Source organism: Engraulis encrasicolus, chromosome 1 (assembly GCF_034702125.1).
Source record: "Engraulis encrasicolus isolate BLACKSEA-1 chromosome 1, IST_EnEncr_1.0, whole genome shotgun sequence".
NCBI classification, from domain to species: Eukaryota; Metazoa; Chordata; class Actinopteri; order Clupeiformes; family Engraulidae; genus Engraulis; species Engraulis encrasicolus.
In genome coordinates this window covers 43669822-43741910 of record NC_085857.1, presented here as the reverse complement: position 1 = coordinate 43741910, position 72089 = coordinate 43669822, and the positions used below count along the sequence as shown (strand labels likewise).

General features: G+C 42.9%; 3 protein-coding genes across 7 annotated transcripts in view; 2 read left to right on the top strand and 1 right to left on the bottom strand.

The window, feature by feature from the left end:
• Nucleotides 1–13288: 13288 nt before the first annotated feature.
• On the bottom strand, nt 13289–18453 carry LOC134435355 (uncharacterized). Of its 3 annotated transcripts, none has more exons than XM_063184386.1 (8): nt 18272–18453; nt 17232–17407; nt 16698–16769; nt 16246–16341; nt 15833–15970; nt 15301–15393; nt 14484–14549; nt 13289–14145 (listed from the first exon to the last, which is right to left on the bottom strand). In XM_063184386.1, the coding sequence occupies exons 2-8, from the start codon at nt 17310–17312 to the stop codon at nt 13537–13539; spliced, it is 1155 nt and encodes a 384-aa protein (XP_063040456.1). In that variant the 5' UTR covers nt 17313–17407; nt 18272–18453; the 3' UTR covers nt 13289–13536. The 3 variants fall into 3 exon arrangements, with proteins under 3 accessions (XP_063040456.1, XP_063040372.1, XP_063040544.1); XM_063184302.1 differs by having other exon boundaries at nt 17232–17318; XM_063184474.1 differs by having other exon boundaries at nt 15833–15961; nt 17232–17318.
• A 474-nt stretch (nt 18454–18927) lies between these two features.
• tab1 (TGF-beta activated kinase 1/MAP3K7 binding protein 1) lies at nt 18928–51723 on the top strand. Its single transcript, XM_063203120.1, has 11 exons — nt 18928–18971; nt 19824–19954; nt 20617–20767; nt 23017–23103; nt 25799–25937; nt 32002–32118; nt 33522–33633; nt 40068–40212; nt 41211–41424; nt 44543–44699; nt 48791–51723. Exons 1-11 carry the CDS (start codon nt 18939–18941, stop codon nt 49011–49013), a joined length of 1509 nt encoding a protein of 502 aa, XP_063059190.1. The 5' UTR covers nt 18928–18938; the 3' UTR covers nt 49014–51723.
• Nucleotides 51724–58709: 6986 nt separating this feature from the next.
• Nucleotides 58710–72089, top strand: part of mgat3b (beta-1,4-mannosyl-glycoprotein 4-beta-N-acetylglucosaminyltransferase b) — a 59785-nt gene continuing 46405 nt past the window's right edge. Inside the window, exons 1-2 of one of the 3 annotated variants that reach the window (XM_063203109.1) lie at nt 58710–58943; nt 60195–60280. The gene's annotated coding sequence lies outside the window, so the exon portion shown is untranslated. Of the gene's footprint in view, nt 58944–58973; nt 60281–72089 lie in introns of those variants that run through there. The other 2 variants (XM_063203100.1, XM_063203092.1) reach the window with 2 other exon arrangements.

Genomic DNA, 72089 nt, shown 5'->3' with positions numbered 1-72089 from the left:
CACAGTATGAAAATGAAAATATGCTAAAGTAAGTAAGTCAGTAAATAATTCAAGGAGTATACAAAGTATGTGGAAAATAACTTACTAATCCATACAAAGTGTAGGAGCCAGATGCCTATTTCATGCTTAATTTTGAATTTGCCTCATATTTTGTGTTTAATATTTCATATTTCATGTTATCATTTCTTAATGATAAGATATTTTATTTAATTTCAGTTCATGATTGATATAAGCAATAATTTAGATTAAAAACATATGTGCATGGTTAAAATGTGGATTTAAATAATTACAGCAGGTTACGTATTGGGCCTTTAATGACTTTGGAATCGTGCGCGAGGCGCCCAGTCAAGTAGCCATTCTTGGATTGACTCGGCTGGAGGAAGGTTGGCGCCTCACGGTTTTCTGACTGTGTCATGTCGAGGCATGCCCGTGCAATGCTTGATATGTGAAGCCTCATAGGTTTATAATTTAGATATTTAAAAGTTTAGGAGGTCTATTTTCATTTGTATTCGTTCATGTTGTCTTTTTGTTTTAAAATAAATTAACAAAACGTCACTTCGGTGGAAGACTTCATTTCTTTTGGATCCTGGAACACGCGTCAGCCACAAAGCTCCAACCTTTAAAGATTTTAGTTCAGAATTTCGAAAATACCCTACAAAAAGTATGTGGTTAAAAAAAAGAAATGGGCCATATTTATTTATTTATTTATTTATTTATTTATTTATCTATATATTTATTTATTTATTTTTCTTTTTTGTTATTTGTATTTCATTTTGGTTCAACCCCAGTGGCGTTTCTTTAATCTCTTCTGCAAAGTTCTTGTCCCCATTAGAGCTACAGTGGGGGTATACATCCCAGCCTCTATGGGAGGCTAGGATACCTGTAAAACATTGCAGCCTCGCTTAGTTGTGCCCACTTCATATCTCTCGTCAACACAAAGAACTCTCATAAGTTTTTGTATCTTGACTTAACATTTGTGGTTTTGCTGGATATAAATGTACAACTGTCCGTTCTCTTGACTGTTTGATAATTTTGCCAGATTGGTAAGAGCTGATTCAACTTAAGATAGCAATTCATCTTTAGAAAAAAAGGGAGAGGAAAAATGCGGGAACTGAAAACTCTGTTCAATTCATCATGCTGACTATCTGGATTTTTTCCTGACTTAGTTTTGGAAGTCATACAAGTGACTTGATAAAGGTCTATGGAAAATGGAATTGGGGCTGCATGTGGGGGTAGGCTAGTCCCATTGGTTAAGTTGACAACAATGAAGAATTTAAATAATTTTGGCCAACAAGCCTGCAGCAGTAATCATTTAAATGGAGAATTAATTAGCCTAAATTGTGTGCGTCTTGTTGACGCAACAAGAAGGGACTATTTTCAACAGCGGAAGAAGACTGGTGATTTCGCCATGTTGAAATCAATGCCGTGGAAGGATACTGCAATTGCATGTTCGGTCAAAGGCAAAAAGTTTGTTTCCCAGAAATTTCCACACCACGCCACTTTCAAACTCGACGGAAAGGGTTTTCAGACCACACAACAGACGGAGGAACTCTATCAAGATATATCTCTCGTAACGTAAGTATTATATTTGTATATCTCGCAGGCTTTGGGACAAACTGAACTCGACTATTTGACAAAATGTAGCCTAACTGCGTTCTGTCAAAGTAGACAGTGGACAGCCAGCTGTGCTTTTGGTAAAACGCTTATGTAAATACAAGTAGTTTCAGTTTTACAACGTGGCCGACCGTAGTTTTCGTTTCCATTATGATATTGATATGTGAGGTTACGGTGTCAAAAATACACCTGTGAACTGCTCACGTGTTAGCTATCCAAATTAGTTAGCTAACCGGTGGGTCTAGCCAGCATCGTAGCTGTGGATAGTCAAGGACAAGGTCAGTTGCCTACATTTGATCCCGGTCATCAACTACCAGGCTTAATAGACTTTATTCGGTTAGGTAGGTTGGTAATTGACCGTGTGTCGGTAGACTACCGGAATGTGTGAATGTGGTTTATTAACCGGATTCATGGGTCATCCGCCCCCACTTTCCTATCATGCTCAGGTTCCATGCCTTTCTACGATGTCCTGCCTTTGCCTCCGACTTTGACCAAGGAAAGATAATAGTAATTTGTTTTTGGCAAGGGAAATTGTTAGCTTAATGAGAGGTAGCATTAGTATTCGTGGGGCTTCGGATAGAAATGCGTGTCACCTTTTCCCCTCATGAGTCACACGAGCAACAGGTTATCAAATGCCATGCTGCTAAGTAGCTAAATGTTAGGAGAAATCTGGCGGCCTTATGTAGCTCATTTCCCTCGCGTTTGTGTTAAACAAGCGGGTGTAGCCTACTTTTTTAGCGTCTGCTTTGTAAACGCCTGGCTTCGAGATGTGTATCCGTTTGGGACTTTTTGAATTGGCTCATGAAAAGCGTCCTCGCGTTTGTGTAAAACAAGGCGGTTGTCGCCTACTATTCTAGCGTGTGCTTTGTAAACGCCTGGCTTCGATATCCGTTTGGGACTTTTTAATCGGCTCACGAAAAGCGTTCAACTTGTGACTCGATGAAGGCTGCATGCATGAGCTATGACTGATTTATCTATCCCAGCAGTGTCAGAGTGTGCCGTTAACGTCATACGATACCCACGTTTTTGCTTGTGGCAGGCACATGAGTGTCATAAATTAGCTGAATAAACCACAAGCTCAATATTTCAGTATTTTTGTTTTCACTATTTCCCTTGGCTAATATCACTTGCATTTACTAAACGCACTATGTCCATGAAAGACCATTGTTGTTCATGGCTTCTTTGCATTTTGACCTATGCACTTTGCTAAAGTACTACCCACAGTTGTTGCTGATTTTATAGTCGGTCCTTGGTATTAAAGGTGCACTGTGTAATATTTTTTATTTCCAGAATGTATACTGCCTATTCACAAATGTTACCTTTTTTCATGACTAATTGCTGTACTTTGGTCATACTAAAATACTAGTTTATTACTTCGTAAATATTCATGAAAAGATCAAATTTGACAATTGGCTTGCAGTTTAACTGAGCAACATAGTTGCAATGCCTACTCTGGCCACATCCTACACAGTGCACCTTTAAGGAATTATGTTTCAATATGTTCTGACTGAAGTGGGAATTTTGTATTTAACAGTGTAACATTTGGGAATGAGAGATGTATAATAATATTGCTTTTATTCCATTTTGTTTTCTTTGCAGGCATCAATGAGGGTGACCATTTCATGAGGTGGAAATGTAAGTTTTGTGCATTCGCCTGCAATGGAAAAAGTCGAATACTACAGCATTATAAAGAGCGACATGGACATCATCGGAGATGTTCTGGACTAGTCTGCATTTATACGGGCTGTCTGAAAACCTTTCAATCCCCAAATCATCTTAGATTTCATTTATTAGAGCATGGAAAAAATGATCGTGATATTGTGACAAAGTTGTGCTGTAGTTTATGTACATTCTCTGAGCCTAGTGACCTTACAAAGTATTTTGCCCATCTTAAGACTCATTTAAGGAACAAGGAAACTGTTAAATGCCCATTTGCTGATTGCTCTTTTAAGTCCAATGTGCTGTCGACTTATACTGCGCATAGAAGCCGCTGTCATAAGTTTTCCACCGTACATAGTTTAAAACCAGAACTTATTGTTCACCATTCACTTACCAATACTGAGGCAGAAGAGGACTGTGTTTCTGATAATGAGGCCTCACCTTCATACGACTCTGAGACTGAACCAGATTATGATTATGGAGAGGCAATTAAACGTCAGTTGGCATCTTTATGTCTTCGCATGCAAACAATTCTACATGTGTCAAATTCTGCTGTCCAGGAAGTAATTGATGAGTTATTTGAGATAGGAGATTTTGCATGTAAAAATATTAGGGGAATTATTGAGAGAGTTTTAGAGGGAAATAACTGTGAAGTTGATGCCTCTGTTGTAACATCATTGTCTGATGAAATTCAGTCTTTGAACCCTCTGAAATTCTTTTCAAGGGAAGGGGCTTTGGGAACAGAGCGTAAAAGACAGTCATTTTACAGAAAGAACTTTAAAGTTGTTGAACCAGTTGAGTATCACTTAAATGCACAAGAAAAACAGCATTCATTCGTCTATGTTCCCATTTTAGAGTTGTTAAGTAAGTTGTTAGAAAGAAGTGAGATTCTACAAACATTACAGAGTTCTAATCAAGTTGAAGGTCATTACAATTAATTTCAAAATGGCCAATACTTTAAAGAAAACAAGCTTCTCAATGAAGAGTCTGGCGTATCTCTTGGCTTATATATAGATGAGTTAGAGATCTGCAATGCAATTGGGACTTCCAGAAAAATTCATAAAGTCTGTGGTGTGTATTGGGTGATCCTCAACTTGCCCGTAAGACTACGATCAACATTGTCATCAATTTATTTAGCTGTTTTATGTAAGGCAATACATGTGAAACAGTACGGTTACAGCAAAGTCCTTGAGCCTTTGATTAGAGATTTGCAGTATTTGGAGAACACGGGTGTTTTTGTGAAACGAATAGGCTCTTGTATCAAAGGTACTGCTTTGTTTGTTTCGGCAGATAACTTAGGTGCACACTCCCTTTCAGGCTATCAGGAGTCTTTCCGTGTGGATAAATTTTGTAGATTTTGCCTGGCTAGCCTTAAAGATATTCAGCAGCATGATGTCAGGAGTGGGGCATTTACTTTGAGAACACCAGAATTGTTTGATCAAGCCGTTAATATACTGAACACAACCGATGCCTTGTGTGTGGATGGTCTGAAAAGAGACTGTCCTTTACGTAGACTTGCCCACTTTCATCCAGCAAAGGGTTTTCCACCAGATTTTCTGCACGATGCATTGGAGGGTATTGTACCTGTGGAACTAAGCATCTGTCTTTCAGATTTGATTGCAAAAAAGTATTTCACTTTGAATCAACTTAATGATAGGATCACAACATTTCCTTTTCTGTTTTCGGACAAAACTAACAAACCTCAGAAAATTCCAACAACTTTCTCAAAGAAAGGAACAATAGGAGGAAACGGCCACGAGAACTGGGCGCTTCTTAGATTTCTTCCACTGTTGATTGGCCACCATGTTCCAGAGAATGAAAAGACTTGGTCTGTGGTCCTTGAACTGAAAGACATTGTGGAACTTTTATCAAGCCCTTCATTCACAACTGAAACCCTGTGTTACCTTCAAGCCAAAATATCTGATCACAGACAGTTGCTCCTTGAAACATTTCCCAGTACCAAGCTTCGACCTAAACATCATTACATTGAACATTATCCGGCTCTCATCAAGCAATATGGACCATTAACAGAGTTTTGGACGATCAGGTTCGAGGCGAAACATTCATTCTTTAAGAAAGTAGTTCGCAACACTGGGAACTTCAAAAATGTTTTGCATACTTTGGCCACAAGGCATCAGCTTATGTTGTCATATTATTTGGAGATGCCAACTATGTTCAAGCCCAACATTGAAACTGGACGAGTATCGGTTGTGTCTGTGGCAATTTTAGATGTTACCATTAGAGAAGCTATATGGACTAAGTTTCAAGGTCTGGACACTGTTTCACTCACCTCTATTGCTTATGTGAAGGGGACAAAGTATTCTAAAGGAATGGTCCTTTCAGTTGGACAGACAAGTGGGTTGCCAGATTTCGGGAGAGTATTGGAGATCTGTGTTGTGGACGGCTGCATATCATTCATTTTGGAACTTTTTGTAGCAACCTTTCTAGAGCACCTCAGGTCTTACCAGCTCACCAAAAGGGACCCTGTTGCAACTGTGGTAGTTGACCCTCAAGACCTGAACGACTACACACCCCTTGCTGCATATTCGTACGAGGGAAAGCTTGTCGTCACTCCAAGGACCTTTTTGTTGCATTGAGGTAAGCTTTAACACGCTTTTTTATGAAGGGAAGGGAGATGCTGCAACATTTTTCTTTGTCTGAGGTGCTGTTGAGGGTGACATGCAGTAATACAGAATTTCTCATTTAAACTAACTTGCTCTCTTTCGAATCAAAGGTAGATGATAAAAATCATTGTTAACCCCTTTATAGGCCTGGCCATATATTGCATTGGCCCTGTTTGTTTGCCTGCCTGTTTTCCACAGAAAGAGCCCACCAACATGATCTCGATTTCACTCTCACTCTCACACTCACACACACACACACACACACTAATTTATTATTTCCCAACAGCATCTAGATGGTTGAGTAAAGGAGGGTCCCGAGGCAACTCCTTTGAAGTGTTGATGCCCTTTTCCCTTGAAGAGCACCTGCAATAAATTTATTTGAGACCCAAGGCAGCGCTCTTCAGCATCTAGATAATGTTTTTTTCCTGTCATACTAAGTCCTCTCTTTGTCTTATCTTCTGTTTCAGTTTCAAAGATGCTCCTCCGAGTCTTCGTCTCCCCTTCAGAAATCAGGCGTGTCACCCTCTCAGAAATTCCCTCTTCAGTTGAGGAACTTTATGAACAGTTGTACAACAACTTGAGCCTCAGAGGCAACTTTGAATTACAACTTGAAGACCCGGATTTCGGAAATTAGCTCTGCAATTTAACAGACATTAAAGACCTGCCCCCAGAGAAAGCCACCCTGAAAGTCCTCTTTACATTGTCCGAACTTTCTGACTCCACGTCAGACACAGCCAGCCTTAGTTCAGTCAGCGTCAGTTCCCCAAGCCAGCCCTCCACTTCTGGCAATTCCACAAAATGGCCTGAGCCTTTCATCATACCAGAGTTTGCACATGATGTTGAGTTCCAACTCAGGGTTGCAAATGAGGCCTATGCCACCAATGGCACTCTATTGACTATTTCAAAGGGCATGAAAAGTGAGCTTCTAGACAAGCTAGTCGATGGCATGATCAAAATAAAGCCATATCCAAGCAAGGATGAAGTCGCAACCGTAGCCAAAGCTCTAGTTCTGAGGCATCCATGCCTGAGGGAGCCAGGATCTGCTGAAGGATGGTACAGGTGGAAGTTCAGCTTAATCTTCAAACTGGGTAATTATCGTGAGAGAATGGCTGCAGCTGGTTGCCCTGAAGTCTCAGTCAACAAAAGAAAAAAAAGAAAAAAAAAAAGGGGGACCGTCAAACGATCAAAAAAGGGTGAGGCATACTACTTTCCCGCTCTAAGTGAGGGACAAAGTGTGGCTCGAGCTGAGATCGCTCGCTCAACCATGGCACTTGAAGTGCAAAAGCGGGATCCTGACCTACAATTGGTGGATGAATTGATGGCTGACACATTCTGGCAGCGATGACAGGAGATTATTGGTGATGAGCCACTCGTTGCTGCAGTCCTGGACCGATGGCCTGCATTATTCAATGAGCGGCAGGTGATTGTTTTCCATTTCCACTTTGTTCCAAAATCACATACTTGTTGCTTCATTAAAGTACTGTTTTTCTTTTTCTTTCTTTCTTGCTTTTTTTCTTTTCTTTCTTTTTTCTTTTTCAGAAAAGTGCAGAGTTCTCAAGAATCGTCACGAAAGACCTTTTGGAAAACTTCCTCGCAGGACTTGACTCGTACGTGCCCAACCTCCTTCAGCTGTACAGGGCGGCCGTGGGGTCGGGCCGGAAGGTGGCACTGCAGGGTGTAATTGATTGTCTTCAAAAACAAGTGAGTACTGGTACTCCATGCCAAACCGCATCGCTTGCAAGTAATACACTATGGCACCCCAACCCCATCACACACACACACACACACACACACACACACACACACCTTTTTCATACTCTTTCACAAAAGAATGATGCTGCGTATGCAAATCTGCACAGGTTTGTTTATGGAGAGCTTCTTGTTATCTTTAATGAATGTCATGTTTCAACAAAGGGTTGATTTACCAATGTTGCACTCCTAGGGTACTTCTCAAAGCCTAGAGTGCTTGCCTTGGTAGTCCCACAGCCTTGGAGTCATACATTCTCAAGACAAGGCTGATAGCCTCGCAAGCATCTACGATCATGAATGGAACATGCTTGGAAGCATGGAAGTGAACGTCACAGCAGTTCTGTTTTGGCCACTAATCTGTTTGCAACTGATTTTAAACTTAACATGATTGGTTGGTGTTTCTGTCCTTTGATGCATGCTTTGACGCCCTGTGGGGTGTGGGATCGGACGGGTGATCAATATCAGCCTGTACGTCTGTGTTGCCCATTTTCATTTTACTACCCAACTGTGCACAAGTGCTTTGTTTTTGTTTGTTTTTAGGACACAAACCAGAACCAAAGAGTCGCTGCTCTTATTGGACTGCCACGCTTCTTGTCGGAGGATTCCTCCAGCGTGATCCGTATGTTTAATGTAAGTTTATTTTTCTTAATTTTTTTTTTTTAAAGAACAGCTTTTACCTCAAACCATTCACAAGTCGATTCGCGTGGGTTGGTGGTTGGTTGGTAAGAGATGTATGATTATTTTGATTGGAAAGAGTTGTGCACTCAAAAAAAGGGGGAAACTGAAACTTTATAACACAGGTGCTTTAACAGTTAGTGGGTACTGGGTAGTAGTGGACATCAAAAAATAAAGAGGAGAAAACTGGCACTCCGGTTGCAATATTTTTCAGTGCAAATGGACTAGCCGACGCGACCCGTTTTGACCTACAGTCTTTGTCAGGGTGCAGTCACTCAATCTCACCCAATCAAAAGTGGTAACTTTTGAATGGGTGCACAGATTGGCACCTTTTTTTTCCCCAACTTTTTCCAATTGGTTGTAAACACTCGTCCTCCATGCCTCCGGTCACCTCTGTCTCCGGGGCTTGCCTCCATGCCCTAGAGCAGCTCCTGTACACCCCTTGAGATTGCATATTTCAGCATACTAAAATGTATTAAACTACTTAATGTTCATTAATGCTTTATAAAAATGCCATTAATCCGCCAGATATTTGGGATGGTTAATTTATGACACTGTTTTAGATCAGATTTCACTCTCATGTGAATGCATGAGAGATATCCCCAACATGAAGTGTTAAGTGATCGCAAATTATGCACAGCCACAGATGGCACACTGTTTGTTTTCATTTTGTTCTGGCATTATGGGGGGGCAGAACCTTGCCATCCAAGGGGCGCATCTGGCCCCAGGGCCTCCATTTGATTAGCCCTGGTCTAAGGCCTAGACAATGAGCTTTCTTGATTACTTCTTAATTTCCACCCATTACTTTTTAAATTGGCACAACCGACATAATGGATTGGCTATCAGTGTTGCTCCTCAACTGAACTGGCTAGTATCACGCAAGTATCAGTGACTTAGGAAGTGCATAACTTTGAAGATAGATGATCTTTCCAGTTTCAACTGATTTGCAGCAATTCCAAGGTGTGGAAAATGTTCTTCTTACCTCTTGCTTTAAATCTCTACACCTTTATCCTAGACCATCCTGGTGTGTTGTTCGTTCTTCTGTTATTAGGTCAACATTTTAGAGGCAAGTAGATGCACTGACAGAATAGGGGGCTGAACACTTGCTTCGCCTTTCTATTCATTCTTTTATGTGTAAAGCAACTTCAAAACCAAAAATAAATGTCATAGTACTTTATTGTGTGAGCTTTTGAGTTGGTCTTTCACATAACTTGTCCATGTCATGGGCATTAAGGCTATGAAGGGATTTTTGATTTCTATGCATTTAAACTTGGTACTACTATTTCACTCATCACAAGAATGGCATGAAAGTTTCAAGCTTAAATATTTGTTTATGTCCTCAGGCCCATGAGGACTCACTTGACGAGGTAATGGCTGGCATGGATCTGGGACTGCTTATCGGACATGAAGGTGTTCTCGAAGATGCTTTTCCGTCTGAGGTCTTCCATGTGGCAGTCGTGGTAGAGAAACACATCGTTCTGCAAAACCTACATGACATCCCTACTGGCTTCGCCATGCTGCTGGGCACCATCTATTGCCTTAATTTGGAATACCCCAAAATGTTGAGGTACACCTTCGAGTTCCTGCAGAAAGCCATCATGGGCATTCAAGCTGAGAAATGCTCTGCAAGAGTGCATGGGCTCAGAAATAAACTTCTGCCCTACCGCATGTAAGGTCAACGGGTTGTGTGAACATTGACAGCAGGTTATGCTCACCATTGAGTACTTCACTGGAAAAGTGATGGCAGAGGCCAATATTGTAGTAGTTAACAGAAGAAAACTTTTTTTTTGAGGACCATAAAGACCCCATGCCACACCAGAGTTTTCCTGGACTTTTTTTTTTTTTAAGTGGTTTGTGTCCATTTGAGTGTCACCCCTTTGACAGAACTGCATCAGTGACCTTCCCAAAAGAGCTCACCGTTCTCCATCTTGAGACACACACACACACACACACACACACACACACACACTATAAACAAAGTGACTGCATTACCAATTATTTTGCTTATCTCAAGACTCATTTAAGGAGCAAGGAAGTTATATTGGTGCAAAGGAACAATACTACAAGAGCATTTTTTTTTTTTTGAAAAGGTGTTTGGTGCACCTCATTCAGTAGTCATGGAAAATGCATGTTTCTTCTGGTGAAATTGAGCTGCCCAATGTTGATTGCTTAGGATGGTTTCCAGTCTGAAGTCTTGTTGTGGAGACAAAAATAGTGCTCAACCTACACAACGCTTCTAATGACATTGTCATGCTGCTGGGCACCATCTACTGCTTTAAGTTGCCTTGAGTTTTTGCAGAAAGCCGTAATGGCCGTTCAAGCTGAGAAATGCTCTGCAAGAGTGCATGCACATTTAGATTAAACCTTTCACCAGAAGAAACCTGAAGTGTGCTCACTTTTGCACCACCCAAAATTTTACAACTTTTTTTATTTTGTTATCTCAACAAATGTTTTATTTAAATGACTTGAAGCATGTTTTGGAAGTAATGTTGTTGAAAATATTGGTAAAAAATTAATACATCAAAAGGGTGTTGTGCACCATATATTGGGCAAGTATCTTATCACTACGTGTGAAATTCATTAATGCATACAAAGGAGGCAGATGCCGATGTTGTGGTTCTTGCAGAAAGCCATAATGGGACTTGCAGCTGAGAAGGGCTCAAACAAACAATTGAGGGAAGTGTTCATGTTGTATAGACATAGCTAAACAGTGTGTTGTTGTGTTTTTTTTTTTCATTATGGCAAATGTTTTTTGGTTTCACGCCGCCGCCAGTGTTTTCCTGGACTTTTGTTTTAACATTGTTTGTGTCCATATCAGTGTGACCACTTTAACTGACCCTCAACAGTGACTGCTTAACTTCCCCCTCCAAAAAAGTGCTCGCCATCCTCCATCTTTACACACGCGCACCCTCATTTTGAACTTTGAAGCAATGTATGGTACCAATAGAGACGTACAAAAGTACAAATGGTATTAGTGTATCTACCTCGTGAGGTTCAGTGGAACAACTTGCAGTAGAAAGCCATAATGGGACTTGCAGCTGAGAAGGGCTCAAACAAACAATTAAGGGAAGTCTTCATGGTGTATGGACATGACTGACCAGTGTTGTTGTTTTATATGGCAATCCAGGAGTTTTCCTGGAGTTTTGTTTTCAAAAGAGATTGTTCCAATCTCTGAATAACCCACTTTTTGTACTCTGGTTCCATGGCTCTGCTATAAGGTCTGTTATTAAGCGCTGCTATAAAGTCCTTATTGTTGCAGACAATTGTCAACTGTGTGAATGTTTTATGTAAATAAAAAAAAAAAAAACATTTCTGAAAATATGCAATGCTTCAGTGTTTTCTTTCGATATTGTGTTTGTGATTAACATTATGGGGAATTAACTCTTGCTTTAGGTGTGGTCTAGTTGTATGATACAAGTCATGTCTATTGATTCCATCACTTAGTTAAATTGTCAATGGATAAAAAGCTAAAACAACTATGACGTCTTAAAACATGAAATGTAGACAACTGTAATGTATTTCAATCAACTTGAATTTAATTTGGGAGTTGACACAAATGTACAGCACAAATTGATAGTACTTGCAAACGTAAGGCAGCAGGGGAACTTGGTTTTGAAAGTCAACAGACTTTTAATGTTAAGTTGGCTTGGCAAGGGATAAAAAGTTTAGGCAGCAGGAGAACTTACTTTTGAAAGTTTAGCAGACTTGAAATGTGAAGTCTGCTTGGCAAGGGATAAAAAGTTAAGGCAGCAGGAGAGCTTACTTTTGAAAGTTTAACAGACTTGTATTGTTAAGTCGGCTTGGCAAGGGATAAAAAGTTACAACAACTATGACGACTTACAACATGAAGTGGAGACAACAACAACAATATATTTCAATCAACTTTGTTGACTTTAACTTGAGAGTTAAGACAATTATATATCACAAATTGATATTACTTGCAAACTTAAGGCAGCAGGGGAACTTGGATTTGGAAGTCGAACAGGCTTGTAATGTTTTACAGTGTACCTGGGAGGAAAGGATCGAAGAGGCACATCAGCGCAATTTGAGGAAGTAGGCTACCAGCAGCTCATCGCAGACAGCCAGCAGAGGGGGTGGAGAGCCTGGAAACTATACCAGGGTAGTTGACGTTTAAGGGCGTAAAGAAATTTTTTTTTTCCAATTCCTGAAAAAAAGATGAAAATAATTGGGGGGAAAAAGAAAGCACTTAGTTCCGTGTTTTCCGTGGAATTTCGCCTTATTTTTTTCCATTTTTGGGAAAATGTGTCCTGCATCAACACATTGCATAGGCATGTCACACCGCAGGAAAATGAAGTCAAACCACAGGAAATTCACTGCATTATGGCCATTTTAGTCCTTTTTTTATACATGACTGACATCTGAGCTCATGTTAACATGATAATGATATTGTGTTAAATCTTAATATGTGTTTGCATTTATAAAAAAAACTTTTTTTCCTCTTATAAGAGCAGTCACAACACAGCACACCATAAAATGAACCTAAGCTTTGCGTGACAGAAACATTGCAATATGAAGACATATTAAGAGGTTAATAGTCATCTTAAACTTCCACAGCACTCTCCAATAACTGAGGTACTGACTGGTTAGGAGCCAGTCTTTAAGACCCTTGTAGTTGGCCTTGCAGCTGCCCATTCACAAACGTTGACATACATGCCACACCACAGGACGCAATTTGTGTTACGAAATTAAACTTGTAGTTAATATTACTGTCTTGAGTTTTTTTCACATTCACATATCTTAATATAAAGTTAATATTTATGCAATCATGCCAAATGCTTCATACATTATTCAAAATGTTGTTGATTAATTTATATATGTATTATGTTCCAGGTTTCATTAATGTTACAGTCACACCGCAGGATATTTGACATATAAACCTTTACATAAATCTTAACAAAAATGTTTTTTTTCTCATCTAAGACTAATATGAAACATAATGTACCACATCATCTTTATTGAAATTTGTTTTTAAGAGGAAAAATAACCAATGTTACGAAAAAACAGGGCGTCACGTCTCCCACCCACCAGCGGAGTTGGGGTGCAGGGGGTTCCCATAAGACAGTCCCGCTGGAGAGCACTTGGAGTCTTGAGGTGAGAGGTGCAACCAGGGCCGTTGACAGCTTTGGCTGGGCCCGGGACAAAGTCATCTGATAGGGCCCCCTCAACCAATACATTCCATGTAATGAGGGCCTAATTATGTCCCCCTGATTCTCCTGCCTAGGCTCCTGAGGCTCTTGCCCAGGCGTCTCAGGAAAGGGCAGCAGACCCCATTCTCTCCTTCCTGAGCGCCTTCCTCCTCCACGCAGGCTCCACTTCCACCACGTCGCTCGGCTGCGTCCTTCTGCATGGTCTGGGGAATGCTAAGGGGCTCCACCTTCCTACCTCTCCGTCCCAGGCTCCTGAGGGTCTTGCCCAGGCGTCTCAGGAAAGGGCAGCAGACCCCCTTCTCTCCTCTCTGTGTGCCCTCCTCCACGCAGACCCCACTTCCACTTCCACCACGTCGCTCGGCTGCGTCCTCCTCAACAACAGCCTGGTCCTGCAGCAGCTGCTGGGTGGGTGTCTGCTGCTGAGGGGAGCCGGCAGATGCATCAGCTGCAGCAATGTCCAGGACGGGTGACTCATGGTCAGTGGAGGCCGGGCAGTCATCCCCCTCGGAGGTCTCCTGGCTGTCCGCGGGCTCGTTCCAGCATGTCGGCACCATCACTGTGAGCTTCCTCACTGGGCGGAGGCTGGCATTGACGATGCCTTTGGCGGTGGTGGTTGGCTTTCTCAAGTTTCTCCTGAGACGAGGGTCACTGAAGGCCTTCTCAAACAAACGCGCGCGCGCACACACACACACAGACATGCAGACGCACACACAAACACACACACACACATTTAATTGGGTCACTGGTATTTTTTTAATTTTTTGACACCAGGTTACACAGCTCTTCTATTAATTCATTGAATTGATTAATAATTGTTAATTAATAACAATGTATATACTGTTTTGAAAATCAAGTAAAAAAAAAAATTGAATCCATGCCATGGTAGTATAATCTGTTGTTGCCCCACACTGACGTCTTGTACTGAAACGCATCAATGACATTTTTACAAATTCCTCACACCTCACTGCATCACTTTATTCACTCTATAGCTTACCGCAAGAAGGCTGTGATCATCGTTCAAATCACGGATGCTCGGTCCTTCGTCAGGGTCTTGATTAAACTAAACAGACAAACACACCAAAAACACACACACACACACACACACACACACACACACACACACACACACACACACACACACACACACACACACACACACACACACACACACACACACACACACACACACATTGGGCCTTCATTACATCTCACAACTAGTAGCAGAGGAGTCAAATAGTAAAAGTAAAAGCAAAAAAAACCCAACAACACAGTTTCCATCCAACAGAGGTAACTTATCTGAGTAACCAGTAGACCTGTGTACTTGTCTTACGATCAGCTGTTTACTTCTGACTAGGAGGCACTACTAAGATAGCAGCCTAACCTCAGCTTCCCTCAGTTACTCTGGAGCCAACGTATTTCAGTGAATCTTGATGTATCACTAATATTTTCAGTGCACCAAACTCAGTCCTCTTTAAGTGAACCAAAAAGACAACTGACAGACAGCAAAAGGACTCAGTTGTGTTTTTTTGTGTGTTATTGTGAGTCTATTATGAAAAGAACCAGCTGCTCTTTCTGGTCCCTTTAGGCTTTTATGGTGTGTCAGTTCTCTTTTTGATCAAACTCGGTCCTCCAGAGCTCTACTCCAGTGATAGGATAACACCCAGTCACAAGTGTAATTTGTCAGGACTTCTAACCGCACGGAGACTATGTCAATAAAGGTCTGGAGCATTCACATATGTGCAGAAGGTTTGAGTTCGCTTAATTGGCTGAAAGGGAGCAGGTGTGAAAACACTGTACAATGCGCAGCCTACCTCAGTGCTGGAGGCGTCACTGAGATGGCAGTCTCCAGCATTCGTGATGCCTCTGATAGCGTTCCAGATCTCATCATCGTCATCGCCCTCAACCTGAGCACACATACAAATATAATTCTCATGTCCATGTGCATACTCACAGAGACAAATATCGGTATGTCACCTTGAAGTTACTGTATGCAGCTGCATTAGTTGATTTGGGTATCAACCAAATGCGTTAATGTAGGGCCTAGATTGCAGGGATTGACCTGTGTATTTTTAACCCCTTATCATCTTCCTCATCATGTTTTGTACTGTTATGCTTTGGTGGTGAGGTCCCATGAATGAGTATTAAATATCTCTCTCTCTCTCTCACACACACACACACACACACACACACACACACACACACACACACACACACACACACACACACACACACACACACACACACACACACACACACACACACACACACACACGCACATACACACACACACACACACACACTCACTTTAAAATATATTCAGTGGTTAGAGACGTTGCTACTCACGTCGCTAAGGCTTGTGCCATCTCCCAAGCATGCGTTGCTGTCTGCGGCTCTTGAGTCATCACGAACCCCAGGCCTCGTCCAGCTCTTCACCCCTCTAGGTGGGAGGGCTCTGGCTGATGGAAGACGAGGCTGAGGTACCTACATCAATGACAGAGGGAGAGCGAGAGAGAGAGAGAGAGAGAGAGAGAGAGAGAGAGAGAGAGAGAGAGAGAGAGAGCGAGAGAGAGAGAGACATTCCAGATTGTAAACAAAATGGTAGTGATGATGTAATAAATGTTTTAATCAGTCACGCTGAGTATTAGGAAAGCAAAGTAGTTATGAAAATATCAATGATTTTTCAGCAAACAGTGAGTGGTGGGATCACCGATCCATCTACGTCAAAGGGCTTCAGTGGCTTCAACTGCACGTCTTACCTGGCTGGGGCCTGCAGAGACAGTACTGGAGTCGGAGGAAGCGCTGATGTCAGCCTCTCTGCTCCAGTCCTCCTGGCTCAAAGACTCACTTGTGGGCTAAAATAGAATGCATAGTAGGTAAAGTAGATGGAAGACAGATTTAAACACAGTGAACAAAAAGAAAAAAGGCTTGTCATAATATAGCACTAATTTCATTCATACAATGGGTCTGAAACAGCCAAATTGAGAAAAGATTAGATTCTTGGGAGGAGTGAACCCAACTTCCTATTTACCCAATTGTTGATTTGATTGACACATGTTCTGACAACATGAGTAATCCTCCCAGATAATATAACCCAATCAACATGGAGGCTAAAGTGAATTGACTGGAGTTATACACGGCAACAGCAAGGCCAGAGTAGCCTAATTGGTAGAATGATCATGTCAGCGCTGCTGACAGCTCTTTGCCTTACCTTGTTGGGACCTTCAGAGATGGGGCTGGGGCTGGAGGCACCACTGCTCGATTCTTCACTCGAAGTCAGAGGCTAAAACATGAATTAGATTTAAGTACTGTGAAAATACGAGACTCCCTGGGTGGTGCCGAGCAAAAAAAAAGGCATCTGTGAGTGAATGGGCTAATGCAGTGGCTCCCCCCCCCCCCTGGACTTCATCTTAAGACTTCCAAGTCCCCCTTGACCTCATCATAAGCCTTCCAACGCCCTTGACCTCATCAACAACCCCTTTAGTATTACAAAAAAAAAAAAAAAATGACTAATGCCCCCAATGACAATAAGCACCGCCCCCTCACCGGCTCCCCAACACCCCCTGGGAGGCTGTACTGCCCCCCGTTGGGAAACACTGGGCTAATGTAATGTGATGGGTCCTCCTCTAAGTATAGGAACAAGATATATTATTGAAGTCAGTCCATATGTATTATCCTAGTTTATGTCATTTGGTGCAAAATATTGTTACATAGCCTCTGTAAATTCAGTGGCAGCAGATCTTACCTCACTGGCAGCTTCAGATATGAGGCTGATGGTGGACACATCATCGCTGCATTCATCACTCACACTCTCCCCATCACTCATGATGGGCTAAAACACAACACAACACAACACAACACAACACAACACAACACAACACAACACAACACAACACAACACAACACAACACAACACAACATCTGATTATTTTATAGTGTCTGAAAATGAATAAATAAATACACACAAATATATCAGTATAAACAAATATATCAAGGAGTTCTGTCCGTCAAGATCCTTACCTATCTCCTCCAATTGCTTGGTTTACATGATATGATTTAATTAAAAAATATAGGCCTATTACTACAACTACATTTTACTTAAATGGTGCATAGGCTACAACGGAGAGTGTGAATAGAATCAGGGAACAGCAAGTGATTATGAGGCCACCCGATGGGGCGGGACAAAGGGGCATGTTGTCCCGGGCCCAAGAAGATAGGGGGCCCAGATTTGGGTCCCCATTACATTGTATGTTTTGGATAGGGGTCCTTTCAGAAGACTTTGTCCCGGGCCCAGAAAAAGCTTTCAGCGGCCCTGGTCATAATTGTTGTCTTAGCAACCAACATCATCAGTTGAAGCTACTGTTGAAGCCAATGGGAGTAGTGGTTGAAACCATTGACATCCTGTACAGTCATATTGGCAATCTAAGGTATTTGGTTCTTGATTGTGATTGGCTGATTTGGTATCCCATGCCGTTGTATGAGCAGTGTGTGATGTGATATCCAGTTTCAAAGGCATAGTCCATTGGTGTTTTCCTGGTAACCACTTCTCCTAAAAATACCCTAATCCATTTCCCCCCCTTTTTCCAGCCTAAATATTTGTTAAACTAGACATAGAGTAGTAGTTGAGTTGAGAGAACTATGTGTGACTTTCACATCCATTAAAATTAAAAAAGTTGCTCCCTTGCCTCTCAAAAAACAGTAATTGTAACAAAATATTGCACACTTATAGGCTCAAGGATTATGCTTTGTTTCTTTAAAAATACCAAGATTAAACCAATGTCTTACCTGAGATGTGGTGGATTCAAAAAAGGATGTCAAACTAAGTTTTTAAAAAGGAAAATAACAACGATTCAAAAGAATACATGAATTAAGTGTGCCACAATCCTGAAATGAACAAAAATCTGTCAACACAATAACCACTTCTCATAACACTATAATGCTGCAGTCAGTCTCATCCAAAAGTAACTAATGAACATTATAGCCTTGTCATTACTAACATTCTCTAAGCCCTTATGACACAATACTTTCACACATTCTTTATGATGTCATCAGTTGTTGGTGGGTATTTTATGGCAAGAAAAAATAAAAGTGGGAATTCATCAAATAAATCTCTCTTTTTTCCAGATTAGTATATATTTTGCAAAGTGACGCAATTTTACATATTTCCAGGGGCTCAAAGCAAGGGACACAGTCAAAAACCTTGGTGAATGAATAAATGAATGAATGAATTAATTAATTTTAACAGAAATGTGTGGAACGATTCCATCAATGCTGCTTCCAGCTCTTTTCTTTGACACACATTGACAGTACAGTAGATATATTATACTGTCAATGTTGACACAGGACAGGTCTAGAGCGCAGTTTGCGCATCTGCCTTTATGAAACATGCCGCTACGTGAGATGCGTGTTTTTCGACGTCAGTACGTCGCCAAAGTTTTCAGTTCCGCTCAACATGGCGGCGCAGCGAAGGAACCTAATGCAGAGCGTAAGAAATCATTTGAGTTATCTTATTTTGTGCGGTTCGTGTGCAAAGTTTTTCTCATTTAAATGAGAAGACAGTGTAATGGTCATCTGGACTTGTGCATGACACTCGAAAAAAAAATATGAAAGAGTCCCGAATACTTGCGTAGCATCACAACAGCCCTGGGAGTTCAAACATAGCTAGGGTAGTTAGCATAGTAGCAAACTTTATTTTGTCGGCCTTGCAATATAATGTTTTGCTCCTGTTGTTCTGGTCGCACATAATTTCTTATTTTGGCAGCACGAGGAAAACCTCCCACCCACTCCAAAAAGGAAAACAAATGTAGACTTTATTCTATTCCCCTGTCAAATGGAGCCGACTGATGGTAGGCTACAGTAAGGTGGCAAGCAAGTTGTCTAGTTAGCATAACAAAGGTTGGAGTATAGGCTGTTGACGTTAATAAAATAGTCTTGCCGTTGGCTAACATTGCACAATGTTAGCCTAAATATACCCAAATTGTTTAAACGCCTTGACGAGTGTGTTTGTGTACTTTCGGTAATCCCATGGTATGACTGAAAACTGTCATTGCATCCCATGTTATGGACGCGAGGCAGTTACCTGGCAGGCTTGCAGAAACACTGTAGTTTCGCTGGCAATGCATGTTGTGCGCACTTAGACCCAAGACAGAAATCTTTTCCCAGACCCCTTTTTCCTCCACATCCACACACACACACACACACACACACACACACACACACACACACACACACACACACACACACACACACACACACAACAGTCAGTCATTTTACTACGGTATGTTAAAGACATGGGGATGTCCTCATATTGACCATCCATCTTTTCTCTTACTTCTAGCACCAGAGCTGGACGGATGACCTGCCCCTCTGCCAGCTGTGTGGCGTGGGCAGTGCACCGAACTGTGTCTACAGTCCGGATGGCAAAGGCACCCAGAGCCACCCATATGAAGATGGCCATTTCCGGTTCAGGTAGGTCTACAAATATATTTTGTTACCGCTAAGGTAGGGTGTTTCAAGCTAACAGGCAGACTTTGTGCTTGGACATAATGATACTACTGTGCATTTTTGCATTTCTGAGTAAACCCTTTCAGGATATTTTCAGTCAACTGGCATTAAACATACCCTACTTGCAAAGTATACGCCACTGATGATCTGGTTAATTTCGGAACACATTTTTGTCCAAAATTGTGTTTGTAATCAGTTAGAGCAGGTGTTTGCCCCCCTTCATCAGCTCTAACCCTTCTTCAGTCAGTTTTGATTCTGAACCAGAAGGTTTTTTTTCTCTAGTACAGTGTACAGTACAATATGTTAATCTTTTTTTTTTTTCAATCATTGTTGCTGTGAAGAGTAGGGCTGGAATGCACAGAACGACTTTGGTTTCACCATGGTCACAACATTCACCCAGTCGGCTCCTCTGGCACGCCCATTAAACCGCATTGTTTTCCCCTCCGAATGCTGCGTGCGATCCAATCACTGCCAGTCATTTGGCATATTGATTATCCAATGCGGGGGAAAACAAGCAATTTCATGGGCGTTCCCAGAGTTGTAGACTGCTTCTATATGCTGTGCTTGTGTTGCCCACCTCCCTTCTTTTCACCATGTTTTCTATTGTTCATTTCCTATCCAATCAGAGGTGAGGACTGCTTCCTGTACGGGGTGTTCAATGGCTACGACGGCAGCAGGGTGGCCAACTTCATGTCGCAGTGTCTGACGGCAGAGCTCCTGCTGGGGCAGCTCAACTCCACGCACTCCGACGCAGACGTCCGCAGGATCCTGTCACAGGTCAGCCTCTTGCTGCACTGCACCGGTAGCCAGGCCACATCCTCCTAGTGAAGCAAAACCTTCAGTACTGCTTCTAGTCAGGCCAAGAGAAATGTAAATATCATGTCTGATCTCCAGAAAACTCCACCCAGTTTGTCGGGTACCAGTCAACCTGTAGCAAACCTAGGGAGGCGGGTCAACCATGGCGTTTGGGAAGCGTTCATTAAGTGCATTCGATTAGTCATCAACGCATGCATTCGCATTTAGACAGCAATGCACTCTGGATGAAAATGCTGCATGACGGTTAGATTTCGAGAGACGAAACACTGAAGAAAGCATTCATAGAACTGAACAGGGGCAATTCGTAACGCCAATATGGCGTGTGCCTGCATATCTCCCACCTGTCCGTCAACAAGAGCCAGTTGCTTGTAGAGCTAGGGTGCATTTCTCAAAACCAAAGTGTCTTACTACATTAGCTACTTTGTTGTTTTCAATGCATTTTCCCATTGGCAACTACAGAAGTTGCTAACAGGCTAGCAACTTCTCTTTTGAGAAATGAACCCCTGCGCTGTTCTTTATCCGATCTGTTTTAGAGGATTAAAGTGCGCTGGTTCTTTGGATATTTCAGAACGCCGTGGAGAGTCGGTCAGAACTCTTATGAATGCACATGAGTCCGTTATTTTCTAAAGTGAATGTTGTTTATTCTTGAGGAAGGGATAACAACTGAAATAGCCATTGGACTTGATGAAAGGACTGTATAGTTGCTTTGTGTGTAGTCTACAAGAAACAAATATACAATAAAGTATAATGAGTACTTGGAATGAATTACCACAGCTACATATACACACGGGCTACATAACTGAGTGGGCTAGATAAAGTGCCTAACACATGGCAGCATCAATATGAAACACAAATCACTTAATATCTCGATTGAAACATAAAAGCACTTCTTCTTACTTCTGATTACTTACTGGAAATCTACATAAAGACTAAATGTACAGCTTAGCGATTTCACTCTGCAGATAATTACTTAAGCAAACGTTACCAGATCAAACATTCAAATAACGTCTCACTCGACTGACATCCGACATTTAAACTTACATCCAGCACAAAATTACCGTCTAAATATTAACAACAAACATACTAGACATGACAGCATTACTCACTGTTTTCAGGACACACACTTCTTTGACTCAAACAGCAAACTAAATGGCTAAAACATGTTGACTAAACTTCAAACTTAAACTTAACGGGCGGCTCCGAGCTGCGCTGATAATCTTCTCCTCCCTGGCACAAACTCGCGCAGCCAACGTTCTCCATCAGAACGCACTTTCCCCCTCAGTCTATAGCTGCCTTAAAGAGCCAGCTGCCCTTTCTAACCCAATCATCTCACTGTTTCAATGCATAAGCTTTTATGACTGTTCAAACCTATTCGCTATGCCTTCGTAATATCTGATGGCAGATCACATGTGTGGGGAGTCCGCACCACTTGATCCTACAGGCCGCCAAGCAGAACGTGTTTTGAAGTGAAGTGCAGTCTGGAGACATTGAGAATGGACTAGCTCTGAAACGTCTGTTTCTCCAGTTAACCTTAGACCTCTGTTGTTTAATTTCGGCTTCAATACACTTTTTCACACACGCCTTGTGTGTGCCTCCTTTTTTCCATTATCTTGAGTGATTACTACTTCATGGGAGTGCACGCACCAAGCAATACACGGGTGTTAAAGTGATACTGTCCCATTTTTGGAAATAAGCTTATTTTACCCCTTCCCTTGAGTTAAACAATAGGGTTTTACCGTTCTCCTGTACTTTCAACCGTTTTCTAGTTATGACAGTGCAAATTTTACCTCAAAGCTAACAGTTAACATTGAGTCCTATGAGACCAGTTAGCCGCGAGCTGGTCTCATAGGACTCAATGTTAACTGCTAGCATGGAGGTAAAATTTGCACTGCCATACCCAGAGAATGGTTGAAAGTACAGGAGAATGGTAAAACCATATTATTTAACTCAAGGGGAGGTGTAAAATAAGCTTATTTCCAAAAATGGGACAGTATCACTTTAAGTGCAGGCACCGACCTTAGTTGGTCTTTTGTCTGCCACTTCCGTGGGCCAGTTCACTTCAGTGGTACCAGTTCAGTGTGTATGTGCAGTTGTAATATTAGTCAAAATTACCACACACAGTCTTATTTTCCCCACATATACATTTCATTTCTGTATTTATTAAATGCCTTCTATAAAGAATCTCTGATTCTATTGTGTCATTATTTCAGGCATTTGATGCGGTGGAGAAGAGTTACTTTGAGACCATTGGTGATGCTCTGGCAGAGAAAGCCAACCTGCAGTCGCAGATCCCTGAGGTAAGGAATGGACGTGCGGCAGACATCGAGAGATGATGAGGTTCACTGATGAAGAACAGATGACACAGTAAATTGTGCAGTATTAATTTAACATGAAAATGAAGATAATTTCCACGACACCAGGCTCCAGTTTCTCTCTTTTTATAGTGGTGTTTCAGGCAGCATGTGACTGATGAAGGGCATGCTGGCTGAGACATCACTATATTGAAATAAGAGAAATGGGAGCCTGGTGGACTTAATTTTCAGGTTTCATACTTGTATGACTTTGCTGGTCCTGCACCAAATCTTTTTGAGACAGATGTGCATGTTTTTTACTTTGTTAAACTCTGCATTAATTTAACAACAGAGTGAAATTGAGGTTGTTCATCATCGGCTTATGCACCCAAGAGGGAGCAAATGGCAAGTCAATTGTAAGGCCACTACTCGTATATTGTTGCCCTGTTAAGGCAATGTTTCCTTTTTTGTTGTCATTCTGTAGTGTGTGACAATGAGAAAAGCATCGTATTTGGTAACCATGAAGTAAACATGATGCACAAAATATTGATCTTTGATCCCAAGGATTGAGTTTCTCTAAAGCAGTTAAAATTTAAAATGATAATCCTCATTGTCATCTTGTGCAGAAAGAAAACTATTTGTGTATACAAGATCACAGCTTAAAGGACCAGTTCAGTCAATTTCAACATGCAGTTGTAATGCTCACACGACCTTTGACTTGTCAGTACCTGAGGTTTTTTTTCTTCTTCTTCAGCCTTTTCCAAGATCTTGGTCATTGTAATGGGGGCAGCGCTTTGTTTACGTTTCCAAAAAACATTTATATTTATTCCCAAAAACATCCGAAAGGTTATACAACATCAGCAGACAACTAGCAAACAGCGCACCCTTATGGGAAAATATTTGGAATAGGTCTATGTTCATTTTTCAAAAATAAATGTAACAAACGCTGCCCCCATTAGAATAGCTCATATCTCGGAAAGGGCTTAGCCGAACTGACAAGTCAAGGGTAGCATGAGCAATACAACAGCATATTGAAATTGACTGAACTGGTCCTTAAACAAAATGTAAACAGCATTTTCTGCTGAACATTTTTAGTAAAAAAGGTTAGGTGTGTAAATCAGCCTTCATTAATCCAATTTAATATTAATTTCTGAAGCCAATGATAAAATTATTTTCAATACTGAAAGCCCCACGATTCGATTCGATTTGATTTGATTCTATTAAATGGTTCATATTTTTTACCTTACATTAATAAGTAAGTAAATGTTGTAATATTGTAAACTTCTAAAGAAGTTTACTGCACACTTTCTTGACTTTATGCTCGTTTATTAGAGCGAACAACGCGTTTCGCCTCTGTGCGTCCTCAGGTTGGCTCAGGTATGCTCAGCTGTAATATTCTATTTGCATGCATTTTATTTGAGAAACATCATGATTACAGTCAGCAGGGCTCCAAATCAACTTTTTGTTTTCTCGATCACCAGCCATAATGGCTAGTAGATGTCAATCTTACTCGCCAAACACGCACAAACTAATGGGTCAAAGTGGCTAGTAAACTTTCTTCCCTACCAGCCAAACTGAATATTCGCCAGCATGTGGCCAGATGGTGGGTGTTAATTCACCTCACAAGATCAAGAGTGCAATAACACCAAAAATAGCACCAAAAAAAGATTAATTGATGCTTTTGTGGACGTATTGATTATTTGTATCAGCAACTTCAGTGCATTGATATAAATCAATTATTATTTACACCACTAGTAAAGGTGGGTTGTGGGTTGCTTGCCAGTATCAGATACATTTGGCTCATGATTTGAAATGTTCTTTTTTTTCTCAATGTTTTTCTTTTTGCTTTCTCTATTGTTGTACCTCTGTATGTCCTCAAGGGGGTGTGCTTTCACCACCAAATTTGAAATGACGATACACATTGTACCGGTATGTTTATATCAAGTGCAGAAGGGAAGCCACGTTAAGGTGCACAGCACCCACTCTGAACACCCTGTAGAATTACAACATATACAGGTGCAGGCCAATGAAATTAGAATATCGAGTTGATTTATTACAATAAAACCCCTTTGAAAATGAGTGGGATGTTATTTCTGGTGAAGTAGAATTTAAAAAACGCCAAAGCACCAAAACGTGGTATGATAATTTATGGGGTATTATGAAGAGGGTAGTGTGGGTCACCAGATCTACAAACAAAAGCCGCTGACAGCAAAGCATCAAGGATATCTGTGCTTCCATAACTCCCATGCAATGCCCTGCCATTGACTTCAATGTTAAACCCATCATGGCAGTGATTAAGTAGAAGACATTTCTAACCAAATATTAAACATTGACCTGTTATTTAGAAAGTGCAGAATTTGAACTGATTTGATGTGAGCCGAATTTCTTTCTTTTTTCTGAAGAAAATGGTGATTTCAGAAAATATTCTAATTTTGTGAGATACCTAATTCTTGTGTTTTTGGAGCTGGAAGCCCAAAATATGTAAGAATAAACAAACAAATGATTGGAAGAGTTTGAAATGTGGGCCATGAATCTAAAATCTATGAAAGTTTAACATTATTGATGTAATTATGGAAATGAATCAACTTTTTCACGCTATTCTAATTTTATGGCCTGCACCTGTATTGTTTTCCCTGCTTCATTTCTTGCATTTTTCTTGTTCTTGTCCTCGTTTCCTGCCCTACCTCTGTGTGGTCACTAGGGGTTGCTCTTCCACCAGCTGACCCCTCAGTGCCAGAAGCTCTCTGATAGGCTGGGCGTGCTGGAGCAGGAAGTCAACGGTGGAGCCACTGCAGTGGTGGCCCTCATCCTCAACAACAAGCTGTACATCGCCAACGTCGGTTAGTGAGGCACACACACACACACACACACACACACACACACACACACACACACACACACACACACACACACACACACACACACACACACACACACACACACACACACACACACACAGAACTGTTAGATACATGCACAACCACAGATGCACACACACACATGCACGCACGCACGCACACCCATACACACGCACACCCATACACACACATACACATGCACACACATACACGCGCTCACACTACATCCACACACACGCTACATCCACACAAGGAAGTAAACCACACACACACACACACACACACACACACACACACACACACACACACACACACACACACACACACACACACACACACACACACACACACACACACACACACACACAAACTGACAACTATGCAGAGAGACACTTAAATAGTGTTTATGTCCTGTCTGCACTGGCGTGGAACTATGCAGCTGCTTACATGTTTACATAGTTCTGCACATTTTTAAGCAACCATTTGGCTGTTTGTACCAGTATTGAGTATTCCTCGAGCTTGAGAGTTGAGTTTTATCTTCACAATGTCTGCAACCTCTAAAGCAATGCTATTATGTTCGGAAGTAGTAATGTGACTTCTTGTTCTTGATGAAAAAAAAGAATGTCATACAAATATCAGGAGTGAACTACCGTTTTACAATTTTAAGAATTGACTGCAAGCCATCAGAATCCATTTTAATGCATCTGAATGCATGCCATTGCTTCTGAAGAGTCCATTTGACCGTGCTTTCTGATTCCGACAGCGAAAACAGTCTGGCATAACTCCCTGAAACAAAGCTGAATACATACTTCAAGGATATAATGTTTGTTTACCCAGAGATATTAGATGTAATGTGTGTTCCATGCACTTTGTCGCTAATAACTAGCCATTGGTCAGATTTTGAACCTTTCAAATGCTTAATACACCATGCCCGTGGTTCCATCACACAATAAGCTGTGCCTTTACAAACAACATCAAGCAAGGTCTTGATTCCTGGCGTTCTAGCCAAAAATCCAAAGACTGTGTGGAGCTCAGTGTGTTAATCTAAGACATATGTGGTTAAGCAGGCAAGCAAGTTGTTTTGCCATGTCATGCAATCCTTCATTTGTTTAACATTATGAATTAGCAGATGGCCACCACACTTCTTTAATATTACTACACTAGTGAGTTACAGTACAATACTGAGTACAACAGTCGGGCAGCCGTGGTTAGCGAGGTGGTCTTAAAATCAGAGGGTTGCAAGTTGGAATCCCACCCTTGCCTCTCCCTACACCTCTATCAAATGAAATGAAAATGCCATTGAGCAAGGCACCTAGCCCCACTTTGCACCAGGGGACTGTAACCAATACCCTGTAATAGGGCTGCACGATTATGGAAAAAATCATAATCACGATTATTTTGGTCAAAATCGTAATCACGATTATTAATCACGATTATTGATTTTTTTGCAGATTTTTGGGAAAAATATAACAAAATGAGATATAACCAAGAATGAATTATATACGGGATGAGCAAAATAAAATGAATTGTAATAATAATGTAAAGGCAATAGCATTAAACTTAGGTGGACAGATTTCTGGCCAGAAACACCAGCCTGTCAGTATGTTCTGGCTTCAAGGACGCTCTCAAAGGTAGGTCACTATTGCCATGATTAAATCACGATTGAAATCACAACTTCGATTTCACGATTTTATCACGATTTTCGATTATTTTCGATTAATTGTGCAGCCCTACCCTGTAAGTTGCTTTGGACAAGAGCGTCAGCTAAGTGTAATGCAATGCATTGATTTCCTCTGCAGTGATGTGTGTTTGCCCACATCGCGTGTGTGCCTCTGTGCGTGCTTGCGTTTGTGTGAGGTGCTCCGATCACCATTTTTTGGGTCCGATCACCGATACCGATCACCAAAATCTTTATCTGCCGATTACCGATCATTGCCGATCACAAAAATGATTTCCTATTTTTTTAATAGCCTATTAATTATCCTTATTGAATACCATTTCTGCCCATAAACCAATCAATCTTAATTTGCACATGTCTATTATCAGGCTATTATTATTATTATTATTATTATTATTATTATTATTATTATTATTATTATTATTATCTTTCAGACTAGTGTTGGTAATACAGTCTACAGTATTAATCAATGTATAAGTTATTGCATAGAATAACTAAACTATTTAAGATTGAATTGAAACTGAAACATTACATCAAATAGTCTTCCACATACGAGAAAAAAACAACCTGTCGCTTTAAATGAGCAGCCTCGTGAGGGGAGCCCCTCCCCTCTCTATCACCGTCCACAGTTGCAGTGCTCCACTACGTTCTGAATCTCTCTCTCAAGTTTTAACCACATCTGTCGCCGTTTGGTATTTCAGCGACTATCAAACTAATCGACTGACTGCCAATTACAACTTTGAAAACTTTAATTGACATGTTTGTGCTGACAACGTGAAGTTGTCGCGTGCTGACCAAGGCAACTACACAGGTTATAACGTAACATGGCTCACTGGCGAGTACTCTTACTCAATCGCAAATTACATTGTCAGGTAAACGGCGCATGGATCGGAAAATCAGATCATTGTTGATGCAGATATGGTTATGAATGGTGGAAATGAAGGGGGGAATGGCGAAAAGTTATAGACAAGCAAAGATGCCTTCTTTTGGTGCAGTTGCAGCTGTGCAGAGCCAGCGCCTACATGCAGCGCCAGGTGTAAAGGCAAATGGTTGCGTGAGGAATTTAATATCTCTCGATCGGTTTTTTGATCGGCATGTTTTTCCGATCACCGATCAGGCTATTTTTGGCCATTATCGGCCGGTCATGATCGGCAGCCGAGCAATCGGAGCACCTCTAGTTAGAACTAGGGATTCTGTCTGCTTGCCCTCTTTTCTCATGTCTGGGTCAGTAGTAAGGCAAATCCATCCCCATAATGATCCTTTATTGGTTAATCACTGCGGCTTATTGTTGCTGTCTGACAAAACCAGACACAGAGGAGGCTCAGGGGGCCTTGCCAAGGGTCTCTCTGTCTCTGTATTTCTCTCTTTGTGTTTCTCTCTTTGTGTTTTTCTCTCTCTCTCTCTTTCTCTCTCTGTCTCTCTCTGTCTCTCTCTCTCTCTCTCTCTCTCTCTCTCTCTCTCTCTCTCTCTCTCTCTCTCTCTCTCTCTCTCTCTCTCTCTCTCTCTCTCTTTTTCTGCGCGCTTTGGATGTGAAAGAACAAGGGGCCTCCACAGGGCATACTTTCAAGTCACAAAAAATGGAAAAATAATTTATATTAGAGAGACCTGAAAGAAAGAAAAACAACATCAGTACTCCAGTCAGCTGCTGTAAGATGTTAAGCGAAGTGTCAGGGTTGCACGAAGCCTGTATTAAATGAGCAGTCGGGACGGCGTACTGTGGAGAAGCCTAAGTGGTTTGGACAGGTACGGCAAGTTAAAGCCACTGCTTGACATGACAAGCCCGTTTGATGTTTTGAAATGGTAGCCGGCCTCCTCTTATGGAGCTGACCTCTCTTTGGGGCATATAGCACATGGGGACTGCAGAGACCTCTCTGTGGTTTTGCTGGTTCAAAGAAGTGTCTGCTTCAATGTCATCTCGTTTTTGAAGCAAGTGGTCCGTGTATTAGCAGCAGACACGTTTTATTATGCAGACACAAGTTTTTACAGTGTCCGTCCATTTACACTGAATGCATATGACGCCAGGGGCCCTACAGTATACTACAAAGCTGGCTCAAGAGTAACCCAGGATAAGTTAAGAGGGAAATCATCTAATAGAAGAGCCTGGAGTCCTCATTTTCTTTAGAACACGCAGGCTCTTCTATTAGATGATTGTAACTTAATTTGACTTAACTTAACCTGGTTTACTCCTGAACCAGCTTTGTAGTATAGGGCCCAGGTCAGTCAAGTGCAATCAACTTTCAAAAACATAAAAAATAAGGCGACAGTCTACATGGATGGGTTTTTTTATGTTTATGTTTGTTCAACTTGGAACAGTTTTGCAGTCATTGTTCAGGGCCCTTAGAAACCTATCTAAGTTATACAGATCAATGTAGCACATTGTCTTTGTGGTAAAATGAAATTTGTTTTTGACGTAAGCTGTCATATTACTAGTCATACTCACACAAGTTCAAACTGATGTTTTCATTCAGCATTTGTTTGTTGGTCTAGTGTCTCAACGTCCCTGCTGTAGCAAAGACCCTGTAATATTCATGGCTTTGACATTGTTGCTTGTAGCCTTTTGTACTGATGCAGAATATCAATTTTTGAAGATCGTGATTTGTTTAACTTTATTTTACAGATTTTTTTTTTCACAGAATCAAATAGAAGTGAAGGGCGAAGGTTTTTCTCCTTATTACTTATTGTAAAGTCCAGTTAATACACTTAGGCCACTACACACTACTACAGATATTACTTTCAGTTCGTTTTGGAAAATGGCTTGATCATTTAGTACCTAGTAATTAATGTCTTTTTGGTCATCTTCTGTGTTTGTATGTAGATTAATGATATGCTTTGGCCACTGTTAATAAAAAGAGGCCCAGTGAATTGACTTGAGAACTTTCTGATCAGCCTCAGTCCAACCACACTGCCCACTGCACTGTATGGAGCAGGGGTGGGGAACCTTTTTCATTCAAGGGGCCACTTCAAATTCATCCGAGAGACGTAAAGTCCTCCGAGGGCCGGACTAAGAACACAAACCAGGATTTCCCCCTGCACTTTAGGCAAACGGCCCTCAAGACACATGTTCCCCACCCCTGGAAAATATTGGGTCCAAGTCTGGCCTGAAGACCTGAGCTCAGCTGCTCTTTTTCAGCTGAAAATGGACACCAATGGAAAACAAACAAAGCGATGTACAGTATATGTTACTGTAATTAGTCATGTCTCTCCAGTAGTAATACATAGGCGCGTAGCTCTGAATCGTAGTATACAGAGCCGTTTGATGCTAGACGTCACCCGCAGATCTCGGCCCTGCCCTGAGAACCTCCTGTCTGTTGGGAACTTTGCCAAATCAAGCTTTATCTACTAGCTTGGTGGTGGATTTCTCTGGATTTGTTTGGCTTCCTATTGTGTATACAATGTAGTGCTGTGAAACAGCGTTGGAAATAGACTGAACTCTCTTCCTGTGTTTATTATGTCACAGTGGGAGTGACCGCCCCCTTGCTGTGTGTGTTGGCTAAAGGTGATTGTCTTTTAATCGCTCCATTATACTGATAACATCATTCTGAGCCATTACAGTGAGTCACATCACTTTGGGTGTCATTTGTAAACCGGTGCGGTGCTCGTCACAGTGTGGTCCGAGAGAAATCCCAAGTAGTGTGCAAGCAGTTGTCCTTTTTAGCTGCAAAATTTACTGGAGTTTGGTCACGCTAGTAACTTTTAGTTCATTATATAGTACATTTTAATGGAAAAAAAAACTGACACAGAAGAAGGCTCTGTGCAGCCGAAACGTCTGTCATATCAGTCCCTGCAATGTTCAAATAAAAAGAAAAAACAAGATCCATTTCCTAACTACTAGATTACTTCAGAGACGCACCAACAAGACGGAAGAGCGCGCTGTGTGGAAGATAGCCTAATGAAAAAAAAACACATTTGACAATGAACAGCTCAGTTTCGATGAGCAGCATAGTTGCGATACCTACTCTGGCCTCCATCCTACACAGTGCACCTTTAAGCAATGTTTCTAAAGTGAGTTTTGTGATACATTCTCTTCCTGTTCTCTCTCTCTCTCTCTCTCTCTCTCTCTCTCTCTCTCTCTCTCTCTCTCTCTCTCTCTCTCTCTCTCTCTCTCTCTCTCTCTGTTGCCCTGTCAGGGACTAATCACACACTGTTCTGCAAGTGCAATCCATGTTTTGGGGGTTTCTCTGAGTTTTGTGGTTGACACATAGCGCTGTTTATCTGCGGTTTGTGACTTACACTCTCTCTCTAACTGTTCTTTCTTTCTCTGGTAGGGACCAATCGTGCACTCTCAATTAATGTTTTGTGGGTAACACATTGCACTTTTTCTCCGTTTTTTGACTCACTCTCTTCCTGTTCTCTTTCTCGCCCTGCCAGGGACCAATCGCGCGCTGCTCTGCAAGTCCACCAGTGACGGCCAGAACCAGGTGATCCAGATCAGCCGGGCCCACACCACGGACAATGAGGATGAACTGGCCAGGCTGGCACAACTGGGTAAGGAGGAGTCTTCAAATTTGAAGATTTTTTGGGGGTATTTTTTTACTTTATTGATGACAGGTGGACAGGAAGCGAATGGGGAGAGAGATGGGGTGGGGTCGGCAAATTACCCGGGCCAGGAATCGAACCTGGGTCGGCCGCACGGCAGACGAGTGCAATGTTGGCCACGGTTGGCCACGGCAGGGCCTGACATTTCAAATTGAATCGCCATCATTAAAAGTAACAACTGGTCAGGACCGTGTTTCCCAAAAACTCTGACGTAGTACTTAAGCGCAAGTAGTACTTAAAGTAGTCTCGCATGCATCATCACTGAAAGATTGTACATACAGTATTTTACCTTGCACATCCACTTTGCGCAAGCATTTTATTAGCATTTGCAAGAAAATATATTATTTGTAGGCCTATAAAAGTACTGTATGTATGAACTTTTAGTGATACTAGTACTGCTTTGGCATAAGTACTACTTATTTTTGGGGGGGAAACGCAACGGAGGTCAAATGACTAGATTCAAATTATGTGGCTGGTTCTTATAATTTCCTGTTGTGGGATATAAGGAAGAGTCATTTTTTTCTCTGTGGTCTTAATTGGTCATGTCATTGCCTATTAAAATTATAATGGAATATATTTATAGTATGTTGAGAAGGGGGGGGTAAAGATTTTGTTCTATATTCTGCTTGCCTTTGAAGATATTTGACCATATCTATGCAGGCTCCCTCTATCACATGTTATGTATGCGCGTGTGCATGCGTGTGTGCTACTGAGTGCAGGATTCATTGCATGTTCAGCTCAGTGATGACCAAAAGTGTGTGTGTGTGTGTGTGTGTGTGTGTGTGTGTGTGTGTGTGTGTGTGTGTGTGTGTGTGTGTGTGTGTGTGTGTGTGTGTGTGTGTGTGTGTGTGTGTGTGTGTGTCCGTGTGTCCGTGTGTCCGTGTGTCCGTGTGTCTGTGCTTGCGACTGAGCATAGCCCGGCTCTCGTGTGGTTTAATGATTGAATTTTAATGGTTGTCATTTCATGGGGCTATAGCTGCCTCACTGAAGGTGACCCTCTCTCCCTCCCTCTTCCACCTCCCCTCCTCCCTCCCTCCTTGTGTATTCTTTCCTCTCTCCTCCAATTTCCTTCTGCCTCATTCACTCCGTCTCACTGTTTGTCTCTCTCTCTCTTTCTCTCGGTCTCCATCTTCCTTTTGTTTTCGGTCTTTGGCTCCCCTCTCTCCCTCTCCATATGTCTGTCTCTTTCTCTCTTGTTCCTGTCTTTCTTTCTTTCTTTCTTTCTTTCTTTCTTTCTTTCTTTCTTTCTTTCTTTCTTTCTTTCTTTCTTTCTTTCTTCTCTCTCTCTCTCTCTCTCTCTCTCTCTCTCTCTCTCTCTCTCTCTCTCCCTCTCTCTCTTTTCCTTCCTCCAGGCCTGGACCCCAATCGTCTGCGTCAGACCAGTCTGCTCGGGGGCCAGAGCAGCACCCGCCGCATCGGCGACTACAAGGTCAAATTCAACTACTCGGACATGGACGTGCTGAGGTGAGCTTGCTGCCTGCTCTGCCCTACTGTGCCCCACCTGCTAGCGTTTAGGGCAGTGGTTCTCAACCTTTTTTGAACAAACGCCCTCTGGACCTCATCCTAAGCCTCCCAACGCCCCCTTGACCTTATCATAGGCCTACCAACGCCCACCTTAATGTGAAACATTTTAATTGAACTAATGCCCCCAATGACGACTAAGCACCGTACCCGCTCAACTGTATCCTTTTCAACGCCCCGTTGAGAAACACTAGTTTAGATGATGCTGCGGCCAACCGTGTGCACTGATGATCATTGAGGTGTAGCCTGTCTGCTCCCCATCTAGTCTGGCCAAGCTGTGGTGACGTCAGACCTCCCACAGCGTCTTCAGGCTGACAGAGAACCATGTTGGGCGGTTTGTTCACAATCTGCGCATTCAGGCCGACCGAGAACCGGTGCCCTTTCCCGCTCCTAATCTCGAACCGTCTGGTGTAGGGCTGCACAATTAATCGAAAATAATCGAAAATCGTGATATAATCGTGATATCGAAATCATGATTTCAATAGGAATTTAATCATGGCAATAGTGACCTACCTTTGAGAGCCTCCTTGAAGCCAGAACATACTGACAAGCTGGCGTTTCTGGCCAGAAATCTGTCCACCTAAGTTTCATGCTATTGCCTTTTACATAATTATTACAATTCATTTTATTTTGCTCATCCCGTATTTAATTCATTCTAAGTTATATTTCATTTTGTTATAATTTTGTAAAACATTGGCAAAAATCAATAATCGTGATTGATAATTATGATTATGATTTTTTTTCCATAATTGTGCAGCCCTAATCTGGTGTGTTCACGCCTCAAGTATGAGCGTTCAGGGACTGGAAACTTCTCTTTTTTCTCTGTGAACTGTGACAACAATGTGTACGCATAAGCAGATTCATTCAGATAACACATTATCACATACAGTGAATGTGGGAGGTTCACTGGTAAGCACTTAAGTTCTGAACTTAAGCGAGGCAGGAATGGGCACTGTTTCGTTTGGCCTGAAAACAATAAATGCAATTTGAAGTATTTTTTTTTTTCTTTTTTTTTTTTTTTCTGTGAACTATGACGACAACGTTAACGTCAGGAGGTTTATCTGGGTCATACATGTGGTAAAGCGCACAATCCGGTATGAAACGAAGTTGTTCACTGCTAAGCATAACTGGTGTGGGACTGGGCATCAGTACCATTCTGGCTGACCTGAAAGCAGCATCAGAGGGCAAGCTTAACACACGTGTACCAAATGCCTATGTACAGTATGTTACTGTTCAAAGCTTCAGTTAATCAGACCACTCTTTCCTCTCACATAGCTACCAGCAGGACCAGTGGCAGAACTAGTGTGCCTTCGACTTAAAACACAGCCTTTCAAGCCGTTTGAAATGCTCAATATTCACTGGCTCTGCATTCGCTGATGACCACAGCTGTGGTTCACCGTTGATGGCCACCAGCTGTGCCACTTTGCTTTCATTTCACTTCATAGCCTGATTTTAGCCAAGTTTCACAAACGGCAAGCACATGTGGGGTACTGTGCCTCGTCGTCCTCCCCTCCCCCCCTCTGGTCTTTTCCTCTATTAAAAAAAGTTAATGTGCTACGTAGCTCTGCTCTGTAATATCAGTCCTTGCTGAAACTACTGCATGCACTACAAAGTCAAGTTCAACTACTCGGACATGGACGTGCTGAGGTGAGCTCGCAGCCTGCCCTGCCCTACTGTGCTCCACCTGCTAGCGTTTAGGGCTGTGGCCAACCGTGTGCACTGATGACCAGAGAGGTGTAGCCTGTCTGGCCAAGATGCGCTGATGTCAGACTTCCCATAGGGTGTTCAGGCTGATCTGAGAAATATCAGCATTCGGGAATCAGAAAGTTGGTTCACAATCGGCGTATTCAGACCGACAGAGAATCGTGCCGGTGCCCAGGGGATGCTGTGGCCAACCATGTGAACCAGTGATACAGAATAGAGGGGATAACGTATGTTCTAATCTGAAGTGGAGCAACGGCGGGGGTGGGACTAGACCCGGAAACCAGAAGAAAATCGCCAGCTCCCATTCATCTGTGTGGGAGACTTAAACTAATTCTTCACTAATTCAAACAAGCCAAATAATACTTTTGGGCTGACCCTTTATTTCAGAGAGCTATTTAAGTTGTTTAAATTACCAATGAGCATTGTTAGTTGACTTGATTGACAGTTACAATTCTTTTAGAATTAGTCAAACGCAACCATGGTACTATCAGCGGTTGTTGTCAACGTTGCTAAGGAATAAGGATCCTCGCAGATCAATTGTGGATCCTTCATAGACAGTTGAATGGAATACAATAGAGGAACGCAGTCCACTACAGGTGTATATGTCAGTGGTGTGCACTGATGATGATCAAGAGAGGTGTAGCCTCACTGTCTACCTCGTCTATGAAGTTCTTTCTAGCTTCTACTCTGGCCAAGCCGCAGTGATTTCAGACATCTCAGAAGTTGGGCTTAACCTGCCTGTATCAAATGGCTCTGTATGCTATTGGTTAAAGGCACAGTCAATCGGACCACTCTTTCTTCTGACTTAGCTACCAGCCGAGCCAGTCAAGGCAGAAAATCAATGACAGATCAATGACGGAAGTAATGCACCTTCAACGTAAAGATGCTGTTTTGAGCAATTGGAAATACCCGATTGTTATCACTGTCTCCTATCCTTGGGACATTTGAAATCGAAGAGATGGGAAGTTTTGACGAGACAGACGTTGTGAACTTCAGCGCAAGCTCACGGGAAGCATTAGTGGGCAACATGTGTGCTCATGACCACAGCTTTGGGTACTGTTATTGATGGCCACCAGCTGGCCTCTTTGCATTCATTTTACAGCATGATTTTTTTGAGCCAAGTTTCAATGGCAAGCACATTGGTTACTCTGCCTCGTTTCCCCCCCTCGAGTCATTAAAAAAGGTTAATGTGCTACTTAACTGCCCTCCTGGAATCATTTGTAATTTTCATCAGAAGTGGAATATAAAAGCAAAACTATTATTACATTCACGCGCTAAAGGTGTTTGCACAAGATGCAATCTTCAGATGGCAGAGTGTAGTGAAGGGGAGTAGAGATGCCCAGCTGGGACTCGAACCCAGACCTTCTAGGGTAGTAAACTGGGGCTCTGACCGCTACACCAAAGAGCCAGGCTAGTTGGCGTGACAGTCAGAACACACCCACAACCCTAGTGATGGTCACTCCATCACACAGAGACATGAACTTAAATGTCTTTCAAGGCATCCTATGATGGAAGCTTAAAAAAAAAAGCCTTGAAAGTGACCAATATAGTACAGACATTTTACCACCCCTCTAGTCCTTTGGCTTGGTTTGTAACATTTATTTTGGGAGTTCTGGATGGTTTTGGAACGGCTCAGAATGAATGACTGCACTGGCATGCCTTGATAGCATTGTGACTAGGGCTGTAACGATATTGTGTCGAACCGAGAAATCATGACACTCAGAGTCACGATACTGTATCGTGATGTAAGGAGGCAGTATTGTGATACGCCCTTTTAACGTTTTGTTACCCATCAGCCCAGAAAACAACCAGATGATATGAAGTGACAAGTGATAGTGCTTCCCAGCATCATCATTATTATATAGAAACTTTTAAAAATGATTAGTAGCCTCTTGTAACCTATTCTACCTATAAACAACCATAGTTTTTATTCATAAAGTTTATAATGTTGGCAAATGTGAAATTGTGGGGTGTATCGAATCGTAGGTCATGAATCGTGGTACAAACCGAGTCGTGAGTTGAGTGTATCGTTACAGCCCTAATTGTGACAGTCTTGTGAAGTGGCTCCCTGAAGAGCTGAGAGCTGCTATAAACAGTAGGGCTGTAACAATACACTCAACTCATGATTCGGTTCGTATCACGATTTTTGACCTACGGTTTGATACAGCCCACAATTTCACATTTTCTAGCATTATGGAATAACATTCTGAATAAAAACTATGGTAGATTATAGGTAGAATAGGTGGAGGCGACACATTATTTTAAAAAGTTTGGATATAATGATGATGATTTGAAGCTTGGAAGCTTGATACTTCATATCATGTGCTTGTTTTCTGGATTGAAGGGTAACAGAACTTTGAAAGTGCGCATCACAATACTGCCTTCTTGCATCACGATACAGTATCGTAACTCTGTATGACGATTTCTCGGTTCGATACAATATCGTCTTAATTGTGACAGCCTTGTGAAGTGGCTCCCTGAAGAGCTGAGAGCTACTATAAGGGACTAAACTGAGAGACTCCGAGAGAATGAGACACCAAAATATTACTTTGTGTGTGCCAGCATCAAACACTTACATAACGGTGGCTTGCCAGATTAAATCCTGTCCAAACCGTGGCTTTAGCAAGATAAAAAAGGGGTAGTGGTGGTGGGTGAGGTAAGGGAGAAGAGAAAATCGTGTGCATGTGTACTACGAGCGTTGTTGCAAAATCGGGCCATCTCAGTTAAACCTGACCTGTGCCCAAAATCTGTTCTTTCGAGCCCAAATCTGTTTTTAATAGGTGTTTCGAGCTAACAATTGTCTGTTTGGTTTGGATGGGCAGCCATGCTTAATGGTTGATCTACGCCAGTGGTACTCAACCTTTTTTTGAACAAACGCCCCCTGGACCTCATCCTAAGCATCCCAACGCCCCCTTGACCTCATCATAAGCCTGCCAGCGCCCCCCTAACTATTAAAAAATGTAAATGGACTAATAACCCCAATGACAACTAAACACCACCCCTCAAGTGTATCCTTCTCAACGCTCCCTTAGGGCTCTGCAACGCCCCCCCTGGGGGGGTTGTGCCGCCCCCGTTGAGAAACACTAATCTACTCACTCAGTTTTGTTCCCCTACCAAATTGCACCATAACAAGTGCTTAGTGATTTATAACACTGCTGTAAATGTTTCACGCTCAAATAATTCAAAATACAAATTGTGTCCTTGAATTAATGCTGAACAGATGTTGTGTGATTAAAAAAAAAAAGTCATTACAGAGGAAAGAGCCTATTCACACCATGTAGGTTTTTAATTTTGGTGCAGTGTTTCAAATGGTATTTGTGCATCTGTTGTGTGATTTTAAAGAAAAAGTCATTGCAGAGGAACGAGGCTATCTCCCTGTAGGTTTTTAATTTTGGTGCAGTGTTTCAAATGGTGTTTGTGCATCTGCTGCTTAAGAGGCCTCCTAGGAGGCTGCAGCAGGCAAATCCACTCAATCACAGATCATCGGTGAGTTTATTGCCTTTACTATGGCAACTCCAACAGGGCTCATCTGTGTGTGCGTGTGCGTGTGTGTGTGTACGCGACTTGACTTTCTGTGTGCATGCGTGCATATACGTGTACGTGACTTGAGTTTGTGTGTGTGCGTGTGTGTGTGTGTGTGTGTGTGTGTGTGTGTGTGTGTGTGTGTGTGTGTGTGTGTGTGTGTGTGTGTGTGTGTGTGTGTGTGTGTGTGTGTGTGTGTGTGTGTGCGTGTGTGTGTGTGTGTGTGCGCGTGTGTTAGCGAAGTGAGTTTGTGTGTCTGTCTGTCTGCCCGTGAATGTGTGTTGTGTGTATTCGGAGGGATAATGGGTGGTGAAATGCTTCGACTCACACTTGAAGACTAGAGCTTATAGTTTTATAGCAGATCTCGCCTCGGGATCACGGCGTATCCGGGAGGTGTGATGTGATTCCCACGTAGAGAGAGAGAGAGAAGCAGAGAGAGAAAGAGAAAGAGAAAGAAAGAAAGAAAGAGAGAGAGTGAGAGATAGAAAGAGAGTGAGAGATAGAAAGAGAGACTGACAGAGAGACAGAGGGAGGGCCTGGTCTCTAGTGTCCCCTGAGCTTTGGTGGGGCTTTCATTCGGTTTCCCGTGGTCTGTTCCCCAGACTCTGGCCACTTTGACAGCGCTCCAAGTCTGGCATTACCAACTCTGAATCCTTTTAAATTGCATTTAACCTGCTGCACAACCAAAAGAACTCCTCAATTTCCTGGCCCTGCTGGGAAGTGAAGTGAGTAGGTCTAAAGCGTTTGAACTCGATTGAATTCATGCACACGCTGAAGAGATTTTTAAAAAAGGGTTGTGGGCGAGTAGTTGTGAGGGTGCAGTTAATTGAATTGAATTGTATTGCTTTGCCTCTTGTAGAGCACCTCTGGCAGTTCAATTAAGGGTATACTTTGAAACGTTCTCAAATTATGAGAAATTCTTGACTTCTTCACTACCCTTTGTGGTAATAATTTCCATCATGTGCATTGCTACCAAGTCATCTGCTTTTCTTTTTCATTTCATTTTTCATTCTTCATTTTCACTTCCTCCTGTTTTCCCTATTTTTCCTTTTCAGCACTGCTAGAAATATCGCTCCCTTTTTGTTATCCGCTGCCTTGTGCTTTTCTTTCATTTTCACTTTCTCACGTTTTCTTTTTATTTCCCTTTTCAGCGCTGCAAAGAACAAGCCAATCATCGCCGAACCAGAGATCCACGGAAGCCAGTCATTGGAGGGCGTGACGGGCTTCCTGTTGCTGATGTCCGAGGGGCTCATCAAGGCTCTGGAGTCCGCCCACGGGCCCGAACAGGCCAATCAGGTACGACTTCCACCCCGCTGTTCAGTCTCTAGTGGACAGCTAATCATGGACAGTTCTGAACTGGGCTGAACAGGGGTGCCATGGAAGGGGAGTTTTTGGTTTCGTTTAGTAAACGCACACCAAGTTAGGTGCACACAACGGTCAAGTTAACTTAGTAGGAAAGCAATTGTCGTGGCACACTCAGAGCTTCATGTAATACTTCTTTAATGAGACCTCTCATTAAAAAAGTATTTCATGAAGCGCTGGGTGTGCCTCGACAATTGCTCTCCTACTATGGAAGTGGTATTACCATCACTAGGATTATCAGTGGGCCCATTGGTGTCACGGTCAGAGTGCATGTTTGGTACCCCAAAGACCCGGTTCAAAGCTGGGCAAGACGAGCTTTGGCTAATTGCTCTATTCTAACTTAGTCCTATGTAGGCCAATCAGATACAGGCCGTGTTGTGACAACGCTCTCTAGTGGGCTCTTTTTACGTCACATCTTTGTTAGGGGCAGCCTCACTCACACCACAGTAGCCAGCCAGTCTTGTGTAATTGCCAATTAATAGTGAGGGCCAATTAACGATGGCCAGAGCATCGCAGGTGTCTGGACAATCTCCCGCTGACCAGTGAGAGTGGCTTCAAGCCCTGCAAGCTTTTATGTTGTTCCTGAAACGAGAGAGAGAGATTATTGTGAATCAGTGAGTGTGGGTGTGTGAGAGAGATTATTGACAGCGCCTTATTTAAACGTTTTAGTTAAACTGCACATTGGAGACTGATCAAACGCAATTTCAAACTTCTGTGCTAACCCTGTTACATAGATTTTTGAAAATGTAGTACACTTGACTTGACTTGACTAATCATCTTTCGTTTTGGTTTTGGTCTTCACAGGAGATGGTAACCATGGTTGCGGCAATTTCAAACTTCTGTGCTAACCCTGTTACAGAGATTTTTGAAAATGAAGTACACTTGACTTGGCTTGACTAATCATCTTTCGTGTTGGCTTGGTCTCTCCACAGGAGATGGTCGCCATGGTAGCGGCGGAGCTGGCGCAGCAGAGCACCCTGGAGGCGGCGGCCCAGTCGGTGGTGGAGCGCGTCAAGCGGCTGCACCACGACGCCTTCGTCAGCGGCCGGCAGCGCGCCTCGCACTGCTCGCGCCACGAGGACATGACCCTCCTGGTGCGCACCATCAACTACGCGCTCGCCGACGGCTCCCTCACGCCTACGCAAGGTGAGACCTGACGTCTTACCATACATTCGTACTGATTTCACTCATACAGAGGGTCTGTAACGGCCAAATCGAGAGACTACTCAAGTGAAGTTTATTTGTTTAGCGCATTTCATTGTTTTTCACTGAGGAAAGTCCAGGAGGACTGAAACGTTTGCACCTCTTCTTTTCTTGTTTTTCACCCTTCTGGGCTCCACTAAGTAAAAAAAAGCACTCTGAAAAAACACTCTTGTTTGAGTGGTCATTCTGTGTGCGAGTCACCCCTGCAAACAGTTTAGCGCATTTCAGACACAAGTGCAATGCAATGCTCCCTCGCGCCTACGCAAGGTGAGACCGACTGACGTCTTACCATACATTGGTACTGATTTCACTCATACAGAGGCTCTGTAATGGCTGAGTCAAGTCAAGTTTATTTGTATAGTGCATTTCAGACACAAGTACAATTCAATGTGCTTCTCATAAATTACGCACTAACCGACGGATCCCTCACGCCTACGCAAGGTACGACCGAGGCCATTTTGTGTGGAAACATTGGAGCTGATTTTTTTTTTTTTAAACCAAACACTTTTCACACAAAAAGAACCCATGTATGGTAAACCATGACCTGCATGTTGAAAGGCACCACATGTTGTATGGTCTTACCATACATTCGTACTGATTTCAGTCATACAGAGGCTCAGTAACGGCCAAATTGAGAGACGGTAACCAGTTGGAGAAGTGAATTTTGAAGTTTTGGAGTGTGTGTTGTATGACGTGATCTGTTTGTTTGTAATTTATCACTGAAATATAGTCAAATAAATGTTTTATATATATATATATATATATATATATATATATATATATACATACACACACATCGGTCTATCCTTTATTAGAATAATTAGTATATTTAGTATAATATATTATACATAATATATTTATATGTATATATCGGGGCGATATTTGCATATTTTAAGTGTATCGGTATCGACGGATACGCGTGTGGTTTTGACTGATACGCAATATTTATTATTTTATGTCATTCGGGTTTTTTTAAAAGCACCAAGACACTTTATTTTTTCATTAATTGATTGTTAGACATTACTTGATTGTTAGAGGGGGTGTTTAAATGTTGCAAGTTCTACCTCAATTTGATAATAGGCCATTAAAAAAAACCTGCATCGGTCGACCCCTAATTATGTATTTCTGTTGTGGTTAGCGGTGGTGGGTTATCCATTTTCATGTATTAGATTTCAATACTACACAGACTATAGCTATAAATTTGCTGAAAGAGGCCAATCATGTTCAGAACCGGAATAGCTTTTATGGTCTAAGCACACCTACATCATGCAAAGGGATTTGACATTGACGTTGGCCAGATGCTGGCCCTCTATAAATTCTTGATCAGCCTACTACATGAAGGTAAAGCTCTCCTGATGTAACTCGTTAGTCATGTGGAGGTCAAGGGCATGTGATTTATGAGCGAAGTCAGGGCTACTCTGCTCCCATTGAGGTTTGTGCACAGCACAGCACAGCACACTGCTTTCTTTCCTGCCCTACAAAGGTAGCCTGGCCTCCCGAAGATTCAAGATTCAAAAGCTCTATTCTCTAATGTGTTGCCATATTAGAAATGTGTCTTTTGATTGAAGGCTTCTGTGTCTGCGCTATTGTAATGCACACTATTACACATTATAACTGCGTCTGATACCACTAACGAAGGGAGGGATGGGGGAGGGGAATGGAAATACCACATAGGCATTACATATGTATGCATTACATAGCTCATGACAAAATGTTAGTGTTTGGTTAAAACCAGATCCAATAGTTTAAAATGGTTGCAAAGACCAGTCTTAGAACTAAGGCAAACTCAGCTGGTAGCTACTGTATTTAAATATAGACCATCAGAAAAATGCGTAGGATGTAACCGTTTTTGACAACCTATGCTGTATTTCTAAGTCAGCTTTTTTGTAAGTTTCCTCATAATGTGCACAGGTCATACTAGGACATTGAAATTACGTTTTCTCTCTATACCATGAAAGGACATAGACATACACAGGACTGACATTTACAGACTGACATCAAAGTGCAAGACAGGCTTTGTGAGGCACTTCCACAGGCCTTGCTAATGGTGATTTGCATTCATAAGTACCTGTGTAGGTGTAGGTGTAGGCGTTTCCTTCCTCTGCGCCGAGTCTAACGTCAATAAAACAGTCATCTACTCTCAGTTACAGTATAGAAATATGTGAAGTTTTGCATTAAACGACATGGGGTTGACAGTTGTCGGAAGTGGATAGCGTACATACTTTTTTGTGGTTGTACTGTAGCTCAGTTTTGAACATCAGCAATTACAAAATGCTGGTGGCCGGTTGGGGACTAAAACCTATCTTGGTCTTCAACCATCACCAAAGGATCAATGAATAACTTTAAGATGGAGCATTTTATAGTTATTTCTTAACGTGAAAAGTGGAAGTGAAAGTCTGGCACACAATTCAGACCAGGGCCAAAAGAAGACTGGCGTTTTGAGCGTGCAGACTTCTATTTTTCTTTTTCATCGATTTTATGTTTTGGTCCTACACCTGGCTAGCCAGGCCGTGCCCTCCTAGTGATGCAACAGCTTCAGCATTGCTACCAGTCAGGTCAAGAGTCAATGCAAGTACTTTCTGAGTTCCCGCAAATACGGGAACTCCTCCCACTTTGTTGAGAAGCAAACACTCATTGGCAAACCAGGGGAGGGCATTTGGGAAATGTTAATTGTTATGCTCTTGGGCAGACCAAGTCTCGAAGAGATTTGAAAGTCAATGATAATCAGGCTAACACCTGGCCACGTGAGGAGGGGACAGTGCACGCATAATACTTTATCAAAAAATAAAATCACACAATAAGAATCCATGAATATATTCCTTCCTTCGCCTGTTGGCAGACTTTTTTAGATGCGTCCGAGCATCTCTATTAGAGGGTATGTTCGTCGGTCGGTCGGTCGGTCTGTCGGTCGGTCCGTCTGAAACGCATTCTCTAATTCGTCATTCCCTCCTGTGTCCACAAGGCGGCAGTGCGTAGACTGACGCATCTTTGTCCGCCTGTCGGACTTTTTATTGTTGTTCCTGAACACAATTCTCCATGTTTTACCTCTTGTCTGTGGCAGGTGGGCGCATCTACCCGGTGTCCGTGCCTTACTCCAACAACCAGAGCAGCACCAGCAAGACGAGCGTCACCCTCTCCCTGGTCATGCCCTCTCAGGGCACACTCACCAACGGCACCAACACAGCATCCACCCTGGAGGGAGGCACCCCCACGCCTGGGTACGGTATATTTTTTATTTCGTCACACTTTGTTTTAGGATTTTTGTTTTGTGAATTGGGTACAATATTAATTTGTCATCAGCATTTAGTGAAATGTGCTGCCTGTTTGTCAGTAGGATCATACAGCACATCAGCAGAACACAATGAAATTGAACCTTGCATCTAATTGAATGCCCCCCGCTATACTCATCTGTTTTCATCTGTATTTAGTGATGGTGAAAGGTGTCCCTTTCTGTCATTAGGGTCATACAGATTCAGATTCAGATAACTTTATTAGTCCCATAGAAGGGCAATTCAGTTTGCGGTCCCAGTCTCCATCAGTCAATGATGTTGAAAGACAGAGACACAGGCTGCTGGGTCGCACGCGAGGGAGCGCCCCGGAAGTCTTGTCTGAAAGTGTTATACAAACATTGGGTAAGGATGAGGAAAAAAAAGATTCCATAGCTCCACATTGCAAACCCATTACAACATCAAGACATAGAATAAAAAACCTCATATATAGCATAAGCAGTAAAGACAAGACAATGTATCAAACCGGGGGGAGGGGGTGGGGGGTAGTCGTGGGTAGCAGATAGAGCCAGTGGACGAGTTGAAGATTAAGGAGAGGACATACAGCACATCAGCAGAACTCAATGAAATTGAACCTTGTATGTAATTGAATGCCCCCTCACACCTGTGCTTTAAGCCTGTCACAAGTGTGAACAGGGGGCAGCCATGGCAACTGTGACGACTAGTACCATGGCAACATCATAAGCAGCGCACTGGTAGGGATGGGGAAAGTATCGGTAATTCCCTCCCCTCCAGGCAGGGGCTGGGGCTGTCTCGGGGGCTTTTTAAGGGGCCTAGAGGCCGTCTTATCTGGCCTTGCATATAATTTTAATGTTATGCAGTTTCTTATGAAATATAACATGTAAAAGAATCTTGGAAATTGCATTTGCAATATAATTAAAGGAGAAAACCGTTTTGTTTTTTTACATTGGGCCCTTAATTTCACATTATAACATCATGCTCTACTCACCCCTGTAAGGTGTCTTCCATTTGAAGCTCTGTTTAAGATATTCAGTTTAGTTACAGCAATGAAATGACTTCCTATGGGCCTTTTTTTGCAGGCACAAATGTTGTTTTTAATATACTCATTACGGCAGGCTACCACTGTTAAACTCATAGGTGGATTGCTTGTTTGGAAACTTCTCAGTTTTGCTGTTAATACAGTTTTTGAAAGAGTGCTAAAGGTGGATGTCCGTAACATGACCTAACATCAGTCTTTACCAGACTTTCAAAAACTGTATTACCCGGAAACCGATAAGTTTCCAGACAAACAAGCAATCCACCCACGTGTATGAGTGGTAACTTACCGGAATGAATAAATTAAATGCAGCATAGTGTATGCCTACAAACAATGAGATAGGAAGTTGTTTCATGGCCGAACTTCTTTAGCAGAGCTCCAAATGAAACACAACAAGAGTGAATAGAACATGAGGATGTAATGTGAAATCAAGGGCCCAATGTAAACAAAACAAAAAACAAAACAAAAAAAGACGATTTTCTCCTTCAAGTTATATTTTCAAGGGACCTACTGAAGATGGGGTCTGTTGTAAATGTGGCCACCTTCAATATAGACCTAAAGTGCAGGGGGAATCCCTGGTTTGTGTTCATAGTACGGCCTTTGGAGGGCTTTATCAAAGTCACCCTTGGAATGAAAAAGGTTTCCCATCTCTGCTCCAAGGCAATTATCTGCACAATTCCTCATGTTTTTTTTACTGTTGTTTACCTCCATAAGGTAAGTTGTAAAATAATTGCCAGAAAGAGATGGTATGTGCCCTTAAAGTGACACTGTGTGAGATGTTTAGTTGTTTATTTCCAGAATTCATGCTACCCATTCAATAATGTTGCCTTTTTCATGAATACTTACCACCACCATCAAATTCTAAGTATTCATTATGACTGGGAAAAAGATGAATTTTTCATATATGAAAAGGGGGATCTTCTCCATGGTCCGCCATTGTGAATTTCCAGAAATAGCCATTTTTAGCTGCAAAAATGACTGTACTTGGGAAATACTAGAACATATTTGTTTATTACTTAGTAAACTTTCATGAAAAGGTCAAATTTGGCAATAGGCAGCCCAGTTTCAATGAGAAGCATAGTTGCAGTACCTTTTTTGACCATTTCCTGCACAGTGTTCCTTTAAGAGTAAGTTGCACTCTTTAACTGCAAGCCTGCGACTACACTGTCTTTTTAGAGTTACTAAGGCAAAGTTTATAATCTGCACGGTTCCTCATCATTTGCTGTTGTTCTCTTGAATAAGGAACATCGTAAAATAATAGCCAGGAAGGGAGGGTGGGTCTGCACCTTAAAATAGCCCGAACGAGGAAGTGTGGTGGCAAGGACTACAATCTTGGCAGCTATTGACTCTTGAGTCATTAAAAGGTTTTCAAACATTTAATGGCCAAAACACAATTAATCTTACAATGCCTTTTAAGTAAAGCCATTTATGTGGGCAAATCGCAAATGGTAGGATATTGTAATTTAGATTTGGAGGTTGCACTGTCATTGCCTCTAAAATCAGCAGTATGTGGTTTGTAAGTGACAGTCACAGTTGCATTTGTGTCTGTGTGCACTTCCCCATAACACACTATATTTATGAGGGATTGCAAATGCATTTTTGCATGTTAAAACAATTTCCATTGAGAAATGGTGGACGCACTTGACTTTCAGACTTTTTGAAAACAAAAAGTGTGGGGAGGGTTGTTATGAATGCTGGAGTTTGAGTTATTTGATTTATCTGTACTTGTGAGCTTGGAAGGTTTCCAATAGATTTTTCAACAACAGCAAAAAAGATGCAGCATGCAATTTCACCATGGCCTTGAACAGGAAGGAAGTGTATTAAAATTTATCTCTGACAAGCAAGTCTCGCTCGCAGTTTCTCACTCGCTCCTGTCTGATCTACTTACCACACGCTGTCTCACACTCCTTTATCAGCATGCACGTTGCACAGCTCTCCGATGCTCTTCTTTCCATTCATCTCACTCTCTGCCTTTACTTGCTGTCCGCATGCCACCAAACCTACCTCCATTCCTCATCCGTAACTCCCCTCTCCATACTCCTCATCCGTGCTCCTCTCTCCTCATCTCACCCTTTCCTATCCTCAGCATGGTGCTAGTCTCCACCATCCGCCCCTCAATATCAGTGGATATCCTTCAACCTGTGACGGACATCCCTGCCGTTATTTACGCTCCCGCGCACAATCCTCCTCCCAACAACAACCCTGAGACCGCTTTTGTTGTTCCCAAGTCTTATTCCAACCTTGACCTCCTTCTTGGTCCAGATTTAGATCCGATTGCTAACCTTGACCCTGATGGTGGTCTTGATTCTGTCTCTAGTAGGAACCGTGATTTTGGTCCAAGTCCAGTCCATCAACCTGTTGTCCCTGTTGATAATGCAGATCTTGAAGGTCCAAATCCAGTTTACAATCCTGTTGATAATGCAGATCTTGCTGCAGGTGTGGACCTGATTGCTAATTGTAACCCTGGTGTTGAAGCAGTGAACCTAAACCCTGACTCTGCTGCTAACGTCGACTTGATTTACGACACCAGTCTCATTCCTAATATTGCGCTGGATCCAAACTCTCCACCTAACCCGAATATTCCCACACTGTATCCTAACGTCTACCACAATCCATCTGCAGCCTTTGATTTGCTTGACCCTCTTCCTGACACCTCTAACCCTGACCTCACCGCTCTCGCATCTGTACCCAGTTTCTTTGACCCTGTGCTTGCTCCAATAGATGCTAGTGCCACCGTGCCCTACTACAGCTGTCTTGACCTGAACCTCGACCTCGACCTCGACCTAAACCCAAACCCTGACCTTGTTTCTGCCCCTGCCCCTACCCTTGTCCCTGCCCTCCTCCCTCTCTACTCCTCCTCTCCCACCTCCCCCTCCCCCTCTCCTCCTCTTGCCCCTGCCCCTACCCTTGTCCCTGCCCTTCTCCCTCTCGACTCCTCCTCCTCCCCCTCTCCCACCTCACCTTCTCCCACCTCCCGCACCTCCCCCTCTCCTCCTCCTCCTCCTCCTTCTCCTCCTCCCCACAGCCAGAGCCCCACCGCCACCCTCCAATCCACCAACACCCAGACCCAGAGCTCCAGCTCCAGCTCGGGCGACGGCAGCCTGTTCCGCCAGAGGGGGAGCCAGGCGGCGCAGCCCGACGAGACGGGACGCGTCCCCCCTTACGTGGACTTCAGCGAGTTCTACTCGCTCTGGGGCTCGGAGCACAGCGACGGCCAGAGCACCCAGAGCGGCCTGGGGCCTCAGTAGTGGAGGAAGGAGGCCGGGCCAGGAGGTGCGTTTCTCAAAAGCATAGTTGTTAGCCAGTTAGCAACTTCGGTAGTTACCAATGGGAAATTGCATTGCAAACAACAAAAGTAGCTAATGTAGTTAGCAACTATGGTTTTGAGAAATGCACCGCGGGGTACCGTGGATCAGATGGAGAGACTGGACTTTGGGGTGGAAAGGCAAAAGGTGTCTGTGGCATTGGATCTTCATTGCGTACAGTGTTGTTGTCCGAAGACAGTGGTATCTGTATGCGTGTATACCAGTGCAAAAAAACAACAACAAAAACACCCACCAGGACTTGACTTTGGGGGCTGGGCTTGGGGGGGGTGTGGGAAGGCGAAGGTGTGGCATTGGATGTTGGTTGGATGGGGTTGTTTGAAGGCAATGGTGTCAGTCTATTTGTACCAGTGTAAAACATATGCTGGTAGACACCAAGATCAAACCAGCAAAGAGACAATGTTTTCATGCATGAGCTTGCGTCACTACTACTCACAGATGTTACGACATCTTTTACAGATGTTCTACCTGCAAAGACTGGCCTACAGTAGGCCTGCGTACAGTACGTACATCTGGGCTTTATGGGGAGTTTATGGCCTCTTGCGGCACACACACACACACACACACACACACACACACACACACACACACACACACACACACACACACACACACACACACACACACACACACACACACACACACACACACACACGGCATCAAACTTCAAGGTTTGCATTTTTGCTCTGTACGCTGCAATCTTGGCCCGTTGCACCCTGTTATCATGCATATGTATTTTATGGAAGAAGAAAAAAATCATGATCTATGATTGATCGCAGATGGTCAGCTGGTCAACTGGTGAGTGGCATTAGCTCGTGCACAAAGTATAACGTTATTGGCACATTCCATCGCTGTGGGCCGCACGTGTGTTATCTGTTGAAAATGTGGGTTCCACAAAAAAAAGACTCTATGCAAAACGTCTAGAATTTTTAGAGGCCATCGAATGTTCTGTGGTTGGGTGAAGTACTATTGTAGTAATGCCACCGCAGCTCTGCTGGCTACACAATCTTGAAATAATATCATGGCTTCATTTTAAGAAGGGAATCTACATACTGTACACCTCATTTAAAAAAAAAACAAAAAAAAACATTGCCTTCATCATCGAGTTGTGAGCCAAAGACCATGGCCAGGTAAATAAAGGAGGTATTTCTCCAAAGGAATAGCCTCTGCCCCAACATGAAACGTGGTGGTTGCAAAATTGACACCTATCAGTGTATTTTTTTTATTTTATTTTTTTTATTACTTCACATGTATTATGACGTATTATTTTTAACCATTATATTTTTTGTTGATATCATGTCTGTCAGTTCCTCCTCTTCCTCCTTCCTTCTCTTTTTCCTTTTCAAACAGCTGCGTGGGGATCAGCCACAGAAGCATATGCGTTTGACCATGCTTTTTTGTTCTTTTATTATTATTATTATGCGGTGAAGTAATTAAGAATGGATCACACTCAGTTCTCTTCTTCTTACTTTTTATTTTCTTTTTATTCATACATTGCAGGGTCCTGCAATGTATGAATAAAAAGAAAAGAAAAAGGACCCTGCGATGTACGAATAAAAAGAAAAGAAAAAGAAAGAAGGAAAAACTGAGTGCCATCCATTTCCTAATTACTTGATGACTGTAGAGACGCACCAACAAGACGGAAGAGCGCGGTGTGTGGAAGATAATTATGTGGTGAAGAAATACAGTCAATATCGCACTGTTGATTCAACACTGAGAGAGCTTGATTTAACACTCTAGTTGTTTCTACTCTCTTAAGTACTGAATTAACACTTGCACATTTTAATCATATGGTAAAGAAGTATGAAAATCAGTCTGTGGGTGGGTGATGAATGGGTGGCTGTGAAGTGTGAATGCCAGCAGCAACCTGTCACCTGTGACGAGCCTCATCCTACTGCTGCTGCTGCCCATGACGGCCCACTTGCTGTCGCTTGCCATCGCTTGCCTTCGCCTCTCTCATAGGAATGAATGGCAAAGTTTGCAAATTCGCGTGTATGTGTCCCTACCGTTAGAGAGGACCAGACCAGGCCCCCCTGCAGGTCCCTGATGCTAAAGAAAGAGGAGGAGGTCAGACGGGTTGGAGGGGTTATGTGACCTGGTGGAGGGATTTGAAGACGGTGGTTCAGTTGGACCACCTAGTTTTTTAAGAAATCCCGTAGACTGTCCTTTCCACCAACAAACTTTAATACTATTTTTTTAAGTATTAAAGTTTGTTTGTGGAATGGACAGTGTGCAGGATTTCTTTACTTAATATCCTACGCAACTGCCCAACTACAGAGGTGTGCAAAAGCGTCGTCTTGAACTGAAAACCTAGTTGTTAACATGGAGCTATTGGTATATCAGCTATTAAGAGTCTGGAGCCTTCACAAAAAAAGTAAACCTGAAGGCAATGCTGTATATTCTTGGTTTACTGCTTTCCGTAGGTTGACTTAAGACAGTTTTATCACTTTACCATGTTCTTGAAATACTCCCCTGAGCTGTATAGTACCTGGGTTGTCAGCACTTGGATGTATCTGAATCTACGAATGTCCACACCTGTGTATAATCTGTGTTTATATTGTATGATGTGTGGTGTTTGTGTGCTTAATGTATCGCGAGCATTAGTGCCTTGCAGGAGTAAAGTCTTAGAAATTGATATTGTATGGTCTTATTGTGCTTTTTCCCCCCTCTTTGTTTCAATTATGTTCCGCTTTGCTGCAAAATGTGTTTCATGACTACAGGCTTCAGGTAGAAACCTGGCATGTACAGTATAGGCCAAACGTTTGGACACATCTCTTTATTTTCGTGGATATTTACAGTACATTGTACATTTTCACGGATCAAAACAGTGCATGAACACATGTAGAATTATGTGCCTAACAACAAAATAGCAGTTAGCAATTGTCCAAGAGCAATGTCATCTGTCTATCCACCTGACTTCAACATGGCACAACTGATGGCCCTACACGTTTCAACAAGCTTAATGTTTGTCTATTTTAAAGTAAAGACACCCAGTCAGTCTAGTCAATCTTAATTAAACACTTAAGTCATCCAATACCTCATAAGAGTTGTAGAACTAGAACTTAAAAATGTTTAAACCTTCTTTTAGTAATTTCCCAAAATAAGCCAGATTTTCTTGATCTGATAATGAGTCACTTGGTCTCACATAGCTAGTTATCTTGATGGAACAGTGGTATTAAAAGTTAAAGTAGAAGTGGGAAACCCCTGTCACAGATTCCCTCCAACACAGGTGAATTCTCTTAGTAAATGGCTAACCAAGTGACTCAGATCAAGAAAATGTTTGTAAAATGCTTGTATTGGCAAGTGCCTAAAACTAGGTTTAAAACGTCACTAAATTCTAATTCTACAATTCCAGTGAATTATTGGATGAGTTTCGCGTTCAATTGTGATTGACCTGACTGACTGTGTTTTTACTTTAAAATAGACGAAAATAAGCGTGTTGAAACCTGTGGAACCATCAGTTGTGCAGTGTTGACGTCAGGTGGATAGACAGCGGACATCATTATTGGAAAACTTCTCGGATTGATATTTTGTTAAGCACATAGGCCTACTTCTATGTGTTCATGCGCAGTTTTGATGCCCTCTGTAATGTACTGTAAATAGCCACAACAAAAAGAGAATGCATTGAATGAGAAGGTGTGTCCAAACTTTTGGCTTAAACTAGGCTATATGTAGCTTTCAAAGTGAGAAGTCCGCACACTTGAAATCCTTTTTGTTGTATTTTATTATTTCATGGCAGGATTACGTTTCAGAGACATCAGAGATGAAGACTGTTGAGGTCGAAACGTAATCCTGCCATGATAATAATAATAAAATTCAACAAAAGGGATTTTTAGTCTGCGGACTTCTCACTTTGAAAACTACTGGCCTTCGTCCTGCACCTTTTCCTGGGATGTGCACAATCCTCTCCTTCAACTAAACTGTATGTAGGCCTTTAAGCCTCTGCCACTGAATGCAACTTACAGCTGCTTTGAATGCATTGAATCAAAGCTGTCTGACATCACGTGAAAAATGGCCATTGGGGAAGTTATCAGAAACGCTCACTTCCAGAGTGAAAGTGAAAAACGAAAGCCCAACTGGCAAACTCCAGCTCCCATTGTCATTGTGACAGTACTGTACAGCACACAGGTGTACACTGCACACAACAAAACTGCATTTATGCTTCACCCGTGCAAGGGGGCAGCCCCCAATGGTGCCCCAAGGGAGCAGTGCAGCGGAACGGTATCATCCCTTACGGAAGGAAAATATATTTTTGAATATATGAAATGAAAATATATTATAATATACTACAATATATTGTTTGCCAATATATCATTTTATATTGTACAGCAGTATATTGCACAATATAAAGTGATATATTTTGCGGTATACGAGAATATAGACATTATTGCCGTTTTCGTATATTGACTTATGTATTGCATTATACTGTGAAATATATTGTTGGATATATGGAATTATATCCCATATAGTATATGACTTATTGATAAATCATATATTGATTTATGTATTGTATTATACTGTACAATATATTGTTGCATATATTGAATTATACCCCATAGTATATGGCTTATTGATGAATCATATATTGATTTATGTATTGCATTATACTGTACAGTATATTACTGCATATATTGAATTATACCCCATAATATATGGCTTACTGATGAATCATATATTGAATAATGTATTGCATTATACTGTACAGTATATTACTGCATATATGGAATTATACCCCATAATATATGGCTTATTGATGAATCATATATTGATTAATGTATTGCATTATACTGTACAGTATATTACTGCATATATTGAATTATATCCCATAATATATGGCTTATTGATTAATCATATATTGATTTATGTATTGCATTATACTGTAAAGTATACTGTTGCATATATTGGATTATATCCCATAGTATATGGCTTATTAATTAAATCATATATTGACTTATGTATTGCATTACACTACACAATATACTGTAACGTACTTTATACAAGGCATTTATGAAGTAGACCAAACATCAATTCAATTCATTCAACTGTTGACATTGGTTTATTAAAAACATGAAACCAACCGACCCTTTAACACCACCGCTCACACATGCAGAGACAGAGGGGCAGACAGGCAGGGAAACGACTTGACAACGACACCGGCCAACAGGCCAAATGCTGGTGAAACTTGCCTGTGGCCAGTAACAATTTCAGTCTCCCACTTTGGCCAGTAACTTGTACTTAATGTAAATGCAGAAATATTCTAAAAAAAAAACCAAATTAAACAAAAAAAAAAACCCCAAATAAAACAAAAAGAAAACAAAACAAAAACTGTGGCTGTGGCCGGTAAGCGAAACACCTCACATAAAGCACTGGCACACATGCACGCGTGCACACACACGCGCACACACACAAACACATACGCGTGCCCGCGCCCACACACACCCCCGCGCGCGCGCACACACACACCTTCAGATATATTTAAAAAAAAAAAAAAAAAAAGTGAAAGTGAAGGTGAATTCAGGGGCAGACCGCCCGCAGCCTCAGTCACTCAAGGTCAACAAGAGGGCTCATAGGCCTGTCCATGGACTTCTTTTTCTCTTGGTGAAGCAGTTCACAGATTCTTTTATTTAGCGACATCCGGATCTCCCCCATCCTCGCACCTGGATGTGCCTGAGCAACAGCATCTGCAAAAGTAAAGTAAAAAGAATGTTAACTCTCTAACCCATTGTGCAGGCGAGACGTTCCATTTCTTTTTCCGTTGGGAAGCGACAAGGAAGCAGAGGCTGGTGACGTAAACAAGTGAGGCGAGCGGGCGGGAAAGTTGGGCTCGGCTGAAAGATATGCTAATGAAACGTAGTGATGGGAAAAAGTTCAGTTTCAGTTACAATCTAGGGCCACACATTCCAAATGGCCTCGTTTTACCTGTCTAATTCAACCATGTGATCGTTCCACCATCGAATCACCAGGCTGAATTGGACAGGTAAAAACAGGTCACCTGGAATATGTGGAACTGGATTGTAACTAAAACTGAACTTTGTCCCATGAAGCGGTAGCAAGTGGGAGAGGTTTCAAATGAAAGTTATTTCATGGAGTTATGTTACAACATTGTACTTGTAGGTAAACACTTGACAGCAGAGCCATGCATGTCCATAAAACAGTATATGAGAACATATAATTGTCGGGAGGAAATGCACGAGGATTCATTCTGCCCTTTACGCCAACTATTTAACTGGACAAACAAAAACTTGGGTTTCGATGGCAACATTGCTCGACACGCCCAACCCCCACCTGCTTACATGCTTACCATAACCATCAATTTCAGACAGAGTATTCACTATGGCTGGGAATATTACACCATTCAATCATGAAAGATTAATCTTCTCCATGGCTGTGCAGTACATTAGGTAGTAGTAGTTTCAATGAGCAGCATAGTCACAATAACTAATCTGGGAACAATCCTAAACAGTGCATCTTTAAAAGGGCAGGCAACTATTTAGGGGTAACACTTAAAATTGTTGACCTGGGTGTGTAAAATATCTTATTATTCATTTTTTGTTTTGTTTTACATATCCTCAGAGGAAGAATGTTGCTAAGCTAGCGAGAATATATGGACCAAAGTCCTGTAAATGATTTGGGAAACATTTATTTTGTCTCTTGACTGACTACCAATGCTCATACAGAGTCCACATAGCAAGTGAAAAGCCAGAGGGCAAGAGGGAGTATAAAACACCACACCACCTACAATGAAAAGTAAGTCCATTCCCCTCCTTCACAGACCCAGGTTTTCAGCAGTAATTTGCTGCCAAATAGTAGTTCATGCTCTATGACCTCTTTCAAGTCACTCTGGATTAAAGTGTCAGCTAAATGTAATGTAACAAGTGTACTTCTTGTTAGAAAAAATGGAACAGGTGCACAGAACGCTGAAATTGTGTTTGACCAATGTGCAGTTGAAACTTGAAGGGTATGCCACTAGTTTGGGGCCAAATACACCGTTGGTTCATGAAGGGTTTTATTTTTCATGTTAAGCATTGTGTTACATTCTCATACTCCTTCCTTTCAATAGTCTGAAACAAGTGCCCAACATTGCCCAGCTTTGTAAACCCAGGTCAATGATTTTAACCACATTTAGCCCAATGAACCCTTGAATGTAACATGTTACATCAGCAAGTTTCACACATTCAATGTGCAGTTAATAATGTAGCTAAAGTAAACTCTAAATGTAGCTAAAGTAAACTCTAAATCTGGAATCCCCCCCCCCCCACACACACACACACACACCGTCCTACAACCAACCACACCTTCACCCTGCAATAAATAACTAGGTTACATCCATTCCATAATTAACATAAAAATAATAAAAACAGGGATACATTCATGTCTACATATCCCCCTCCCAACTTTTACCCTAGCTTCCATCCCCACCAGCAGTACCAACACTAGCTGCAGAGGTCCATTTTGTCCCACTCAATCTCTCTTATTCCCGGTTTATTCAGTAGCTTGATTGAATGAGGTATAAAGGATTTTTTGAAACGATTTTATTTGCACCAAGGGAGTCTGAACCTCCTCCCAAAGTTCAGATAGATGTATTCCCCATTTAGTGCATGATCACCAGTGAGTGAGCATAGTAAAGGCACAGTATTGCTTACCATTTCAAGTACTGGAATGCAAACCAGTCCATGTGACTATTTTTTCCTCCAGACCATCACTACATACCTCTCCAGCAACCTCTGCAAAAAAAGTTAAAAGAGCAACAGAAAATTAACATTCACTCACACACTTAACCTTAAATAGGCACAAGGATACCCACCAAGCTCATCACTTCTATATCATTGTCAGAATTGTGAGCTAAATCTGGGGGGGGGGGGGGTTTCGGTAGACTGGTGGAACTACAGCATTCTAGCTCGCAGTCGCAGAGCGTGGCACTCTGTGTCTCGTCCCGACAACAGGGAAGACAAGACATTGAAATCGCAGCAGCCAGCATCGTTAACAGTTGCACGTCTGTTCTTGGCACGAAGGCACTCTTTTATGAAGATGATGAAGCGAAGGAAGAACTCATGCATGTAACTGGCGAGAATGAATTCCAATGAACAAGAATGACTCGCGCATTCGTTTAAGAGTAAACATGAACACCAACATGACTCAATGAATGCAATTGCTGTGAGCAAAGCAAACTCCGAACTATCACAGAGTAGCTGAAGACAACGACGTGTAGGCTACCGTTTTGAAATTCACCAATTTGACGACAAGGCTTCGTTAACCTCTAACAATAGCTCTACACGGTACAGTGCAGTTAGTTCGTGAGCAAGTTACTCAAAAAAACCTATTGATGTTACCACAATGGGAAAACCGAAGCAGCAACAGCTATGCTTTACCAAAAATAATGCAGGACATTGCCTCGTTTTACTTTACTGAAGTGCCCATTTTTTAAGCAAGTTAGCGATGTGCATTTAGATCTTGTCGCACTTCACTCCTGCTTTGATTCCCTTGCGTTAGCCGAGAAAGCTAGGCGGCTAATTAACTGAGGCCTGGCTTTCTAGGCTGACGTTGGGGCTCAGCAGTATTAGCCAGATAGATGTTGCTAACGTTCTCTGACAAGCCAAATAAAGTGGGCTCACCTGAAATTGACCACTACAACCATATAATATCGACCCAAGTATTACGTTTACGTTTTCAAGATGTGTAGAACCAGACCTACTGTCAATGAGAACTACACACCATTTCGACAACGCAAATATCGCTAGTAGTACAATAGCTTGGTAGCGCGGGAAATTCAAAAAAATAACGTATTTCTAGTCCTTGGGGGAAAAAATGAACAAACATCCAACTTCGATAACCACTTGGCTAAACTTTGCACATCAAACACTGTAGACGTTTCAGACTATATGCTTGTATATTTATGTTAACAAATTAACAAACTTCTCCTTATAACTTACCTCGAGGCGGCTGGTTGGTCTGTGTCACTGTGGTGGGGAGTCTGGCTGGCGAAAGTGTGGAGCTAAAATCCGGACCGCGCTCGAGCCGAGACGGCTCTCTCGCCACTTTAGCTTCAGGTTGTGACGACGTGACGTAGGCGCGTCATACGTGATATGAGAGCTGAGATGATTCAATCAGAGACTCCTGTATATTGATCAATATATTATTATATATGGCCATATATGGTCCACCTAAAATGACTTTATAATGTCGAGTAAATGTCCAATGTCGTGCAAAATGTGCTTGCTGAACTAAAAACATCAATAAATACAGACTGAATAGTGGAATACAGTTTTGTTTTGCCAGCCATATATTTTAAAATATATTGTTCAATATATAGTAATATGTTGTTCAATAATATATTGCTATATATTTTCAAATATATGAGCGTGTTTGTGATATATTGTGATATATTTTCTAATGTATTGCAGTATAAATTGTAGTATATTGCAGTATATTTTCCTTCCGTAAGGGATGCTCAGGGTACCTCAGTCATGGAGGAGGATGGGGGAGAGCACAGAGAAGGGTTTCCTAAATTCTACTCATGACCACGGTATACACAGTTTGAGATTATGCCGTCCAGCAGCCTACTTTTCAAAAGGTTCTTCTTTGTCCCCAAAGTGACATACTGAAAAGCTCCTAAATGTTCCTTGGGGACCTGTGTAAGTTCTCTGAGTAACTTCAGAATTAATTCGAGAATTTGTCACCTAAAGGATCCCAAGTTTTAGGGGCCCCCACATGTGGCCAAGAAGGCTGGGTGCGTGCGCGCGCGCTCGACGGGGGTGTATAGTCTACTTACAGATGTTTATCTTGTCAATGGAGCAATATGTGCTATGAAACTACTTCCTACTTCTTACTGCAGCGCAGTTTGGTTGCCGAGTAGTGGTGAGTTGAACATGTCAAGTCGGACAATATAGCACCACACAGTTCCTGTGTCGAATAATTTTGGTGTGACTCGAAAACCTCGTCTTGTGAAAACAAGACTGGCTTCAGTGCTCAGCTTAACCAGAACCCATTTGTTACTGTTGTCCAAAACAAAACCATGCATGTCAGTTCAGCAGGCTGTGTTGACTATAGAGTCAAGTGTTTTTCAACCGCCTTGGAAATAACAGCGTAGGCTAGTAGGCGAAGGTATCATTTTGCTTAAACATCTGTGTTCTTCATCTATTCTTCAACACAGGTGGAGAGTTGTGGAAGCTTTAAGGCGGTGAGAATAGAATGACGGTTCATAAACAATATTGCTTCATCTGCAGCCTATATTTGTCCAGTCAGTCTACGCGCTTTAAATCCCTTTGTAGTATCTGACTGACTAGCACGCTCATGATTTGTGCGCGAATGCCGTTTGCCTGCAAAATTTTCGCGTTAATATTTCCATTCGTCCATGGCGTGATTCCCCTTTCTTTTCACCCCCTTCATACTCTTCCCCCTCTCTGTCCTATTTGATAAGCAAGAGCTGGGAGGAGCTGTCGTCTCTAGTGCGGTCGGTCCCCCCCTCCTCCTTTTTCTTCACCTCAGTCATTTTCAGTGAGGGGGAGAATGAAAAATAAAGGAGAGGGGTCTGCCTTGTACACGAGCGGAAAGGCGTCATTTTCGATCAGAAAAGCAAGACTGGTCGCATAGGCTACAGTGCTTAGGCACCGAGATAGCGGAGATTTTTGTGAACCTGAAGAGGAAGGGGGGGGTCTATTCTTTCAAAATCGATGTAAATAGGCGCCCGAATCCATTTCCATCTCTCAACCTGCATCTCTAAACGCCCGGGATGGAGAGAGGCTATGTCGCGCATGTACGTCGAACAACAACCTGAATGGCTCGCTTTCTCAGCATCTTGAATGTGGCGTTGTTTATCCGCGTCTGTCATTGAATCCAGCGCGTAATCTTTTCGTGAGAAATGGGTGTTTGGCACGGACAGAGCGCCTGACGAAGACACAACTGGACTCGTTTTTTCTCCCTCTCTGCTGGGGATCCAGGGACATAGCTCTACGGATTCTCCAGTGTGTAGCCCCTGTTTTTTGCCGCACAGCGTAAGCAAGACTATGCGGCTCTGCGTTCAGATGATAATAATGTAATGGAGATTGGTGTAGCCAGGCACACACGAAAGATACAATGCGTGATAACTTGGATATTTCCGGCTGCTAGGTGGACGACAACGAGCGAGGAAACGATAGAGAGCATCTCCTGGATCGCAAAATGAACATCTAGATACACCCCAAAACAGGCGATGGGTAAGCGATTTTTTCTTAACTATGGAGCACCACGGAGGAGACGCGACTGCTGCGCCTGTCATGACCATACATTTCAATAATCTGCCTGTCATCCATGGTGTGTGTGTGTGTGTGTGTTTAATGTGAGGCAGTCGCATACTTTCATTTTTAGGCCTACATGAATCTGCTTTAGTTGCTGGCTCGCCAGAAAATACTGACATTATTAGGAGGGGAAGATTATACATTTTCTGGGGAAAGCGTCAATGACTATTTTGTAGCCGCATACATTTGACTGTTGTACAGGAAATGGTTTCTGGGAATGATGAGCGCATGTATGTCAGTAAAAGCCTTGAGTGAGCCTTCAGTCATAAGTGTGTGTGTCACTGATGTGACGAAACATGTGGAGACATTCCAGATGATTCTCTTGGCCTCCTGGGGGTCGTCAAGTAAATTTCCATGGGGGTAAGCCAAGGGTGTCACAGGGCAACACTGACCAGCAATCCCCCCTCCATTAGCCTACCTGCGTGCCAACATGGGCTTCATCTGAAGTCTTCCTTGTCTGTGAGGTGACCCACACGAACCCGTTAACAAATGCAGTGTTGGGGCTATAATGTGAATTGTAGCAGCAATTGATTTTTTCCCCCCTTTTTCATTTCGAAGGTCTTGCTTGGACTCTGAACCCTAATTTTCTTCAAGGGGATTTGGTCTTTGGTGAAATGTCAGCTGTTGCCTGTAACAATTATCTAATGCATAAAAATGCGCCGGTGCCGTTGTGATCAGGCCATAACACTATCACGCCCCATAGACCTCCATTCCAATTTAGGAAATGGGTTTTTCTGCCTTAGCAAATTACAACAGTGAATTACGGTAAGTAAATGCGTATGTGAGCAGCATTTAGCCTCCACTGTCAATCCGAACTGATGTTGGCACGATTCGCTCTTGGCGACCAAAAACGCAGCGCGGTGGGAGGAATGCCGGTTGGGTTTAGATGTATTCGTGTGTGAGAGAGAGCCTAGATTGAGAATATGTAAAGTGAGTGAGTCAGTCAGTCGGGCTTAAGGTGTTGTGATGTGTTGCATAGCTCCTAGTGTGTCCCTCGAAACAGTGCACCGAGAAGCAGCGGTGCTTCGTGAGGGTGCTGGGCAGTTGCCGTTGCACCGCAGAGCCTACAATTAATGCTGATCGACCATGCGTTGAATATAGGCGAAGACGCAGCTGCCCCAAGCAGTGACACTGAGAGAGAGAGAGAAAGAGCAACTGAAAGGACAATCAGCAGGACACTTTGGCCAAGTGGGGGTCAGTGAGTTGTGAAGAGATTGGTGAAATGAATGTGCAGATAGTCTCTGTGGGACTAGCAGCAGTCATCAATATATTGATTTATCTATATATTGATCGCATTGAGTGCATGGATTATCTCCAGCCGAGGTTATGATTGAGAAGGTATAATTCGCTATGATCGTAGTCCACCCCCCTGGCACTGTGATGGTAGTCAATCTCTGACAATGGTGGTCAGAGGCGACTCTGGGTTCAGCTTGGGCCCCAAGGGAAATGACAAAAAAAGACATTTCCCACTACTGTAGCAAAGTGTGAGTTATTCACCATCCAGGAGCTTGGGGACCCCAAGCGGCTGCCTGCCAAGCCTGGTGACAAGATAGGCCTCTGATGGTGGTGGACGATCATCTCCAGAGGCGCATCTTGTCACCAGGCTAGGCAGGCAGCCGCTTGGGGCCCCCAAGCCACTAGATGGTGAAAAACAGCTCAACTTTAAACTAAAATAGCGCTGATTTGTTTTGAATGTTCATTCCTTTGGGTTTTTGCTTGGGGCCCCTACTGACACTAGAATCGCCTCTGATCATCTCCCTGCACACTGTAGGCCTACACCTACAATGCACGTTCATGCATTTTCATTATCATCATGTATGCACTCGCAGGTCTTTCTATCAGATGTCATTTCAATTCATTATGAAAACTTTTTCTTCACCAAGGCGAATAAATCGAGGAAAGTCTGAAGAGTGCTGTCCTTCGCTTCCTTCATTCATCAATATATTATGTGGGATTCAGCACCCAGTATAATCTGTACAAAGGTGATGGTGTTAGCAAAGCCCAGTGTGAGGAGACATTAACCAAAGCATCAGATGAACGACCCCTTACATTATCGTGGACAGAACACGTGAGCCATTACCTACAATGTACACTTTGTGGCTCTCTCTCTCTAGGTCTTCCTCAGACGAGCCTTCCATCGTTGCCTCCAATCATCCCGTATCTCCATACATCTTTTCAATTCACTGGTACTCTGGGTTCCCGCGTCCTTCTTAAATATGTCCACATAAGTTAGTGTGGGACGTCCTCTTGACCGGCCCCCATGCGACGGTTCCCACAGCACCAGTTTGCTGGCTGGCAGTTCTTGGTGCCTTTGGCAGTGTCCTGCAAGTCTCATTCTCCTTACAGCAATATTCTCGCTCACCCTACGTATTCCCCCGTACAGGATTTTGGTGGCGAACTCGGTGAATTATGATTCAGAAGACTGAGAGTTTATATCCCTTTCTGGTCACTGTGTATTGGATCAGCCACGGTGTAGCAGTAGCCTAATAGACTGGTAGTTGCCTTGGATTTGAAACGGGTGGCCGGTTGGAATCTCATTCCATAGGCCTACATGACTGACGTGGTTTTACATCAAGGCATCTAACCCTAACCAATACCCTGTAGTACCCAAATAACTGTAAGCCGATTTGCAATGCACATCCCACAGCATTAGATAAGATGACCGTAAATGAATTGTAGTCACCCTGCCTGAAATGGGAAATTTCAAAAAGTAATCAATCGCAAAACCACAGTGTTATGAGAAAAGGGACTGCACACCACACCTAGTCATTGCTCTCATCTGTAAGGTCAGAAAGCATGGAAGGTGGGGGAAACTCACTCAATTGTTTATGCAATGTTTGGGGGAATGTCACGGAGAATTGGCACAAAGAGTGGGTCAGAGAACACGACAAGTCATCATGCGACACAAGGTGTCTGCATTGAACTTAATTGAACCAAAACCCAGTTCATGTACAGTAGGGGTGTAAATAATATTGAAATGTATCGATATATCGCAATATATTCTGATGATTGAATTGAATCGCATCGTATCGTGGGGCATTCTTAAGTATGGAAAATAATCGAATTGCTGGCCCCTGCCCAATAACTTAATAGAAGTGGAAAAGTAATTGGGGAAAAAATCGAATCGAATGGTATCGTATCGTGGGGCATTCTTAAGTATCGAAAATAATCGAATCGTATCGCATTGAATAATAAGATATCGATATTGAATCGTATCGTCATGAAGGCTGTGATTTACACCCCTAATGTACAGTATGCCAACCAGAGGTGCCAGAAAGGGGGATGCAGTAGTGCAGCAGCAGTTAACATTGCTCAGCAAAAAAAATGCTCCACCACTTTAAAACTCCCTTTATACAAACGTTGCAGACTTGATGATTAACATGGTCGGAAAGCCAGAGGCTTGTTGGTATCTGATTGATGTGCATACAAGATGTGCAGACTTGACTCAATCAGCCTTTTTTTTCTCAGATATTTTTATGGCTTTTTTGCCGCTACTTAGATATGACTGTGAGAGCAGACAGGAAGCTAGTGGTAGAGAGAGAGGTGGGGTAAAGGGTGGTTTATGCCTCCAGTCCAGCGTCCCTGCGTCGTGATGCAGTGAGCCGCGCAGTTAACGGAGTGAAGCCCCCCCCATCACGCAGGTACTCTGGGGCACCTCCCCAAAATTGTGTCTCGACGCAGGGAGCGACGGCGCGAACGGCGAAAATAGGTCTCTGATTGGTCCTCTCGACCAGCCTGCTCTGTCCTCGAGTCGAGAACAAGCGCTACTTCCTTGTTCTAACCTTCGTCGGTCTACGGACTGTGAGCTCTTCATTAAATAAGTTGCCCGTGCTTTGTTGTTTGATTTATTTACACGAACCAAAGACAACACATGCGCTTGCAAGTTACGACGCTGAAGTTATTTGGACAGTTGAACAGTGGTTCCGAGGTCGAGGAAACATTCCGCTTCGTCCTCGACAAATGAGCCACTTCTTTGTTCCAAACTACCACTGTGGCTGCCAGTGCGATCAAACATGCACGTGATATAAAGATTTAATGTTTCATTTTCATTGTCGTCGAGTCTGTGATGCTAAAAAACAACCGACACGTCTAGTTTACTCTTTGTATTGAAGGCAGTTTGAGCATGGAATGACATCGCGCAGACCGTGCTTCAAAACAGGGCATAAACCAAAATTAACTGCATCATGGCTGCGACAAGCTCACTCTGTGGCACAAGTAGGAAGCATAACCCGCCCTTCAGGCCTATGTGACGGATTCCAGCTGGCAGAGTTCAGTTTAGAGCACTGGTAAACCTCCCTCCCGAAGCCTCATACAGTATCAGCAGCGCTGAGCTACCGGTCTGAACCTTTAGCTCAGCGGTATCATGCTGTGCCTCCCGAACTGTAGTGTTGACTGGAAGGTGGTGGGTTCGAGTCCTGAATGGCAAACCAGCGCAGGATCTCCTCAGTTACACCTGAAAATGATGCAGACTTAACTCGAACCTGGGTCTCCATGGGCAATGCATGTAGCTCATATGTGGTCAGGTGTGCCAGCAAGCTGCACTACAGCACCTCAATTCAGCTAGTTACCTCCGCAAAGGAGGTCATGTTTTCGGTTGCATTGGTTTGTCTGTTTGTCTGTCTGCCTGTCTGTCTGTTTATTTTTCTGTCTGTTTGTTTGTTTGTTAACAGGATAACTCAAAAAGTTATGAACGGGGTTGGATGAAACTTGGAGGAGTTGTTGGAAATGACCCAAGGATCAACTGATTAAATTCTGGTGGTGATCCGGATCACGAGCCGGAGCCAGGACTTTTAAAAATATTCTTCACCATTACTAATGTACAAATGTAGACGGCCCTAATGACTGCAAATTGAACTGCGGGACAGGGCGAATGTTAACATTCCAGTTTCTAACTCCACAAAAAGCAGCTTCCTTGGCAGAGGTCTGCACTCTCAGAGTGCATTCTAGTGTTTGAATGGTATTGATTACCTATTTTGTCTTCCTAACAGTCTAAGGAGCTGAACTGCATGCAGGTTCAGCTGGTACCGGATTGCTTTTCAGACAATTGAGATGAACACTGCTGAATCTGAAGCGTGTCTCGCTCGCTCACATACCTCATGACTGAATTCTTGAAGGACTGGCATCTCCGTGGGTTGTATGACCGATGGAGACAGAGACTCGCTATTACAGAGGTTGACTGTGCATTCAGAACAGGGCACACCGACTTTTTGTCACCATGCCATAAACAGACATTTGTTAGTTAGTGTTCAGCCCTCCTGAGTTATTTTTTTGTATATTTTTCAATCCCTCTCTGTTGGATTAAACTAAAACAGAAGATGGTGGAGGGATGCTTCCAAACACAATGGACGCAACTGTGCTGCTGTCCTTCATTCCACAACACGCCCACAAAACATCTGCTTTGCTGCGCGCGCTGTTGTATTACACAGCGTGATTCTGGCTGAGCTTGTTGACAAAACGAACAGACCATTTTTTTTCTTTTACACTTAGTTTGAGGCATCCCTGGGGTTTCTGTTTTGTCGAAATCAAAGACACAGTGAAATAACATATACCCAAGGCAGCAGCAACTGTGAACGTCAAGGGCAAAACAAACAAAGCACATCGGATTTGGGAGAAAAAAAAGTGTCCGTCAAGAATTGCCACCATAATAACCTATTCTTATCCATGTAGCTGACCTTTTGTAATCGGACGTGACTATAAGTGAGGAATATGTATATAGGTCAGCTGTCCTGCAGCAACCAGATCACCCCCTTAAGGTGTTTGGGAGTCTTTGCATTCCTTGGGCCTCTTTCACACCAAGAGCTGTGCATCACCTCACAACACACACACCACACCATCTACACACAGCCAGCACCTACCATAACCGTACAGCACAATCTTTCCGCTGTCCGTTTAGGATAGCGTTTCTCAACGGGGGCGGTAGCTCCCCAAGGGACGTTGGGGAGCTGAGAAGGACACAGCTTAGAGAGGGTGAGGCTTATGACGAGTTCAAGGGGGCGTTTGTTCAAAAAAGTTTGAGAACCACTGGTTTAGGAGGCACGTTAAGAGATTAGACTATTCACACAGTGAGCGTTCCCTGTCTGAGTGTGTTCTTGTGTCCGTTTGTCTATGTTGAGAATGTGCGCCTGCAGACACAGGAACCGAGTGCCCGTCAGCAGAGAGGAATGCAGAGTTCTAATCACAAAAGCTAACAGAAGCGCCAGCTGAGATCCAAGTCAAGTGTCGTCGTCCGACTCTTCCTGCTCTGTGTCCAGGGCTGGACTGGACATCATCTGGCATACAGGGCATTCTCCTGGTGGGCCGACAGTCCTCACCAGGGGCCGATGCGGATGTTTTTTTGTTTGTGTGTTTGTTCACGTTTTTTGCCATAGAGGCCGGCCATCCGTCCCTCTGTTTAGACGGGACAACCCATTCGCCTATCTTAAAATTAGGCAGTGGACTAAGTGAATCATAGTATTGTAGAAAAGGAAAGGGCACAGTCTATGCCAAAAATGCATGGGCCGTTTTTTGGCCCCATTCCAGGCCTGTCTGTGTCTGCTCTCGTGTGTCCCCTCTCAGGTCTGTCTGTCTGTCTGTCTGTGTTGCAGGGCTTCATGACTGGGCCTTCCAGTCCTTCCTGTCCTCCTGCTGGTTCTTTGTCCAGCTTAAAAGTACTGACTTGTCATTCTTCTTGTGTCGTTCTTGGTCTACTGTCTCTTCTCTTGTGTCCCCTCTTGACTCCTAGTTGTCCTTCGCCTGTTCTCTTTTGTCCTGTCACGTCTCTTTGTGTGGCAGCTGGTCCTTCGAGGCTGAGGGCTTTGTCCCTCTGTTTCACTTTACTGCAGGTGCTCTGTCCAGCTCAGAGAACTTTCTTGTCGTTCCTCCACTGGTCTGTCATCAGTCATGGATACTCTTGCAGCTGCCTGCTGAGATCTTTCTGCTCTGTTCTTTCTTTCTTTCTTTCTTTCTTTCTTTCTTTCTTTCTGTCTTTCTTTCTTTCTTTCTGTCTTTCCTTCCCTGTCTATGAATCATTCTCATCTCTTCTTTTTTTCTCACTCCCTCTCCTACACACTATTCCTACGTTCATCTCTCTCTTCTTATGCTTCCTTTTGAAATGTATTCGCTCTGTTTTCCTGGCAGAACTCCCTCCTCTACTACCTCTTCTTTGCCCTGAAGAGATTCTACTCTCCTCTGTAAGAAAAAGAGAATCAGGCCTCTGCTCCGCGCCCACGTAGGGTGACTGAAAGATCTTTTTGCCTGAAGAAAGAAAGTGGAAGAAGAAAGCCGGTGAAATCAGTGAAAACGAGGTTGTGCATGAGAGGTGAGAGCAAAAGAGCGACAGATCGGTGAAAAAAAGTGTGTGTGTGTGTGCGTGCGTGCGAGAGAGAGAGAGACATCTACCAAGACGTTGTGTCTTTTTCTTTCTGCAAGGCTGATGATGATGATGGCTTCATCCTTATTAGCGTGCTCCAGGTCTTTGATGCCTACGGTACGTGTGCAGTGCCTCTGTTGCTCAAAGACTCAGTGGGCACCTGCCTGAGTCCTGAGTGGACTGCTGAGGCGCAGATAATGAGATTTGCTACATCTGTTGGATAAAATGTGGCAGACCGGCCCACCTCTAACAGAGTTAATGTAGCCAGGGTAGCTGACAGCTTTTGCTGGGCCCAGGACAAAGCCATCTGAAAGGGCCCCCTATCCAATACATACAATGTAATTGTGACCCAATTCTGGGCCCTCTATCTCCCTGGGTCCGGGACCTCATTCCCCTTTGTCCACACCCTGTCGGCAGGCCTGGCAGTAGCTTTGTAGCTGGGGTGTTGTAGCCTTATGCTACTAGCCATCTTTTTTTTTGCCTGGAATGCCTTAACTAGATATTTACCATAATCCTTACTTAAACCGTAAACTTAAACCCAAACCTATCCATGAATCTTAATTCTAAGACTTGCTTGGGTGGTGTGTCTGGGAGGTACGCTGCCTTAAAGGTTTGCTTCATCTGTTAGTTGAAATGTGGCCGACCCACCTCTAACATAGTTACTGTAGCTTTGTAGCTGGGCCTTGTAGCCTTGCACCCAGCACATTCTTCCAGGCAGTTGTGCCTGGAAGGCCTGAACTCTAAATATTAACCCTAACCCCTACCTAAACCTAACCATAAATCTTAATTCTAAGACTTGCTTGGGTGGTGTGCTTGGGAGGTACCATACGCTGCCTTAAAGCTTCCGTTGAGGGTGACAAAAACACCAAAGACCGGGCCTGGACAGCTAAGTAGGTAGGAGGACACACTAAAATCTGTGTTACTTTTGTTTTCTGCCTTAAAACCCAGTTCGACTCTAAGGCCAAGCATAACGGTACATGCACACACAGACGGCACGTTTCCTTAACGTCTCCGTGAGCATTGCGAGTCCGAGAGGTTTGCGGGCTGCCTTTCACACTGCACAGTCAACGTCCACGTTCTATCCACAGGCAGCAGCCATTCATTTTCAATGGGAGCCTCGCATTGAATGCGGACGTTCGCGCAGGAAAATAGACTCAAGTTCTATTTTCAAGGAGCAGCGCAGACATGTCCGGTTGGGACGGACATGTGCCGCGTTTACACTGCGTTCCTGTGTGCAAGGCATGATTTGTTTTCATGCATTCTAACCGTTTCAGACTGATAACGGACACGTTCTGTGGACGTACTGTGGATGTCCGTGCCGTTGGTGTGCATGTACAGTAAGATGTGAAGGCTTTTTGTTGGTTAAAATATGGGATGGCGATGCCCCCCCTCAACGTGAAGTTGCTGCAGCTTTGTAGCTGAGGCTTTGCTGTATGAACATTTTGGTAGCAGACCTAAAATGTGTGCCACTTTTCTTGTCTGGTTATTGTTCCTAAAGTCTGCTTCAACTTCAAGCCTGCTCCTCTCAACGACTTCAATCACAATCACAGCAACTTCAAATGTCTTGCCAGCTGAGCCAATGTGCCTAAACTCCAGTTGAACTTCAAGGGCATGCCAGGGCTTTGTTTTTGCAGTTGTTGCCAGGGCTTTTAGCCACGGCCTTGAGGGACTGCTGTAATGGCTACAAACATAATTTTGGGAGGAGACCTTAAAATGTCTGTCACTTTCGTCATGTGCCTCCAGTCCAGTTCAACTTCAAGGTCGTGTCTTCCTATTATGAGATGTCAAAGCAAACACATGCAACTGATGCAACTTGGGTGTAATGAGCCGCTAAATGCTAACAGCAATAGGGGCAGCTGCCTTTTATTAGTACCATGTGTGGGTTCCTGTTATTGGTTCATATTTTGTATTTTCATATTTTATTCCATGAAGGCAGTAAAACTCTTGTCCTGACTTGCCCCCGTATCTAATGTTCACATAAACACACAGTTGGTGTTGTTGTTTTATCACTTAACCCCATGGCAGTTACCCTCCAAGGGGAGTTTGTAAATATTGTGTCTCACTTTATTTCCTCACTTTATCTCTCTACTTATTTCTACAATTGAATAGAACAGGAAAGCTGAATTGTCAGCATACACTGGACAATGAGATACAGTATGTGTAAACAAGTAGGGCTGTCCCAGGTGAAAGCGAAAGCCCATTGGGAAACTCCAACTCCCATTGTCATTGTGACACAGCACTCCACAGCACACAAGTGAACACTGCACACTGCACACAACGAAATTGCATTTATGCCTCACCCGTGCAAGGGGGCAGCCCTCAGTGGCGCCCCATGGGGAGCAGTGCGGTGGGACGGTACCATGCTCAGGGTACCTCAGTCATGGAGGAGGATGGGGGAGAGCACTGGTTGATTACTCCCCCCACCAACCTGGCGGGTCGGGAGTCGAACCGGCAACCTCTGGGATGCAAGTCTGACGCCCTAACCGCTCACCCATGACTGCCCGTAGGCTTTCATAATGGCATTGCACATGAATATCACTCCAGATTTAAACTGTTAAAAGACGAACTGTTAAAAGGGAAAGTGGCCAGTACCCTGAGTGAGGCAGATTTTTTTTCCAGATATACTTGCCATTTGTTGTCCTAACAGCATGTAAATGGCCATGCACTCAGTTGTACCATTAAAGGGGTATGCCACTATTTTGGGGCTTAATACAGTTAAAATCGTTGGCTGGGGTTTATAAAGGTGGTAAAGTGTCTTATTTTTCATGTTAAGCGTTGTCTTGCTTTAAGACAAGTTAAAAGAGGGAATATGTTGCTAAGCTAGTGAAAGTCAATGGATCCGTGTAGCATGCTACACGGATCCATTGACTTTCACTAGCTTAGCGACATATTCCCTCTTTTAACTTGTCTTAAAGCAAGACAACGCTTAACATGAAAAATAAGACACTTTACCACCTTTATAAACCCCAGCCAACGATTTTAACTGTATTGAGCCCCAAAATAGTGGCATACCCCATTAACAAGACTGAGCGTAGGGCAGAGATGGGCTTTTCTTGAGTTTACATGTAGATAGATTAGTGATGATAGAGCACCTCTTGTCAGACATAGCAAACAACCTTGTGGTCATCTGTTCCAGGCTAAATAAGGTTTCTTCACCCAGTTCTCCCTTTTTTCTAAATCGCACACACACTCTCTCTCTGCCACAAACACACACGCACGCACATATAAACACACATACAACAGCTCTCCTTGTGTGGCATCCAGGACCCATTTACCAAAAGCAAGCCAAAATAGCAATACCCCCATGAGCCAACGTCCCAGTGTGGCTTGCCAAAACCGACCAACCAAGCCAAGCCCCATCAGAGCAGCAGAGAGCAAGCCAAGCCAAAAGAGATGGGATTTATGGCTCTTTGAAAGGAACGAGTCACTAAGATCCGGATCCTGTCAAAGAGCCGCTGAAAAAAATGGCTCTTTTAGCTCTTTTTTTTAAATTATTTATACAGTGTTTAGAATGTAATATTTTGACTCCACCTCAAGGTAAGATAACTGATTATTCTCCTGCTTCCAAAGACCGTTTTTGCCACTCTTTAAGGCAAACAATTGTGTTTTTTCCCAAATTTAATTACTCTTGTCGAGTTCACGTGCTTAAAACTAATGAAACATGAAAAAAATAACAGTCGAGTGGCTTCCATCGTTCCCATCATTCACTTCAGGGAGCCGTTCAAAAGAACCAACTCGTTCGTGAACGACACAGCACTACAAGCCAAACTCAACCCCAAGTGTACGTACAAGGCAGGGCCAGGCTCCGTGGCTCACTCGTCACCAAGCCCCTTTGTTTTGCCCAGTGTCACCTTTCATATCCGTCCCCATGAGGGGGGGGGGTACAAGAGGACGGCCGGACGGGGCAAGTGGGGGGAGAGCAGTGGCTCTGACCTGTACTTGACCTCGTAGATGTGTGTGTTTGGCACAAGGAAGAGAGGGAAATAGCAGAAGCGGCAGCAGTGTATGTGTGCGTGCGTGCGAAGGATGCAGGGGGGGAGGGGTAGATTAGAGAAAGGACATCATGACATTGCAGTCTTTGCAGTCTCTCTCTCTCTCTCTCTCTCTCTCTCTCTCTCTCTCTCTCTCTCTCTCTCTCTCCCTCCATCTCTCTCTGTTGGGCTTTGACAATGGCCCAGCATGCACTATTCAGGAGCCCGCCGAAGAAATGCTTACATGTTCACATCATGTGTCCGCAGCTGCCCTCTCTCTCTCTCTCTCTCTCTCTCTCTCTCTCTCTCTCTCTCTCTCTCTCTCTCTCTCTCTCTCTCTCTCTCTCTCTCTCTCTCTCTCTCTCTCTCTCTCTCTCTCTCCTGGAAGTGTCAGCATTCTACCTCAGCA

What these genes read in the sequence shown, in the direction of transcription:
- LOC134435355 (XM_063184386.1), bottom strand. Translation starts at nt 17,312, where the DNA reads ATGAGTGATGGGGAGAGTGTGAGTGATGAATGCAGCGATGATGTGTCC. An exon ending in TATCTGAAGCTGCCAGTGAG is followed by an intron (nt 16,770 to 17,231) that starts GTAAGATCTGCT and finishes TTCATGTTTTAG; the next exon opens with CCTCTGACTTCGAGTGAAGA. An exon ending in TCTCTGCAGGCCCCAGCCAG is followed by an intron (nt 15,971 to 16,245) that starts GTAAGACGTGCA and finishes TCATTGATGTAG; the next exon opens with GTACCTCAGCCTCGTCTTCC.
- tab1 (XM_063203120.1), top strand. Translation starts at nt 18,939, where the DNA reads ATGGCGGCGCAGCGAAGGAACCTAATGCAGAGC. An exon ending in TGCAGTCGCAGATCCCTGAG is followed by an intron (nt 23,104 to 25,798) that starts GTAAGGAATGGA and finishes TGTGGTCACTAG; the next exon opens with GGGTTGCTCTTCCACCAGCT. An exon ending in GGAGGCACCCCCACGCCTGG is followed by an intron (nt 44,700 to 48,790) that starts GTACGGTATATT and finishes TCCTCCCCACAG; the next exon opens with CCAGAGCCCCACCGCCACCC.